Here is a 72,089-nt window from a genome sequence, read left to right on the forward strand (position 1 = left end):
AGGTTGAATGCGCACACACCGATTCACAGATGGGTAAAACTGGAGGAGCTTCAAATGTTCAGAAGGTCCACGGGGGCATTTCTCTCTAGCCTCCAGATGATTTCTGTCATGTTGTGTTGATGTGCTAAATTTCTAGTCCCTGAGATTGCAAAGTCTGTCTGACAGTGAAGGAGGTCGTTAAAGTACAAAAGGCAAGAAAACAAGGATTAAAAAAAAAATGGATTAGGCAGTATAGATGAGGTGAAAAGTCATATTGTCATACCTTCACAAATCTTCTAACTATTGGTGATAGACACGCATAGTAGTAGAATCTCAAAAGGCTAACAAGTAACAATAATGAAGCTAAGTGTCTTTCATGTATTACCTAATGTAATGCCCAAAACAACTGGAAGCAGAATTATTAGCCCTATTTTGCAAATGTGGAGACTGAGGTTCTGGGATGGCCTGAGTAATGGATGACCCCAGGGCTGGGGTCAAGGCAAGCCAGAGTGGGAGATCCCGCAAGCTGGGGTCCTAGAAGGGGACACAGCAGCATTACCAGTATGTTTCTGCAGTCCTGGTCAGAAAAAAAAGAGACAGAGAGGTTTAGTTCTGCAAGGGGTTTAGCAGCACTTAGGGACCTCTTGTCTACAGATGGATTCTTGGCAGGCTATTGATTACTCAAGAGAGAGAAGCCTGAATTGAACTTAGACTCTATATCAGAGACTCTTCAGAAATAGATAGCCATAGATTTTATTTGAAAAGCAAACTGAAGTAATAAATCTTGACCAGCAGGTGGCAGGCTTGCCTAATGATGAGTTCTTTAAAAGCATGCAGAAAGGATTACAGTGGATTTTTTAATTCTGAGTGATACCATTACAAAACTACAAATATATTTCATATTTAGCATGAGTTATGAACACACTATCATTGAGTCATTCTATGGCCTGGAGTTTCACAACTAATGTTAACTAAATCTGTTCAATTAACTGCAAAAATACAAGACAATACATGTAGATATTCTGTAAAATCATCAAGCCATTTCTGCACACTAAACAGAAAGTATAATGTTTAAACTATTCTAAGTCATAGTGGGGGGGAAGTAATATATTTAAATATTTACTTTCCCATTAAGATCTTTAATATATTTTGTCTTCCTGTGTGAGACTTCTTTAATTGTATATGACGGACTCCTGTCTCATTTAATTTTTTAAAAAATCTTTAAGTTTTCATTCATTCTACAGAAATATTAAAATTTATTTTTAACTTTCTAGAAAGGTTAAAATGTGGCTGCAATTTTTTTACAATATTTAAAAGTCTATTTCATATACCATTCAAAATTAAAATGGCAAATTCTATCAGATAATCATGGTAAATTTCGGTTTACTCTCAAAATATCTCATAAGTCTAGTACAGCAGGATAACACATTTTCTCTATTGACCTTATTTACATGAAGACAAAGTCCGGCTTCACTAACTAATACAATAAGTTAACAAGCAGGCCAGGCCCCAGCAGTACGCTGGGCACTAAGAAGGAAAGGAGAAGGTTCCTGCATTCCACCTTATAGAGACAAGACCAATACAGTCTTACATCCCTGGGAACTTTCTAAAATTCCAAAATATATCATTGCAAACACATTCCCAGCAGAAGGCTTACATGATTCAAATGGAAAATGGCAGCTACTTTGGCTTTGGAGTAAGGAATGGTCGTGTAGGTACGCATTAACTCAGCTACTCACTATCACCTCCCTACACAGGCTGACACCCCACACACACACACCCCCAGTCACACATCCACTCTTTAAACTCTGGGTGATTACAATTTGTATCTCAGAAAACTTTCAGATGCCTACGTATCAGGGTTCCTTTTAGAAACAGAACCAGAAACTTTCAAATGCTAGGAATCTAATAAGTGTGTGGCATGATGAAAAAAACATAAGGTAATATACATACATTGCACATGTCAGTAAATAAAAATCAGGAGTCAGAATGGGCCACGTCACTAAAGGCGGGTGGTGCAGATTACAAGTGCAGGGTTGCGCAGTCTGCTGGTGACAATAACTAAGGAAGATTTCTGACGGTGATGAAGGTAAGCTGGAGCTGGGATGGGGAGAGATCCAGAGAAAGATAGAAGAGGAGAAGGGCCACATCTGGGTAGGCAGAGAGACATGAGAAAACACAAAAGAGCTTTAATTATTCTGGAACATTTAGAGGACCCTTAACCTAATGTAATTTTCAAAATACATAATATGCTCTTTACTTCCCACTGATCTCATGTGCAAAATAAGATGGTTGCATCCAGTAAGCTTCCAGGATCCTACTGGTGCTAACCCTCCACAGATGATTATTTTCATGTCAATCACACTGTTATCAGCTGAACTGTGTCCCCCCAAAATTTGGAAGTGGAAGCCGTAACCCCACGTACTTCACAATGTGACGTTCTTTGGAAATAAGGTTGTTGCAGGTGTAATTAGTTAAAATGCATCACACTGGAGCAGGGTGGGCCACGCACCCAATACGACTGGTGTCCTTATGAAAAAAAGAGGCAATTTGGACACAGACCAGCACACACAGAGAACGCCATCTGAAGACTGAAGTTATGCTGCCACAAGCCAAGGAGTTACCAGAGTCCAGGAGAGAAGCCTGGGACAGATCATTCCTTGGCACCTTCACAGGGAAAATGGCCCTGCTGACACCTTTGATCTTGAACTTCTAGCCTCCAGAACTATGAGACAAGTGTCTGTTTAAGCCACTCAGTTTGTGGTACTTTTTTACAGCAACCCTAGCAAACTAATCATACACATCAAGCAAAATTCACTGTCTTTACCTCAATATTTCATATGTATAAACATATACAGTGAAACCCGGGGTAAATATTTAACTGTAGGCAGCACATTATAATTGCAGATTAGGTTTAGTGGTTACCAGAGGGTAAGGGGGGAGGGAAGGTGGTAGAAGAGGTTAAAGAGGGTCAAATATATGGTGATGGAAGGAGAACTGATTCTGAGTGGTGAAGACACAATGCAATATATAGATGATGTATTATAGAAAGGTACAACTGAAACCTATATAATTTTACAAACCAATGTCACCTCAATAAATTTAATAAAAATTTTTTAAAAAAGAGAATTGTAGATTAGGGGGAAAATTTGTTTTCTACAGAGGCTATATAAATTCAGACTGAGTAAGTCCTCTTTTGCCAGTTTAAAAGTAAGTGTGGCTACAGGTGGAGGCCAGTGAAATAGCAAAAGGGACCCTGACTAGGTTCCAAGTCATGTGGGGGAATGGTTACAGCACTGCTCCATCCATCATCAGCTTGTTTGGAACAGCAGCTCAACCCTAGGTATTCACACTACTTTCCTCGACTCACTTTTCTTGCTCTTGGTCAAATAGGGCATCAGTTGGCATATGGCCCACTCTGTGTGCCAGAACTGGGCCTTTTCTCTCTGCCAGCCTGAAAGATGATCCAGAATGTTCCTGACCCCCGATCCTTACATTACAACGCTCCATCTCCGGTGGCAGTACTGTGCTGATCTAAAATAAACAAACAAAAAAACCTGTCCACCTCTATTTGTTCATTTGGTGACTTTTTTCATTGACATCCCTACTTCCAGAAAGGACTTGAGGCGACTTAAAACAGCTGGCCACCATATACATGAAGAACTGTGTGGTCTGAAATGGACAGGGTAGTTACACACTTTATAAAGTCTGCTTTTATGAAGCTGAAAGTTTTTCTCCGGTACCTAGTGGAAAAGTAGGCCTGTCTGTGCTATTAGAATGTCAGGTGCTTTCAAACTCTGAAATAATAGGTTTTATCTGCCATGACGCTATCCTTTACATATAGCAAGTAATCTAAGGTAAATTGATCAATGTAAATGGCAGAAAAAGGGGATAAAAAACTCCTCATTTCTCATTCTCATTATCTGCTGGCCTCATTCCCCTTTAACAGGCACAGCAACACAATATAACTCCCTACGCGAGAAAACTCACTTTGCAGAAAATGTTTTCTTTTTTTGTGTGTTTCTAATTTGCTCTAAGGTGTTTGTATATGCTCTAAGGTAACAATACTTCTAAAAAATAAGAAAGACAGAAAAATCCTATGATAAGAGACAAATATGTGTATAACAGGAAAACAAGGAGTGTAAAAAACAGGCGAAATAAAAAGTAATTGAGCGAATACTTTCTTTTTCTAGAGAAATAACCATTCAAGTACTGTAACTCCTTATAAACTTTTTACACAGAGAAATGCAATTCAAGAAGAGAGGACGAGGTGAGAAATGACTAACAAAATCTAAAATTTTTAATAAATTAATGGTTTAGAAAATTTAAAGAGAAAAATCAGAATTACACCGAGAACAAATGATCATAGGCCTTTCCTGCAAGAGATCTTATAAATTATCCTACAGTGTTCCACACACACACACACACACACACACACACACACACAGGACTATTTCTTCAAAAGACATATGTATGGTACAGTTGCATTTGAATCACAATTTCATATACACCACGTACAAACTACTCCATGGCAGCAGGTTCTGTTCTAAAAGTTTCGTTCAATTGCATCCTTAGAAAAAGGAAAACTCAGCCCCGCATCATGGCAGCACACCGCACTAATATGACATTAATGTCGGCCCCTTCTTAAACAACTCGTTCAGCTGTCCTGCTGCTGGAAGCTGATGCCTCCATACTGGGAGACAGAAGTCAGCGTAAGACTATTGGCCTGAAGGATGACACTACGTTCTAGACAAATGCCTTCTGGACACACTGTCTTAGGTCAGGCTGCTATAGCGAAATACCATAGCCTGGGTGACTTAAACAATAGACAGGTAGGTCCCGTGACTCTGGGGGCTGGGAAGTCCCAGGTCAGAGTAACAGCATGGGCAGGTTCTGATGCGCTCTCTCTTCCTGGCTTGCAGAGTTCTGCCTTGGCACTGTATCCTCACATGACACAGAGGAAGAGATCCTTTCCTATCTCTTCCTATAAGGGCACTAATCCCATCATGAGGGCTCCATCCGTGTGTCCTAATTACTCCCCTCCCCCTACCTCCCAATACCATTGCATTGGGGGGGTGGGTAAGGCTTCAACATATGAATTTTGGGAGGACACAACTCAGTCCATAGCACACACACAGAATTTATCCAGTTTTGCTTGCCTTTCAAGGTCCTCTCCCACCTAAATTACTCATAGGAGCACAACTGGCACACCACCCCAGCAGGACTGAGACCCGTCTGTTGTGAGTCTGTACCTCTGGCTAAGATGGTGCTACATGTCACCTCAGAAGTGATGGTATGTTGTGTATATAGCTTTGCAGTGAACATGTATACACAGTACAGTCAGCCCTTTCATATTCAAGATCTCCAGCACTTGAGGGAAGGACCACTAAACCCATTTTGTAAATGAAGAGCAGCTCAGATAGTAGGAATATACAGCGGGGAGGAGAGAAGCATCCATGGCAGGCCAGCCAGAGGATACTGGCAGGATACGTAGAAGGTTCTTTCTCCTGAGAAATTCAGCCAATGGAGGCCCAGCTACTCTGCCACCATGGACCGCCAGGCCTGTTGGATAAAGGGTTCATAGTAGACCACGCTAGTATGAAGATATCAAGTGTAATTAAATGAGAAGAGCACCGCAATTCATGGAGCTCATGAAATCCATGCTCTCCATCATTCTGTTTTTACTCAACAATATAACAACTCTCAGGGCTCCTGTGACCCCCAGAAAACCATTCTGTAGCTGAAACTCTCTATAGTATTGTCAGGAATTAATGTCGTTGCTAATAGCCAGAATGGCCACGGATGTTTGGAGCTTAAACTTAAGTCAGCATCCCAGACATCTACATCATCGAGTTGTTTCAGGATAAGTCTTCCATGGGTTTTGATCATTCCTACATGACGTAACCTCAAACAGGGCCCTGGCTGGCACCTACGTTAGTAAGGATATCATTAAAGGAAAGGCTGAGAAATGTACAGTACACTCACACAGATGGAACGGAAATGCTACACCTTCTGTCCCAAGCCGTTATTAATGAACTTCAGACATCTGGTCAACTCCAGACAGCCCACCAGATTTTACGTTTTTTTCGAATAATGGTGACAAGTTGCACTACACCACTATGCCTAATGCAATGTCCCTTGTGACTGCATCAAAATGGTGAGATGTAGTCTTCCTAAAACCAAAACAAAGTGAGACTACATTCCAAACATAAACGATAGCTTGGTTTTACTGTATCTACTGTAGTATATTGTGATCTGAGAGCAGTGGCCAACTGAACAGGCATTCATCAAACAGTTCGAGCTGGATTAAAACTCTCCGTGCTAACCCTGTGGGTACAGCACGGAGCTACAGCAACTCTCCAGTCATTTAACTGAATTAAAGAATTGCCATGGACTTCCAGTTTCCCTTCACATCACACCAAAAAATCCTATTTATAAAACCAAAACAGTGGAGTCTCTGACATCAGCATCTGACTCTTGCCTACTACATAAGGTACAGAAAATGTGACTTCTTATTAGGTTGAACCCTCATAGTGATATGGATTGAAGTTATACAGGTTTAAGATTAGGACAGAGTGGAGTGAATCCTGTAGGCAAGCGGGGACCTAGCCTCCATTCACCTGGGAATTTAATAGATATTTCCAAAGATAGATGGTTCTGACTTCCCAGACATTTGTATAGAGACTCTCCTCTCATTCCTTCCTTTGGAAATAGTTCGGGTGCCAAAAAAAAAGGTATACGAGTGGACACTTTGGTCAATATTGCTCAAGCAGTAGTTCACTGTAATCAGAAGTGTCTGGATACTGATGGTAACCACTTTGAGCACCTCTTGTAATTGCAGACGTCAAACGTGACTTGTATTCATTTTTTGTTATCAGTATATATTGAGTATTACAATTTTAACACAGTTTTCCTTCCTTAAAATGTATATACATTTTTCTGGCACTTTCTGTAGATCATATACTCAAACAGTGTATGCTAAGTTTTATGGCCAATGTCAGGGATTTTCTCGATTAATTTTTACTATATACTAATTTTAGAACCCAATCCTACATGAAGCCATCTCCCCTAATACCAACTTACTTCTAGCCAAATAATCATTCTTTTCTTTTTTTTAAGGTAAACAACTATTCAAACTGAAGGCATTCTCTTTCTTTCATACACTTCCTTTTTCGAATATAGTTATTTTGAAAACTGTATAAATCACTATTAAGTTCATATTTTATTCAACAGACATTTATCAAGTACCCATCATGTGTAGGATAGTTCTTGGATATTTCTAGGATATTTCTTGGATGCAGAGGCTGCAAGAAAATGAGACATGGCCTCTATCCTCAAGGGGTTTTAACTAGTTTTGGAGCATAGACAATGTACGTTAAAGGTAGTTAGCATGATTAGACAATTTTAATGTACTAGATAAAAATAAAACCATACAATTTGCTGTTTAGTAAAATTCCTTAGACTGAATAAAAAATGTAAAATGTGTTACACTTTTGTTGTTGCTGGTATTTATTTGCTATAATCCTGTCACTGAAAAGTCATTCACTCAGCATGCTTAATGTTTTTATTAATCTTCTGCCCTAAATAACTCAGGGGATAAGAGTCACTTCCAATTTGTTTTATAGCTTTTAAAAAAAAAAAAGGCATCCTACTTCTTTCGTAAATGCACTATCACAATAAATTATGTAAGGTTTCTAAATTGTTAGACAAATCTGGCATATTTATTTTATAATAAATTAAAATGTACGCATTAGACTTGATTTTCCCACTTACCTTCGATATTAGTTTCACGGGTCCAACAAGTTACCTCTAATCCATTCTAAAACTCATGAGTTATGTGGCTCATTTCTTGTGATGACATTAAGAGCAAATCGTACTGGAGCTCATACAACATTGCCCAATGCACACCTCATCGTAGGCATGCTGCGTCTCTGTACTCGTCTTAATGTTTAGGATCATACAGCTTGAGAGTTAATGCAACAAATGAAAAATATTCTCACTCTACAACTGCCAATATGTATTTAGAGATATTAAAAATACTGATTCCATTTAAAAGTTGCTCTCAGTTGACAAGAGTATGAAGTGAAGATATGCATATCCGGTTCTTAAATTTCTGTTTCCTGTCACTCCACAGTCTTACCTCTAGACTTCTCAAGGAACTTGGACCTCTCACCACAACTCCAGATTGAGCTGCAAGTCTTAGAGGCCTCCTAGCTTTTGAGGGGCTCTGAGGAGATCCCCAAGGGTCATCCACATGTCAGGTGGAACTTTAAAAGGATGAGGTCAGGTGTAAGAGTGCCTTGGCACCAGAAACTAACAGGTCACCAGCCCATGCTTGGGGAAGCAGAGATGAAAAGAGGGCAGGCGGGGAGTCATGAGCCCCAATACCAGGCTTCAACTTGGTGACACCATGAGGAATTAGGAGGTTTGGGGGGAAGTTAAGGGCAGGGGCAAATGACCATTACATTCTTCCATCACCCTCAACCTTCAGGACAGTAGTCAGGGGCCAGAAAGCAGCTGGAATGTGAAGCAGGACAGAGCACTCCTGATCCAGGGTGACCCTGAGCACCTAGAAGGTCCCAGCACCCTGTGCGTTGGCCTTCAGCCTGTTGGCCCCAGGAAGTGCCCACAGAGCGATCTGCAGGACCATGGCCTTCTGCTAGAAGAAGTGAGATCCTGGGGGAGCTAGGGTCGGGGGGACATTGGGGGAAGCTGGGGAGGCTGAACAAGGAGAGCCTAAGAAGGGATTTCACAGTACAGCAGCCTCTTTGAAGCCGGCAATACTGCACTCTCAACACGGTATCTTCACAATTAAATGCATTTGGAAGTGGATCTCACAAATAGGAAAACAGTGTATTTTCATACAAAATGCTGGCATCAAAATGCTGATGATCCTTGAATTACATCACTTCTATGACTCGCCTGTAATATCACATTTTTAGTATTTTAGGTAAGAGAACAACTACTCTTTAAAGAAAAACCTCTGCCTGAGTCAGAATCTTCCAAGAAATGAATCAGCTCCATCGTTGAAGCGTGTGGTCTTTGGGAGCTCTCCTGGAAGTCAGGCCAACAGGAATGACGTGTGAGGCCTACAGACTGGCTTGTATCTGAGAAGGCTCTCGGATTTTTCCAGTAATGACTTTCGTTCCTCATTTCCCCATTGGTCTTCTCATGAATCTTCCCGTAACATTATGAAAGTAAAACAAGTCACACTCTCAAGAAAAATAAATAGCTTGAGAGTAAATACAAGTGAAAATAAGAGACAGAGACAGAAAACTGGATGAAGACCTTTAGAACCAAAGCACCTAGTACTAAAAGGAGAGCACAGGAACTTCAATGCACCACTAACGTCAAGCTGAGAAAACGAGTGTCAGGCAGGGGGAGTGGGTGTGATGTTCCTCAGGATGACTATTTTGGCACTCTTTTGTAATACTAATGCCTTCAGAGCTGTCTATAGATCCTGCTTTCCTGGTGCCCTCAGGAACGGGGTCCAGGGCTAGGTGACCGAAAGGTCAGTAAATGCTGAAGAGATGACTGGCAGTTCTGCTCCAAGTGAATGCTTTACTGTGTTTCTTCCAGGCGATAAGCAATAGTGGACTTTTCATGTAATTAAATGTAATATTCATGTCACAGTCCAAGATTCCTAAAGCTAGACTGGGCAGTCCCTGTTTCAAGTTTAGTCCATTTTCAGTAATTAGTGCTATAGGCCAAAGCACACACAGGGAATTACAAATCACAGAGATCAATCACATCAAGACCCATCTGCAGAGTCCTTTTATACTCTTCCCCCTGTCATTGCCAGCCAATGTCATTTTGCTTATTAGCAATTCTAGCTGTACATCTGAGTCACCGCACCCTACATTCCATACGTGTGAGCAGCAGACTGCCATTTTTATTCAGTCTAAGGAGATTGGCCTGTTTAGTTCACACATGCAATCACAATATTCCTCAAGTTTTAGGGATGGTTCATTTCAAGACACCTTTAAAATTTTATTAAAGCAAAAGGACTCATTGACATTAATAGCAGCAATGTGGTTCCATACAATTAATAGCAAAAATGCTCTACTACAATAGAGAGCCCATGAACCATGATACTGAAGACTATTCCTAACTCTTCCTTAATCGCCCCTTTAAAATGTTTCCTGCATTTGGTTGTCTTATCCACATTTATCATCAGCTTTGCCTTTTTGCCCGCTGACCAAAATCAGGAAAAAAACATGCTGGTAACAGGTCTGAAACACTTCTTCAGAAAGAAAAAGCAGAATCAGTACCATACAGACTGAGGCCAAAGTCTGAATGGAGTTTCAGACCCACCAAGTGACTGATGGGTATTTTATATTTTTAAATGCCTGCCTCCAAGATACTCCCACGTGTAGTTGTAACACCAATTTCCAGCGTGTAATTCAACAAAATTTATTGGCACCTATTATGTGCCAGAACCTATGCTAGCTTAAATTGAGAAGACTACTAAAGAGAAGTTGCAGAGCTTATAAATGCCTGCAAAGCAGGTGTGGTCCAGATGAAAAAAAAACCTATTCTCCCAGCTGGATAATTGTGGTTATATCATAACCACTGCATGGTCCATAAGAGAAGGGAAGCTATTTATAAGCATACTCATCCATGATGGAGAACAAACCACACACAATCATTCCTGTAATTACAGGTAGAAATGGTATTTGTTATTTGGGAGACTAGGGTGGGGTCCTACTGAAGGTGAGCACATCTGGACTATGTCTTTTGTGAGGGGGAAGAAGAGTTTCAAGTTGTTCGGAAACTTCATTCCTAGGGGAGGCTCAAGTCACAATTGTAGGAGTGTCAAAAGTAAAGTTTATTGGCCACCTCAGCCCTTCCCCATGGTAACAGCTCACCAGCAGATGGCCCAGGCCTCATGCTCCCCACTACGTGGTCTCTGAAGGCAGGGCCTGGACTTTAGATAGCAGTTCCCTGCTCTATCCAAACCCCAGGTGGCAGAGGGGAAGGCTCAGGAAAGAAAGCTGGGTATCCACATACGGGGCTTCTTAGCCTCCTCGTGTCCGTCAGGTCTTATGAAATGAAAGCCAGTTCCTTCCACCGACTGCGGAGCCAGCATCTCATTCTCCCCATTCTCACTCTATGAGTCCCCTACACCCCCAAAAGGGCTCCTGTCACCTACCATCCACCATGACCTCTGCCCTCCCTGCTTTGGCCACACCTCGGGGCATCTTCACAGCCTCTGTCCTGGCAGGAGCCCCTGTGTTCACACCAAGACTTTTGGGTGTCACATCCACAAGATGAAATATCAAATTCCTTTCCCTCTTAATTCTAGTAAATAATGCTTCAAACGAGAGAGAGGCTTGAAAATCACCAGCACAGAAAATCACAATTCAACTTTCCGTGTTCACTTTGCACTTCTTCTCGTCATGTGGATTTCTCGGTTATTCCTGCTGAGGTCACAGTAAACCTGCAGATGCTCAGCTGGACTTGAGAGGCCCTCGGCTCTGAGCAGCGTTCCAAGTGGGTACTGTGGCCTCCCTGCCAAGTGTGGGGACAAAGGCGTGTCCTTGTGGGCCATGGCCCTGGAGAATATGTTGGCTTCTTTTGATGCTTGTTTTCCCACTTGTTGACCAGTCACTTGTTTGTTTGATTACCTGGATGACCCGGCGTCTACCTTCTCTCTCCTATGGTGAGAAAATGAATGTTTGGCCTCCCTCCTTCCCAAGGAAACTGTAAACTAAAAGAGCTATATGCAAGATATAACGTTTCTGGAATCCTAGGGCAAAGCACCTGCAAAATCAAATTTTTACAAAGGAGTCCCCTCTACGACTCACCCCAGCTTCCCCTGGAGGCTCTCCACAGCTCTGATTCACACCTCTTTCACCAAGAGGGTCCCTCTTCTAACCATCCCATGCAAATATCTACCCCCTTTCAGAAAATCCCTACACACAGAGGTGATTCCTGGATTCATCTCCTTCTGCTGCCAATAATTCACATCCGTAAGTCTGAGTCACTGTCTGCAATGAAGCCCTGGGGAGTGGAAGACTCGGCTGCTATAGCCATTACTGTCCCAGGCTGGCAAACTGTCTGGAAGAGCAGGGCTTTGGTGTGGTCTGAAAGGGAGGTCCAGGAAGGGCGCAATCCTTCCAGCTGGGTCTTCTGCTCCATGTGAACTACAGACCCACCCTTTGCTCTCCTGATTTTTACAATTGGCTAACTGGTGAGACCACACACACATGCGCACACACACCTCCAGAGGACCAACCAACATCAGTGCTCAGTCGAAAGCCATAATAAGGAAGGGACTATTTTCCTAAGACTGACTCAGACTTTTCAAGAAGCTTCGCTCTCCTCATGAAGTCACAAGATTACAGAGAGAAGTGTTTGCTTCCTTTCATTCCTCCCCCACCCTCCTTCCTAATTGTGCCCTTTCAGACTCCCAGGAACAAGGAAAAAGCTAAATGCAGGGTCATGTGCCTATAATTGTCCTCTCCCAGGAAGGGGGTAAGGTCAGAACTTCCACTGTCTCACTCCATCAAAGGAGGCTGAATTTAGCAAAGGGGTGCTGGAGAATAACACTGGGCCTCCATAAGCCACCAAGTAAAATTGCTGTGTGGTCCAACACAGAAAAACAAGCCGCTGTCTTACTACATACCGTCTGGACTATATTCCCCAGACTCTCTAACATAAGCCAAGGCTATTAAAGGAGCACAAACAAGGATCAGACTTTTTTAAGTATTATAGATCAATACTCTTCCCATCTGCATACAGAGGGTGCCAAAAAAAAAATGTGTACACATTTTAAGAAAGGAAAACTGTATTAAAATTGTAGTATTCAATACATACCAATAACAAAAGATGAACACAAGTCACGTTTGACTTCTGCAATGACAAGAGGTGCTCAAAGTGGTCACCATCAGCATCTAGACATTTCTGATTACGGTGAACTACTGCTTGAGCAACACTGACCAAAGTGTCCACTTATATACATTTTTTTGGCATCCCCGGTATATCTCTCTGCCAAAAAACAAACAAACAAAAAAATCGGGGGCTATCTGAAGTTCTGGAATAATAGCTTCTTTCCCCCCTTTATCCATAAAACTTACAACTGTTTCTCAAGTATAGTGTGTGAAATCAACTGGAGGCCTTAATAAAATTGCTGCCCCTAGACCACTCAGTTCAGGAGGTGGGGAATGAGTTCATCATCCGAGATGAATCAAAGTAGATGGCCGGTCCCTCCACAGTTAACTCTAGGTGTTCTCAGCAGACAATGGGAGCTGGTAGAACTGTGAACATTATGTTCATTCCTACATGGTTAATCTGCCTTCTCAGAGTGCAACACTTTCAACCGAAAAAATAAACAACATCTATTCTAAGAAGTAACCATATAATTAGGAGGTTATAACTACACCGTGTAAGGAAACACAATGAGAAGGAACAATGGACTTTGTGGATTAATTAGCAATACAATACTGAGCTTTGTGCAGTTACAGACGGACAAAACAAGTACATCAGACTGGCTCACAAAACACTTCTGGACTTCTGAAGCTGAAGAAAATCACTGGCTTTAAGGTCAAATCTGAGATCTTGCTTACATGACTCAAAAGCGCATAACCACCCAGCAGGTTGGACATGATGTGACTGTCCTGGTATTTTTTCTTTGCACTCTATAATTCTCAGGAAGAATTTTAAAAATTAGTAAATTTTAAATATTATATGGGTGCATATGTCTATTATTCATTTATTAAGTAAAATTCTATTGAGGACTGAGAACAAAGACACAAAGATGGTCGAGAGAATCCCTTGAGGTCTCAGTGTCTCCAATGCAGTGGAGGAGGCGAAGGAAAATAAATCAAGGTTAGGTGTCAAAATGGAGACAAGGTATATGGTCCACGTGGCCTATTCGAAAGGAAGTCACCTTGGGGAGATCAGAGGAGACCCAGCCTGAACTGAGTTTTAAAGACAATGTTTGCCAAGGGGTGAACAAGGGGAAAGGAGAGACAGAAGAACTAAAGGAACAGGGAGGTGCAAATTTGCATGACAAGGAATTCAGATGGCTAGGATACAGGACATTAGGGAACACTAGCTGGAGGCTGATAGGGAGGGGGAGATAGAGGCCTGTTCATGTTTAAAACTTAGACTTTATCCGGAAGGCACTATGAATCCATTTAAGGATTTTAAGCAGACATGTTGAAATATAATTTGCTTAAAAAGAAAAGTCTGAGGAGGCAGGGAAGATGAATTAGAGGGCGTACAGAGAGAGGATCCTTTTGAAAGGGAAGATGGAGGTGGAAGGTCCATATTCAGAGGTGTGTAAGGACAGGGTGACAGTCTCAGTGACTAGCTAGATGATAGGGGAAAGGCAAATGGGGGAAGCTAGGACAACATCCATATTTGTGGTGTGCCCAGCTGAAAAGATGGGGTTACTAGTCACCAAGCGAGGCAGAAGAGAAACTACAGCTCCTTAGTTCTGTTTGGGAGATAGTGGTTTCCAGTTTCCTGAGGGCAATAGCCATTAAGAAGATTACACATAAGGGTCTGATGTGCAAAGAAGTTGTGATTTGGGGGCAAAGATAATATTCAAAATATTAACAACTAGTATGGACAAATGGTCAGGCATAGATACTGACTGGTAATCAGAACAGGTACCTGATGGACCAGAAAAGATCTCAGCAACAAACAACTATCACGGCCATGTGTGCATACACCAACAGAACACCACCTTGATACTAACAATCATCGGAGTGAATGAGAGCCCTCAGGGAGACAAGAAGGGAAGAGGCCACAGAACAGAACACCTGCAATGGGGGAGGGGAGGCGCAAAGGAAAAACCCCTGGAAAAGGAAGATGAAAGGAACTGTCAGAGAGGTAAGAGAACCAATAAAGGTTCGTTTCATGGGAGACTGGGCACCATAAAGCTTCAGACGGGGTGCAGTGGTAATATGGACTATTAAAGAGATGTCTTACCCATCCTTTCCCGGGCTAGACTATTTGCGATGTCTACCGAACCTGGGCAAGTTCAAGAGTAGTGCCCAGACGCGTGAGCAAAAATGAAGCCTGAAAGCTCCGGGATGAGGATGACTCCAGCACAAGGTATTACTACAGTAATACCTTGGGGTGGGGGGTACTTCAGTACATTTATTCTTCCAGGGAGTGATCTTCCACTAAACATGGTGTCTCCAAAGATACTTAAGCTGAACTGGAGCTGCAGGAGGGGAAAAGTTTGAAATGAAGCCAACCCTCACGGAGGGTATTTCCCACTGTCACACCAAACCTCACTGACCCGCTAACCCATCTGCCCGTCTTCCGCCTCCTCAGACGAAACAGACTCAATGCAAGCTTCTCTGAGTTCTTGAGCCTACAAAAATCTCTTCCCTGTAAGCTTTCTCCATTTCAGTCTTCTCTGCTGTAACACACAATTAAAAGCAAGTTCCCCACACCTGCCTGACGAGCCTTCTGCATGTTGTCTGAGAATTTGAAAGGGAGGCTGGAGAGTCTGAGAGGGAATGCAGAATTGCCTGAATTAAAAAAAAAAAAAAAGGAATATAATATTGCAGAATTATCTGAAAGTGAGGATAAAGATTTAATCTTTGATAAAACAGGTGAAAATTTAGTGTTCCGAGTGCAACTGTACACTTATCAAATACTTGAAAAGAATGAAAGATTTAGGTTTCCTGAAAAAAAAAAATCAGGCTGAACAGTTCTTAGAGCTCAAATGTGTTGTTATTCAAGATGCCATAAAAACTAATGTTAAAATATGATGTCTAATTTCAATCTTTTAGGGGGAAATCAGGCGTTGATTCACTTGTAAACCAAATCCCACGCATTCAGCCCGTAACGGGCCTCGGCAGGTGCCACCTGCCCACGTGTCGAGGCTGTCGCGCACCTCTAGGGCCCTGCTTCCGCCGGCCTTCTGACCTTCTATGTCGTGATGAGCGAGAGCAGCTACAACAACGTTGGGCAACCCGATGCAGCCGCGTGCAGTAGCCTGGCACTGCCCGGAGCATGCTCAGTCAGGTCCTGACCCACTTCTGCTGGTCCTTGCTCGGGGCAGGGGGTCGGAGGCGCTATTCTGTTTCGTTTGCCAGGGACAGAGAGAAGGACGAGAGAAACTGGGAGTTGCTTAAAGTCTCCTCTCTCCTTGACAGTAGTCCCTGACCCGGCCGCGGAACATGCCCAGTCTGGCTGTAGGAGCCCCAGCGTCACTGTGTGGGATCCACCTTTCCGGGCTTTGGCAGCAACCGAAGAAGAGGGCGGTGCCGGAGTAAAAAGAAAAAAAAAAAGTGGGGGCGTAACCAAGGGGCGGGCCTAGAGGAGCCAGGGAGGAGGAGCTTGGTCTCGGCCCTTGAAATTCAAGGTCCAGGACAAGTCAAAAGAAAAAGGAGGGGTGGGGGTCTACTTACAGCACACGATCGTGGGGCCAGAGTTCTGCAAGTGTTTTGGAATAGCCCCCCTTTCTTAGTTAAACACCATATTGTTCATTAGAAAAAAGAACAGAAACTACACATAATCAAAAACTAAGAAAATTTAATACCCCTGGAACCTATCACTCAGAAGCCAACAGTGAACTTCCTGCCGTTTTCTTCCAGCCTCTTCTGTGTGGGCTTTAGAATTGACAGTAGAGTCGCCCAGGAAGGCCGGCGAAACTTTTGATCGCAAGGTAGCTTGACAGGTGATCTTGGAGACAGGGTAGGTTCAGGGCTTGGGTGGTCGGTTCTCTCCGGTGTTTCAGGATGAGATTCTAAAAAAATCTGTTCCTGGGTGTCCATGAACAACAGAGCGACGCGACACTCAGAAGAGTTGCAGTGGAAGCCCCCCAGAGGCCACACGGACTGAATGGGGGACCCCCTGCGCCCTCCTCTGCGGAGGATCCGCCACTCCCACAGCTCCTCCCCGCACCGCCTCCCGCCTGTGGCTGCTGCAAAAATCCGGCGGTGACACATCGCCCGGCTCCGCGCCTCCGCGCCGCCCGGCGAGCCGCACTGGGCATGCTCGGCACTGGCCAGCTCTGGCTCCTGTAGGTGGGAAGCGCCGCACTCCCCGCCGCCCGCGGCGCAGCCGGCTTCGCTGCCAGGCGCCGGCGGAGGCGGCTCGCCCGCAGTGGCTGCTGTCGGGCGCGGAGCGAGGCCGAAGCGGCAGCTCTCAGACGGGCCATGGCGAGGGGCGCACGGCGGCCACCTGAGTGGCGCGGAGGCGTCAGGTTAGCAGGGGCACCCGGCGAGCCGGGGCGGCGGGGCGCGGGTGGCAGGGAGCCCCGCACCGGGTGGGCGATCTAGTCGTGGCTGCGGCTGTCGCCGCGGAAGTTTCTCGGGCGCCTAGGCTGGCGGAACCGGCGACGCAGGCTGAGCGCTGGGAGGCGCGGCGAGGTCCCGGCGGCAGGCTCCTGGGGATTGCAGGTTGCTTGGAGATCCGTGCCGGGTGGGACCCAGGGGACCGGTGGGTTGGGGACAGCCGCCTTTCAGGCTTATGCCGTAAGCCTCCTACTGCTTGGAACGCGGTGTCTATCGGTAACACGCGCTGCAGAGGAGCCTCCCGGGTCTCCTGGGGGAAGGGGTCGCCAAGGTGCGGCGGGAGCCTTCACCAGACTCCAGGTCGCTCCGGTCACCGTGCCTCGGTTTCCCCGAAACTGGGGGCGGGTGTACTGTTCCGGCTCCAAAGGCCCAGAGTGCGGGTTCCGGTCTGGTGCCGGGAGAGCGCCGCGTCCTGATGCTGCAGGAGTGCGGGAAGCTTTGGGTGCCTGGAGCCGCCGCCACACGACTGGAGCTCTCAGAGTTTGTCGCATTTGACTCCATAGCAAGTTAACATCAAATAGCTTCATGGTGTGGAAAGGCGAAACGCGCATCATCGGCTTAAAAAACAAAGTAATTGCAGAGTCGATTTATTTTAAGCGTGACCATTAACCTGCCTTCCCCTCCAAAAAACTGGAGCTTGCAAGATTTATAAAGAAAGCTAGCAAAATAAAAAAAGAAGAAGAAGAGGAAGAGGACGAGGAAGACGAAGGTTTGTAGGTCCATTATCAGCTCACAATGTAGAAAATAACCTTTAGTGGTTGAATAGTCATTGTATTTAAGGATACTTGTTACAGAAAAATTTGGTTACTGTGGCAATCTTTATTTTGTGTTATCTTGGTTTTTATATTAAGAACTTGGAAACCTAGCGTTGCAGAAGTGCAATGTTTTTTATCAAGTTTCTCACTTTTGTTTCTAGATTAGACACTTTTTTTTCCCAGTTGCTACTATTCTGAACATAGTAAAATTGTTCAGGATGAAATGCAAGATGGAAGAAGATTTATTTTCCGAAGAGTAAGTTAGAACAACGCATTTCTACTGGCATTCTGCTTTTTCTTTCTTTTTTTTTTTTTTAAACAATTTGTAGATCCCATTGGGGTTTCTACTGCTGGTTCTCTCTGAAACATTTAGTACTATTACCACTCTCAGGATTATTGGATTTAATAAGAGCAAGGTAAACAATCCTTATTCTAGTGGGAACTAGTTCTACCGCTAACTAAAGCTATATTCTCAAGCCTATTTCCATAAGTACCACTTAGTGGGTTCAGTTATTTTATTTATTAAGCTTATTACAAAACTTCTTGTTTGCATTCTTGATAGACGTTAATAGACTTTGGAGGTACATTGACTTTACATTGGGTTGTGAAGAGCTTTTAATGTTTGTTCTTGCCTGTGATGACTCCAGCTGTAATACCAAACTACTCTGGATGTTTCCCCCAAGTGGGCTCTAGGCTAAGCCTATACATAACCGAGATTTAGTAACAGGAAAGGCTTGAAATGTCCATACAACAACAATAGCAACAACATGATTTCTTTTTCTACAAATTAGACCTGCAGTCCTTCCTTTTAGCCAATTAGTTTGGTTGGTTTGGTTGATGGAGTCTTAACTGTATTTCTAAATACATTTATAGAAAAATTTAGACATTCGAGAAACCCAGCACAAATATTGGGAAGTTGAGCTTCCCTTTTCTATAAAAAATGCATCAAGTTAAAAATCTGCTATGAAGCAATGCGTATATGTACAGCTTTTCCTGTACAGCAGGTCCAGTGTTCTCAAGCTGCATTCCCAAGTGGAAGTTACTTTCGTCTCTCCTCACCTTTGGGTTTTTCTTGACTTAGAAGAAGCAATTAAGCCTTAGTTTCCCATTTGTGAATGTGAGGTTTAATACAGATCAATAGGTCCCTTCTGGATGTAAAAATTCTAATTTTTATTTTCCAGTTAAGAAAGACAATGAAATTTAACAAAAGACAAATTTAAACACCACTATTGGCTTCAACAACTCCATGTTCTCCTAACCTAAAACTAGCAAAATTGACAGGACTTAGATTTGAAGAGGGGTTTTACTATTGCTAATGAAGAAAAAATAGAAAGGTAGACTTTGTATTCATAATTGAGAAAAAGGCAATAATTTCTTTTCTTTTGTATATAACTGTTGAGTTCTTGCAGCTCAACTGCTAGTCCCATAATTTTTCGTTTTATTTCCATGTCTTTAGATTTCTATACTGTGTAGTGTTGTTAGTGATATTAGATACTCATAGCAAACTATTGCCTTTAAAAATAGATCTTCCCCCATTCACGTGACCTTAATTTATTCAATCCTTGTTTGGCTTGCAATTTAAATATATGAGGCTATTTCATCTTAATTTGAAGTTTCTTTTCCTTTTTTTTTTTAATGCAAGGACTTCCAGATACTGAACTACCAAATAAATACTGTGGAAAAGTTGCTTTTAACTTCCAGTACAGTACAGTCAGATTTGTTAGACGAGTGTCTTTTTTTTTTTTTTTTTTTTGGAGTTCATAAATTGTACAAATAGCACTTCCCTAACTCAATGTCTAACCAAGTGCCGAGGATGCGGCCTGCCCTTTATTGGCCAAGTCCAGGAGGACACTTAAAACTTTGACAACATTTTGTGATCCATGGCAAGTCACATTAAGTTAGAAATGTTCTTAGATACAAATGGCTGGTTTTAAATGTGCTCTGCTACCTCCCTGGAATGGTTAGAGGATAAGGGGTTTGGTTGATTATGTGATAATAACCAGTTAAGAGCTGTCAGAACTAGTTTTTAAATTGTGCTAAAAACAGAAGTCCTGTGAATGTATTGGTCTTGCCTCTGTCTCCACCTGAGGTCTTGACTCTTTAAAATATCACATTCATTTTTCTTCCCCCCAATCTTTTATAGTTAGGCCCCCAAGGCTGCAAAAATGAATAAGACATAGTGACTCACAATCCAGTCAGAGAAACATGCTTGAGGACAAATATATTATAGTGCCAAGAGAGTGCTGCAGGAGAGGTGGTTGTACACAGGACCGAGGAGATTTCAGAATGGGAATGAGCCCCTTGGGTTGGAGGAGGAGGGGCCTCATGAAAATAGTGGCATTTCCAGAGGACTTTAAGGAATGTCTAAGGAATTGGGTAGGAGTCTTCTAAGCAGAGAAGTAGACTTTGGAGGCAGAAGGAGCACTATTCCGGTAGTTCGAATAATAGCGCCCCACCCCAAGATGTTTACTTTGGGACTTTGCAGATGTGATTACATTGAAGATCTTGAGATGAAGAGATTTTTCAGGATTATCCAGTAGGCACAGTGTATCACAAGAGTCCTTGTAAGTGAAAGAGGGAAGCAGAAGCCAGCATCAGAGTAAAGCCATGTGAGAGGCTCTACAAGCCATTGCTGGCTTTGAAGATGGAAGAGGTCCACAAACCAAGGAATGGAGGCACAGGCAAGGAAACCAAGGCTCTCTAGAGCTTCCAGAATGAACATAGCCCTGACAACTCCTCAATTAGCCCATTATGACCCAAAGAACTGAAAGGTAATACATGTGTGTGTTAAGTCACTAAATTTGTGATTTAAGTGCAGCAGAAAGGTGCCATAGGAAGTGAATATAGCCACATACAAAGAAGCATTTGGTGTGATGGAATACTGGACAGGGAATGAAGTAGTCCTTTCATTGTAAGGAACTCGATGTCATGCAAAGGAGTTGAGATTTTATCCTATTATATACAAACAATGGGAAACCAGCAAAGGATTTTTAAACAGCAACATGCAATGACCCGACTGCAGCCAGATTCATCTTCCTAAAAAAGCAATGTATAACTAAATCTCAAGTGTCACAGGGCAGTTTGACAAAGGGTGTCTGTCTAACCAGAGGTGGTCAGTGATGGATAGAGATCTGAAATGAACGTGTTATATAATTCAGTGCTCTGAATTGATCTGAAATGACATTTGTAGGCACGTGTGAAATTAATAGCTTCAGAAAATTTTTATTCACAATCTCTAATAGAAGAAGGACATAGAAAGTGAAACAGACAGGCCAAGTCACATTTTCTTTACTTTGCTTCTGCTCATTGTCTTCTTAGCAGGCAGCTGCTCTGCTAGCTACATACCATGCAGACATGAGCAGAGAGGGAGCTGTGAAAGCTCAAGTTTAACATAGTTAACTTGAGAATGACGCAGTGTCATCTGGGCCAACTCTAACCAGTTGGCAGTAGTTGATGGCAGTGCTGTGAGCTCAGCCGAGAAATTGCCACAATCAATTAGCAATATTTGCCGTGGGCTCCATTTGCCAGGAGTGGGTGACAGCTACAGTCTTAGATGACCTAACTTCTGTATTTAAATATAAGGAATGCAGTCATTCTTTCCAAACATATTTATTCAGCCTTTTTATGTGCAAAGTCTTAATATCTGTCCAGTAAAAACATATAGTCAGATTGAATTGACATCTCCACGTATCTGGAACACCTACACCGAAGAAATCTTCTACCTTAGTGTTACAAGAGTGGCTCTGAATTGAAACTGAACTATGTATTAGAAAAAATGAGTAAGAGAAAAACAAATTTTTCAGACAACATGGTAAAGGAAGCCCTTGACTGGCAAAATCTGATACTGGGAACAGTAAGACTTGATAAGGATTTATCTTAATGAAAGCAAAACCGTATATTATGTAGCTTTCATTTGCATAATTTTATAAGATTTTTACCTAAACTTCCCTTATATAGTGATGCAATAATTATTGTTTTCCACGGCAAAGGAGGAGCTGAGTGTAAACTGTTCCTCTTTTTTTGAATCTCTTCTGCCTTGGTCTCTGGGACACTTGCCCTAAATGTTTTTCTGTTTGTTTATATTGCTTTTGTTTTTTATTGTTGTTGTTGTTTTGTTTTTTAATTGCTCTTTCTCTGAGTGTTTATCTTTTCTTTCCCTAGGTTCCAATGTTTATCTTCTAGCCCACTGTGTTCTTTCTCGGTGGTTTAATTTTTCCTCATGATTGCATTAGTCACCCATACAACCAATGTCTCCAAATCTGTATCTTCTGTTAAGCCTCTCTCATCCATTCATTCATTAATTCATCGATTCATTCAACACATATTGATAACCTGAGCGCTTATAATCTAATGGAGAGACAGATGTGCAAAACGACAATTACAGTGAAAATATAAAGTGAGAAAAAAGAGTGTCTGGGGCTCCCGGGGAGTCCTGCAGGGCTTTTGAATCAAGACTGAAGGCTAAACAGGGGTTTACGAGATGTGCAACGTTATGGGAGGCAGCACAGTGAGAGGCACAGAGGTGCTGTGGGGCCCCAAGGAGCTCAAGAAAGGCGACATGATGAGGGGCGGGGAACGGGACGCTCCAGAGACGAGGTTAAAGAGAGAGATGGGAGTCAAACCATGAAGCTCGTGTATGTCCTGCCAAGGACTTTAGTTTTATGCTGGTGACAAAATGAAGACGGACTATATTTCACAATACAAACAGATCTTTTAGAGTCAGCTGCCATCAGCAACAACATGGCATGTGGACTGGAGGCAGGCAAGACTACAGGCAGGTTAACAAGGGAGGAGACTATTAGAGTGATGCCAGGCAGAGATGGTGAGCTCATAAACAAGGGAGAGGTATCCGTGTGGGCAGGAAAGGAAAGGAGCTGTCTTAACTCCCATGGAATTGGGTTATTTGTGTCAGGTCCTGCAGACATGTGGAAGGCACACCCTCACAACGGTTTTTGGGCTTAGCTGCTCTCAAGGGCTCTCCTACCAAGCACAAGACTTTGCAGTACCAGAGAGAGACAAGCTTCCACCACACGCGCTTAAGCAGAGGGACCTAAAATAAGAAAAGACTATATGCAGGGCTGTGTGTGAGGGAACAAGTCGGAACTTCATCATTGCAGGATACGTACTTTGTAAGAAAGGCATCAAAGAAATTAATTCCCTGATGCTTCTCCAGCTTCTGGACAGAAGCATTTAGGGTTTGCCAGTAAGACTGAAAGGAAACTGGTGCAGGGTGGGCTTCCCTAATTCTGGATTACAAGGTAACTAACTGTTTTAGAGGCCAGGCTGAGTTGACTCTTTGTAATCAGTGGGAGAGTGGAAGCTGGCTAAGCAGATTTTAAATACAATCCCAACTCTTGTTCCATTGAGGATTTGAGTTGGCTGATGGTGCCAGGAAGAGTATAAGAGAAGGCTTTGCTCCTTAAGTAAATAAATGGGTTGGAGTACATTGCTCCTGAATTACCCATTGAAGGGGCCCACACAGTTCAGACAGAGCTGGAGGGTGCAGCCTATGGCTACTTCAAATCATTCTGACCTGTTCATTAAAGCAGTACTTCTCCTAGTCAAGATGGTATGCATCTGCTCTGGGTCTGTAACTTTCCATACCCTCTTGAAACTAGTGAGAGCTCTATAATATATGTACCAGTGGAGACCATCCCAAGCTGACCAGCTAACTCTTCCTAGAGGCCAGGCTGCCCTGTGCAGAGGTGAGTAGATGTACAGGAACTGTGCTTTCTTAACAGTCTAAAACCCACTTTCCCTGGTCCTCAGCAGCGGAAGGTATTTGAATGAAAACTGCATTCATGTTTGGTTCCATGCTTCACCCAAGACTTTTAGTAACCATGGAGCTTTCTTGTGTCTCAGCTGCTATTATTAATTCCATGTTGTAAGTTTCTGTTTGGTACTGAAGCCAGGCCCTGGGCTGCTTTGCCCTGTTACTAGCCAGTCTGCACTTACACTTGCCTTCTCCCTGCCCATCTTTTTGTCATTCCTGCTGGCAGTCCCAATTTGGAGGGAAGGTTTGTCCCTTTAATTTGGACACCCTTGAATTACTTGGTCTCTGAGTGACTCTAGCTCTTCTTGGACTTCCTAAAGCTTTTTCCCCATTCTAAAACACTTTTGAGGAACTTGAAATTAATTTCCAGAAAACACTGGAGTATAACCAATGCTTTGCTGTACTGGGGCCTGAGCGTTTCTCCCTGTGCATCTGAACCCAGGACCTATAGCGGACTTTGGATTCCCTCTTGCCTTTGTAGGGCATCTCCGCCCTACCTCCAATGGCCATCTCCCCTTCTTTCACTGAGGTGGTAGTTTCTACTTCCTAAGTAATGGATCATCTGTCCCAAAGTCCCCTTGATCATTTCTGCTAAGAGGCCCTGGAGGCCTCTTCTTAATAGAATTTGCAGAGAGGTGATTGATAATAATTATGATGGTTTGAGTAGTTATGGGGTTTAGCCTATTGCACACGCTGTGGTAGTCACGCATTGGTAATTGTGTTCACATTACAAGAGCCCTGGACTGAGAGGCAGATGTGGTTCTACAAGGGGGGTGGCGTGGCCTCTGCTCATTTCACTGTCATTGTGTATAGAACCACATCGGACTGCGCATGTCATTGGGCAGCGGTACAACTCCGATGGGATAACTTCTGTGGGAGTGTTTTATGAACCATACACGCTAGCTGAACATAAGGGACATTGGCGTACTCTTAATAAGAATGACATCAAGGCGAGTTTAAAGTACTGGGTCTCTTTTGGTCTGTTTCTCACTAAGATCCAGTTCTTAGTGAAAACCCTTGACATGAGTGCTTCAGAGAAATGTTCATTATGCAATTCCGCTTTGTGATCATGGGCTGGTGAAGGAGGAAGGACACTAAAAACAAACAAAAACAAAACTAAGGCTTTTTAAACTACCGTCTCCAGCAGTTATTGAGCATATTTTTTTCAAATAGATGAAATTTTATTCTGATAAGAGAAGAAACCCTGGGTGGATCCAGTTCTGTGCTGTGACTCTGAAAGGCCTTAATCAAACGACCAAAGAGACAAGGAGTAAGGATTGGTTTCCACATAAAATACATAAACATAAAATACCAAAGTTGGTTTTCATTTCTACAGCAATAAGGATGTAGATTTCAGGGGATGGGGCCGGGGAAAGTTTCCCCTTTCTCTCTTAGTTCTCCGAGATGGCTGAACCATTAAAATGACATCCGGCAGACTAACAGGAGAAAATCAGGCTTTCAAGATACACACTGGGAATTCACATAAGCACGACCATTCCAAAGACAGGAAAGTAAAATGAACAAAACATGTCATTCTGGACTAAGGTGAGGGAAGTAGGGATCTCGGACTTTAAAGGGAAGTAAGGCACATCCCAGAAAGATGAAAAGACTTAATGTTTCGTAAACAAACATTAGTGTTGGGCCATCTTGAATCAAGGACACGGGGAGAACTTTGACGCAATGGGTGTTGCTAGATTCCTCCCTATACCACGTAGATCAGGTTAAACTATAGTTCTCTGTGGGGAGATCTCCCTTCCTGGAGCAGGTCCACTAACTTACAGCCTTGTAGGCAGTAAGGGGGAAGGTCAAAGGTTGGTTCTTCCTGAGCTTTCTGGGCCTTGATTGTATCCAGATCAAAATAATCAGCATGCCAGAGTGGCACACCTAGGGACAACTCCTTCTGAACCCCTCCCTACACAGGCATAGAAATAATTAGTCCCCATAAACTTGACTCATCTCAAACAGCAGACCAGTCCTCTAACAGACTGGATTTCCTCAGCCTCCCTTCGTGTTGTCTTAGCCGCTGCCGCTAAGCCTATGTGTGGAGCACCACTGCCTCTCAGGGCTCTGTCTGAGAATAGGAGGCACGTCTGAAGGCTGGCTATGAAGAAATCTTGGTTGCTATTTTAAAGTTACTTTTGTGGTTAAAAAACAGATATATTTACGTAGAATTTCTAAGAAATGGGTAGACTCTGTAGGAAACGCAGGGCAAATGGAAACGCCCAGAAAGTTAGTAATGTGTCTAAATGAAAGGGCAATGAAAATACGGAGTAGATATCAGCAGACACACGCACACATGCATGGTACTTAACGCATGCAAAGAAGAAGGCAGGGTACATGTAAACAGAGACTGACGGGGGCGGAGCACACTGTTTTATGTAAGATGACCAGGGAGGGCTGCTGATGAGGTGACATTTGAGCAGAGGCCTGAGAATCAGAAGGGAAGTGTAGGAACGAGCCTTGAGGGTACCCCGGGGACTGGTTCCAAATGGAAGGAATAGCAAGTGCAAGGGTTGCGGTGTGCCTGGCACATTCCAGGATTAGCAGAGCCCCACGTAGCTGGTGGGAGTGAGAAATGAAAACTGGGGGGGGGGGGAAGGGACAGCGAGGGGCCAAATATCGTAGAGGACATGGAAAGGTCTCCTCTAGTTTTTACCCTTGAATGAGAAACCCCTGGAAATGTACACTGTAATAACTTATGAATATTAGTGTTTTGTTTATTTTCTTTGAGGCTTCCCCATGCACAGATTATTACTCATCATTCCAAAAAATAATTAATTTTTAAAAAGTAATGAATGCCTCATGCCTAGCACAGTCAACAAATATTTGAGCACCAACCACATTTGGTTATAGAGGAATTTTATAATTTTCATGATACAAATGATAGCCCAAAATTACAGGAGCAGCCACAAGACCGTTCAGCAGTGAATTATCAAGGGAAACGAAGTTTTCAAGGCCTCATACTGGGGCAGTGATAAGCATCAGCCCCTCAGTGGTACAGCAAAGATTTACACAGCCGGTGGTCCTCGGTCTGAGGGGAGAGTCTGGGTCCGTGGCATGGCCACAGGTGTGAAGGTGATTACCTGCGTCCGTCCGTCCAGGTAGCAAGGTGTGAGCAGCAAGGCTCAGGCGTTGCTCTGAGTGTCCCCACGTGGGGTTGGAGGGAGAGACCTGCATCTGTCGCTATGAGGCGCGTGCTTCCCTGGCAGCCTCCCATCTGGCCCATCCTGCCTTCCTGTAAAGGAGCCCTGCAAGAATCTGAGCTGATTCACCTCTGCAGTGTGCTGAGGGCATCTGGAAGGGCCACATGGGGGTGGTGGTGTCCAAAGGCTTTGGAAGCTTGAATCTGTTTTCTCCCTCATTATATTGTCCAGGATATAAGGAACACACAAGAAGTTGCATTCTATAGAGAACAAGTTACCATGTACTATATGGGGCACAAGCTGGCTCCTGGGCCCTCTGCCATGTCCCAACTGGCTTGGCAATCCCACTTCTTTCCCCAATTTGAATTCCCTCCAATGGGAATCTTCCATCTGTCCATGAACAAACCCCCTGACTCTTTCCCTCTTCTCACCACCCCTCACCATTTCTTCCTTTCCCCAGCCCCCATCACACCCCTGGCTGTTGTAGTCACAGAACAGTAGATTTGGAAGGGACCTAAGAGATGGGTGTGAGGCTCAGGGGTACCAGCCAACTGCCAAAGGTCATCTACTGGTAAATGGCAAAACTGGGGAAAGGAGCTAGTAGGCCACTCCCAGTTTGTGGGTCTTAATCCTGAAATGCTAAACTGGTCTTCTCTTCACAACTGCCCCCCAAATTTCTGTTCTTGACCTTCACCTCAGAGCACATCCCATTTCATATCTCAGGAGCCTAATTTCACCCCTTTGCTATATTATGATCTCAGCTCCCTGGCCACAGGGAGACGTGCAGCAAGTTCTTCACAGTGGCTATCGCTTGGTACGCTGGATGCATTCCTGTTGTTACTCTCTGTCTTGTCTGGGTACTATTAATACTTCAGTGAGTTCAGTAGCTTTGTCATGGGCCGTCCACCACAGAATAACCAATCTTTTGTTCCTGTGGGAAACTGCCATCCAAGTTCCAGACAAGTGCATTATATTTGGCCATTTGGGAAGCCATCTGTGGACAATCAAACGGGAGAATTGAGAAAGGCACTTTCACTATTAAGGCCTTAAGAGTTCACCAGGTATGCCAGATTCCACCAGAAAATGCAAACTCACTATTGCCTCAGGCCATGAATCGTGTTTAGGAAAACATGCTAAGAACATTACTCCTGATTTATAGACCAGTGTGTTCGGCAGGCTGCACAGGGAACATGTGTTTGTCTCCTCCATCCAGGCAGAGTGCTGGCCAACCTGGACTTGCAGACAGGCAGCTAGGGGCCAGCTCCTCAGTAAAACAGCCCCCTGATATGTGGGATCCTCTGGCCGTCTTTCCAGGCCAGAGGAGAGTTCTGACTCATTGAAGTGTCCAGGCTTCTAGATATCTATCAGTTCCTGCCTGGCTTGACTCTGGACACAGGAGCTTATATGCTAAACACATCAAGAACTTCTCGTGAAATGGGCTTGAGACGAAATTAAAACAAGAAGAATTGAAAGTTGGCAGTGGTGCTGTAGATTAGCAGGTAACAGAAACTAACTGGACTATAGTGAAAAATTTAATCTCCCTATATACACACTCCAAGTGAATAGGGAGAATGTTTTCAAAGGGCGCAATTTTTTTAAAGGGGCGGGGGAGACGCTGGGAAAAAATATCTAATGGTAGAGACAGACAGAGCAAGACAGAAAGAGCTAGAGATGCTTCTGAACCAGCCTTAGGTTGGACACAGAATCTGATCCTGATGGGGTCAGAGATAAAGAAAAATGCCAAGACAGCATAATAATCCTTTTATCTGCATTGTAATGTGTTCTGGGGATTGGCCCGGGCAGCATAAAGACATCGTCTACCAAGTGCATCTATCCCATTTGTATTCAGTTCCCGGGCTCACGCTGTTCCCTGGCCCATCAGATTTCTGAGGAAACATATCTTTGATCAATTAAGGATTTACATTAATTCTATTTCAGACCACTCGTTTAAACTGAGAATTTGAATAAATACACACTGAGACATCAATAAACTTCTCAAAAAGATATAGAATAGCCCTCATTGCATATCTCAACTGCTAGAACAATTTAAAAGTTGCCTTTATGGCAAGAGATTTTAATGTAATATCAGGCCCAATCTGGGAGTGAGCTCTTTACCCTGGTTCTAAGCCACTGAGTTGTGGACTCTGGGCAATTGCTTATGTTCTCTGGTCCTCCTTTTCTACTGTCGTATAAAGAAAAACTTTTGTGAAAAGACATCCAAGTTTTTCCAGATCTAATATTCTAGTTCTGTGAACAAATATGTTTGCTAGACCTATTTTGATCTTGCCTAATGATAATCATTTTATCTGTAGAGGAAAGACTTTAATATAATCCTTTTCCTCTTGCTCCTTTTTAATCATTATATTTCTGAGAGCTTTATTTTGATCATCTTTTTTTAATCAGAAAAATATACCATATAGAAAAAATTTGATGAAGATCCAAGAATGGTTTCTTAATATTTTGCACCATCAAAAATTAAGTATTACAAAGATAGTATCTCTGGGCCTATAGTTCATTTTTAGGTTTGAAAAACTGATTTAAAACAGATCCGTTTTTTTTTTTAATTAGTTTCAGGTGTACAAAACAATGTACTTGTTAGACGTTTAAACCCCTCACAAAGTGATCACCCCCTCCCCCGATCTAAAAGTAGTGCCTTTGTGTATCAAAAAAAAATAACAGTAAAATTCTGTAGAGCCTTTAACATTGGTGTAGTTGATAAAGCAGGAATGAGACCTTTTGTTCCAGCTCCTTCTAAATTGTTCAGTTAACTTAAGGAGCTCATCTGGTGGTCATCCACAGCAGTCCAGCAAGCCAGGGTATATATTTTGTTCTACCCATTAAGTAGCTGGAATTCATCCTAACACCACAGCCAATAAACAAAGGGTGTACCGAGAATGTCACGAGGTCACCTTCCCTTCATTTCTTTTTCTTCCTAGGGGCCAACTACTTTCACAAAACAGACCCTCATTCTCCCTCCCCATGATATGCTGCCATACAGCTCCTAATTTATGACAAGTTCATAAATTTAAATGTCACTGCTGCTACTTGTCATCATTACACCTTCATCAGTCAGGGGTGCAGAGAGAGGAGAGGGTGAAGCTAGGAAGAGATGTGAATAGACCAGGCAGGAGGTACGATGGTCTCTGCTTGGCCACTGCCGTCAGAGAAGCCTTCGTCCAGTGTAGCCCTGAGTGGACAGTGCTGCCCAAGGGAGTTGTGAGTTGAAATTCCTAATTTATGTATTCACGTGTATTCCACTTACAGTACCAGGCATTGGTTCTCGGCAAATGAGACACTCCTTTCTTCAGAGAGCTGTTGGTATAACCATAAGCCCCGCAGCTCGGCTGGTCTGGTGTTATGTTAACTTGTTCTACAGTCGGTCAGTCATGAAATCCCGTATATTCTAATTCCTGTTCCTCTTTTGGATCTGCCTGTGTCTTTCCTTCCCCACTACTTTTTAGTCCAGGCCCCCCTTTCTCTTTTTCTCTCCTGGATATTGTAGTACGCTCCTAGCCGTCTCTGTATCATCAACCACACTATGAACAAGCTGATCTTTCTAAACACAAAACTGGCTATAACACTACCCCTTTTCAAAACCTGCAGTGTGCCCCATCCTTACTATTCCATACCATCCCTGCATTATCGGGGCCAGCCTACCTTTCCAGCCGGTGCCCCCTTCTTCTGCACACCACACCACTAGCAGTGCCTAGTTATGTACATTTTCTCCACTTGTGCCAGTTTCTCTCTAATCACCATTTCTTTGACTATGCTCTTCCTCTTTTCAGGTCAGCTTCTCTTTCCTGGTCTAGTTGGTGAACTCCTTTATAATTAAACTAAAGGGTCGCTTCTCTTAAAAAGTTCTTCCTGGACCCCAGACCACTTGGGTTTCCTTTCCTAGACCACAATGGACCCACGGCACCTCTCTGATGGGGCAGTTATCACACTGTCTTATGATTGTCATTTTACTTTACCCTCTTTTTCTACGAGATTCTTGGATGACAGGGGTAAAGGCTGTGTCTTACTTTTGTACTCCTCACTCTTGGCTCTGTACCTGGCACAGGGACATTTCTCCATTAACGTGTATTGATTTGGATTGAATTGATCTGTCTGGGTGCTTCTAAAAGTAAAAATAATGCTCTTCCATATTTTCATGTAATGATCACGTTTGTCATCTGAGTCAGGAATTACTTTTTTGTGACTAGAAGCATCGAGAATCTCTACACGAATAGATTCTAGAACACGCATAGGGAAGATAGAAGGACAGTATGAATCTCTTCCTATAATATGACTTTGAGCACTGAGATAAATTTTAGCTCACTTAGCAGTGAAATGATTTGATTCTAGACTGACTGTAGTAATTGAAACAGGAACATTCTTGTTCTACAAATTTCTTGGCCTTTGACTTTTGGTGCTCATATTCCATTTTCAGACATCACCTTAACTACCTCAAAACTGTTGATCTTGGAAGACATTAGGGGAGAAAGAATGGGCTAGTGAGTATTCTGTTGTTATAATTTTTCTTAAAAATTGCAAAAGAAAATCATTTTTAAATGCTGTTTAAAAAAAGATTCTAGTCTGGATATTTTTCATCAATTAACGGTAATATGGAAAAGGAAGTTGCAGAAATATATCCATAACTAAAATAGTCTCAGTTGGCTACCAATTTTGAGGTTAGCGTTTAGGATGTAATTAGTATTTTAGTGCCTCTCTCCATTTCACACGAAGTTGGGATTTCCCCTCCTTGCTTCCTGAGGAGAAACCTATCAAGAATGTGTCTCAAATGCAAAGGCAACCTTTGTGGTTGTGCCATCATTTACGCACAAGCGACAGTAGTGGTAACTCTCAGTAGATGTTGTGACAAAATCCACTTGTGTAACTATGAAATTATTCATCATAGTTGATGGGAAAATGCCAGCATGAACACTGCCAAGAAAACACAATAATGTATATTCATGTAATTCAAACACCCATTTAACAAGAGGCCCTTTTCCTCCCAATTCCAGAAACACATGGTCAACAGTTATGTTGTATTATAGGTGGAGAAACAAAAAATAAGACTCAACAAAGCATATTATTAAACATTTTTAGATAAAATTCAATTGTTGGGAGGTAAGAAAGGGATTGAGTTAAAGAAAGGACAGGTGATGTTTGCTAAATATTTTCCCTTTTGTTTTCTTTATAGAAAATGAAGTATTCTATGAACGTTTTCCTAAAGGCCATTAGCAAACACATGAAGCTTAACAATCTGTCCATTGTACCTTTTGTTAAACCCTGGTTTTGGAATCTGTGGCCTTTGTCCTTGTAGTTTGAAGGACTGTATTTTAAACTGTTGGATTATAATACATGTGGTTTATTCTTTAGGGGCTAAAATGTCTTTCAAAATGTTACATAGTGTTACTAACTGAACTTTTTATAATGCACTCTGTAAAATCTGACAAGCTGAACAAAGTACATTTGTAGAATATGTCCCCAAATGTCCCAAGTGACATGGTGTTTTTATGTTCTTCTGGCAACTCATTATGAGTTTACTCTTAAACAATTGCCCTCCGACTCCATGTAAGTATAGCTTCATCGGGCAAGCATGTAAGCATGACGGTGGCGCCTGTTATTAAGGAAATTCTGCAGAATTCTATGCCAGACTTCCTGCCATTGAGGAGCTCTCCTTGTAATTGAAGAGTTTCCTCAAGACGAAACTGAAACAAGTGGAAGATCGCATACCAGGGAGGAGTGTCAGAAGTTTGGTACAAGCTGCAAGTGCCATGGAAAGGTTAGAAGAACTGGGATCTCTAAGCTGTGGGATTCATGAGAAGGGGAAGGTGGAATTGGGAATGGATGCTGGGTAGACAATCAACAAATGTCTATTCTAAGTGTCACCCAGACTGGCAGTTTTCCTTCTGCCTACCCAGCCCTAAGCCTATACCACCTGTGGAACATAATGAAATGATCTGTCTCTCTCTCCCTCCTAGACTGCGACCATGGCCTATGCTATGACTGAGCTTTGGAGGACTTTCAGCCCCACCTCCCAAATCCCTAGCAGTGTGCCCAACACATAATAAATACTTTCTGAAAAGTATCTAAACTGAAAGGGCATGAGGTGAGATCTAGTGGACTCTTGCTAAAAATGATGAATTCATTAGTGTTAATCAACTAAATACCTCATTTTCAAAAACTAAATGTTCACAGAGAGTTTCAAAATAAAAATGCTTTGATATAAACAACCTACAAATTATACATTATATTTTCTGTACCTTAGTTAACTTTTCAAAACGGGAGAGGATCAGAGTACGAATGCGTGAAGGAGGAATAAGTTTGCTAACCGACATTCCTGCGGTCTCTACGGGGACTCGATGCACTTTCAGAACAGTTGCTATGTTTCTAGCCTAGAGCACCTACTGACATTATTTACATATAATAGAACAGCAGTATCACCTTCTTTTTATTCTCGCTAGCACAATGTGTTTGGAAAGTATAACACTAATGTGGCCGGCCTTTGTTTGAAAACAGCTCTTGAGTTATACATTGTAAAACTCAGTTTGATTTTCCATTTGTTGCATTCTCCCTAATTGTGGGGGGAAAAAAATGTTCCAGTATATTTACTACACATATTTATTAGAACCTAGCTCCTGCTTTGTTTTGTCTCTGATTCTCTTCCAAGGTAGTCAGGCCTCTGCCCTGAAATAGGCACCAGGGAGTCAAGATGAGCGGCCCCAGCTACCACCCTCCAGGTGCTCACTGCAGCGTCTCTCTAGCAGGGCAACGCATGCCTTTTCAGATGTGAGTCCATGCAAAAGAACCCAGTGCTGAAAATCACTTGTTATTACTTCTGGTGGTGGGATGGCAGTCAATAATGAATTAAACCAAACTAAAAACATGTCTTTTCAATGATACAAATTAAAATAAAAATCCACTTGAGAAGCATAATTTCAATAAAGGATGCTTCATACATTATTAGTAATTCTTGTGTATCAAGCCCAGCAGTAGGCAAATGCTGTATGTACATTTGATCATGAGTCATTATAATTGTCCTGTACTTGATAAGTACTTGGCCAGAAACACATAGCTGATAAAGGTAGTTAGATCCAGGATCCTGGCCCATTCTATCCAAAACCTGAGGCTACTCTCTTAACAACCATTCAGCAACTTTCCAGTTAAAAGGAAACAACACGTTTGGCCAAGTAAAGAGGAACGTTGACTCAGTCATAGCAGGGTATCTGCACTCCCTTGCAGCCTGTGCTATCTCCCCTAGCCATGCGATTCCTGCTGCTGCGGTAATGTGCTGGCCTTCCTGGCACAGGAAGACACTCATCTAGGTGGGAGCGTGAAAGTCTACAGCACTAAGAAAACTTGTCCTTCCCCTTGAACTAATCTGTGGTCTGAAGCCATTTGTCACCCCCTGGCACCTCTTCAGCTCTATTGTCTACAGCCCTGGAATAATCATTTCTGCCTTTGGAGAGAGATTCATTCATTCAGCAATTCACTGTGCATCTACAGTGTCAGGGATGACGACTTCAGACACTGCAGATACAAAGGTAAGTGAGGCAGACAGCATGGCCGGTGTGGCATGGGCATAAGGATAGACAGAAACATCAGTGACACAGAATAAAGAGCTAGAATAAAGAGCTTAGAAATAGACTCAGTGTTTCTGATATGAAAGCCAAAATAATCTATTAGAGAAAGGATAGTCCTTTTACAAATGGTGCTGAAACAACTAGATATCCATTTGGGGGGGGAATGAACCTCAATCCTTATATGCCATATACGACAAGAATTGGGATGGATCAATGTAAAAAATACAACTGGGAAGGGACACGGGAACTTCGGGTGGTGATGGAAATGTTCTAAATCTTTTATTTTGGTAGTTACACATCGGTGTATCAATTTGTCAAAACCCATTAAAATGTATACCTAAGATAGGTGTACATTTTGTTTGTAAATTATACCACAGTAACATTGATTTTTAAAAAGAAATCATAATCGATCACTCCCTTGCTTAAAATATTCCAGTGTATGTTAGATAAAATCCAAACTCCTGAATCTGCTGAGCCCTAAGTGACCTGGACCTGTCTACTTCTCTGACCCATCTTGTTAGCGCGCTGTTTACTTTTGATGTTCCTTCTTCCTGGACTGCCCTTCTCCCAGGTTTAGCCGTGGTTGATTCCTAAAGAGCCCCAGCTCAGGAGCCACCTCCTCAGTGACGTTCTACCAGATCACCTAACTCATCACTTGAGTACATCACGGTGTGTTTTTCAAAGTGTGCATCATTAGCTGTAATTCTTATTTACATGGTATTTATTGCTTCCTTTTCCCCACGAGAATATAATTTCCACATAACAGGAAAGATCCGTCGTCTTTACTCTCCTCTCTCTAAAACCTAGAATAGTGCCTGCCGAATAGATGTTGAATAATTATTTTTTTGAGTGAGTTGAAAGGGTAAGGAATTCAGATTCCATAATATAGACGGTGCAGAAACATCGACGGTTGCTACGTAAAGAAATGGCAGCATATAATTTGTTGCAGAATGGTTAGAGGGATTGGACTGGGAACTGGGGCAAGAGTGAAGGCAGGCAGACCTTTAGAAAGCTACCACACCATGTCTGGTAAGAAGATAGCCCTGAACTGAGGCTCACTCAGAGGAGATGGAAAGGATGGAACAATCCAAACAACCTTTAAGAGATACACGCAACAACGTGTAGTTACGGATGTTCCAAGGGGATGAGGGCAATAGTCGAAGTGAGGATTAATACCCACGCACACCTGTGTGGATGGTGCTGCTCTGAACTGAAATAAGGGATCCAAGAAATGCAGTGTGTTTAGAAGATAAGATGACTTAAAAAGAGAACAGAAGGAAGAGAAGGAGGAAGAGGAGGCGGAGGAGGAGGAGGAGAGGAAGAAGAAGAGGAAGGAGAAGGAGAAGAAGAGAGTTTGGTTTTGGAATGTTAATTTTCAGTTACCTTCAGAACTTTCTGGCAAAGATGTCCAATGGAGAGTTAGTAATACCAGTTTGAAATGCAGGAAAAGAGTCGGGACGGAGGACACAGACTAGAGTTATTAGGTTGGAGGTGGTGATACAGGCATAGGAATAGAACCTTAGGATGAGCTGCGAGTTAAAAGAGGGCCCATGATGAAACTCTAGGGGTTAGCTAACTTTTAAGGACTGGGAAGAAGAAGAACTAGTAAAGAATGATGAGAGCAGTTAGAAGGAGCAGAGTGTGGAAACCGTGGAGAGAGAGAGAGAGTTTGGGGAAAGAACAGTTAATAGTGGCAATTGCCACAGAGATTTGGCCAGAGAAAGACTGAAAACTTGGCAACTAGAAGTGACTAGTGACTTGAGCAAGAGCTGTTTCAATAAAGAGCAAGCAAAATACAGAATGGAGTAATTTGAAGTAAATGGCAAGGGAGGAATTTAGGATAAAATGCAGGATTCTTTTTAAAAGGTGGGAAAGTGGGAATCCATGTCATGAAGTCTGAGTAGGAGAAAAGTGTCGTTTGAGAAAGGTAGGAATACCACTGGGCTCAGGTGCTTGATTCAAAAGCTGTAAGGTGTCCATGGCAGTGTGGAAAGCAAATACTGAACCAACCAAGCCCTGAGAATCAGATTGCCAAATGTCACCAAAGGCCTGGCTTGGGTTGGAGATGGTTCCTTTATTTTGGCCATAACATGAGTGTATGATCCTCTGCAGTGCTCCAGCCTCCTGGGTATAGGAGCCAGGACAAGTGATTGGCTGGGTCACAGCTCTTTACTGGCAGTCATTGTGGCAGAGAACAAGGGAAGGATGTGGGGGACTGTGGTCTACGTGATTGGGTCTAGACCGAGACAGAATTGGAGCATGCAGGTGAGGGTGCGGAGGGAGAGAGAGACTGAGAAAAACAGAAGGCTAGAAAGTCAAGGGAGTGGAGTAAGACGTCTGGGGGAATGGTAGGGGAACAGTTAAAGATGGTTATTTAGAACTTCAGAATTCCTTGGAACTTTAGAATTTAGAATTTGAAAAGATGAAAGGTCCAGAGTGTGGCCGTACGATTGGTGAATGAAATGGAGGCTAAAGATGCAGGTGAAGGTTAGCTCTTTGGACGTGGCAGTGCAGCCACCCATAATGTCACCTCATTCATACTGACATTTCCCAGCCTCTGGGAGGCAGGCGAAGATTGAAACCAGGGAATTCAGTGAGTGATCAGGAGTCAGTAGATAACAATTACACAAAGCAGAGAGAGCTGGATGGCATGAAGCTCAAAGAAGCATGGGCAGTTGCACGAAAGGGGGGAAGAAGTATCCTGGAAGTTGTGAGGCAGAGTTAAGAGAATGCCAGCCTGATCCTGGTGGGGCCCTTCCCAAAGCTGGCAGAGCTGTGACCGCTCAAACAGACAGGAGGTCATGTTCACTGGAAAATCAGAGGGTAAGAAACAACCCAGGTGAACAGTCAGTTCATCCATGATGAACACTTGGTCAGGCTACACGCAAGAAGCCTGAATCGGTTTTTGAAATATATAGATGTGTACCTACTAAGAGATCTATGTTTCAGGAGCAAAAGTAACAAAATTGTTTGTCATGATTTCTGTGAAAAATGTCATTTAACCTTTGGAACATGTTCTGATTTTGTGTGTTGTTTAAAAATAATGTAGGTTTGTATTTTCGCTGGGTTTCTAACATTTTATAAATAATATTTTTAGTACAAATGCTAATATTTATGTACGTGTTTGTGTTTTTTTTTTTTAAACAGGTTCTTAATCAGGAACCAAGTCTATGGATCTAGGACAGGTGTGTCCCATGGCCGGCTCTGAACAGCGTGGTGTCCACTAGGAGATCCCATTGGCAAATCATCTCTGTTGCCTTACAGAGCAAGCAAAGGAAGATGGATCGATTGAAGAGCCATCTGCCTGTGTGCTTTTTACCTTCTGTGCCCTTTTTAATCCTAGTATCCACTCTGGCGACTGCTAAAAGTGTGACTAACAGCACTTTAAATGGCACTGCTGTGGTCTTGGGCTCTGTGCCCGTAATCATCGCCAGAACTGACCATATCATAGTCAAGGAAGGGAAGAGTGCCTTGATTAATTGTAACGTTTCTGGCGTCCCTAATCCACAGTTCAAGTGGTATAATTCCATTGGCAAGCTGCTGAAAGAAGAGGATGAGGAAAGAGGAGGTAGGTTCTCAAGTTGGGTCAAATGTCACAAAATGTAAACACGGAACATGGAGCCAGCGTACTGAATGATAGTTGTCCTTATTCAGATCAATTTAAAGATCTCATTTTGCCTTTTTCTGAGGCAAGAGAGTGAAATACATATCCTTAAGGATTCAAAGCCGTAATTCATGTCTTTTTCACTCTTTAACTCAGGAGATAAAGGGCAAACATGAAAGTTTTTTAAAAGGCCTCTTGGCATTTTGTAATGTAATGCATACACATGGAATGGGGACGCATGTAAAACGGATTGCCATTTGAAAAGGAGTTTGATTTTGTTTCATGAAACTGGCTCGAATACACAATACAGCAGTTGTTCATCACGACATGTCATGTTAATCCATGGACTATGGATTTAAAGACCACACCTCTTAAGAGAAGTCTCTGTGCAAGTTCTCCGCCACTACTAACTATGCTTCTAGAGACCTGGCTGAGGTTTCTTGACTGTTGAGGCGGAGGCCTAGAGGGAGAGAGAATTCATGTAGCAATAGGGGAGCGCCTGGTTTTTAATGAAGGAGGTTCTGGCCAAAAGTGTGAGTCCCCTACCGAAACACCTGAGCTTGCTTCAGGAAGAAATCCAACCAGAGAGAGGATTGCCTGGATCATTGGGAATCAGTACATTTCTTGTTGTCGATGTGAGAAGTAATTGTCTGCAAACCCAAGCCTGATCTGATAGACTGGAAGGAGTTAATGTACTTTCCTCGCATTTACTGTGAGATGAAGTAGGGGGTTGGGAGCTGGGGTGTAAAAAGACCATTGTGCTGCAGTAGCAGCTTATTAGTTTCTGCCCTCCTTTCATTCACATTGCCCTTCCCATTCCACAGCCCTTTAACCAATGAACAATCCCCAGAAGAGTTTCTGCTCTAAGAAAACCTACATTTTTTATCTCTTTCCCGGGTTTTTTTTCTTAATTGCTCTGACAAAGAATAGAGGCTAATGCCTTATGTCTTCTTAGGAGCTGAGTGGATGGAGTTTTCTTGCAGTTACATATTTCTGGTTCACAGCTGTGCCCCTCATAGTTAAAGCTGCCAAAGTGTAACTGCCTGAGCTTGGGGTTTCACTGTCGTGCTCTCACTGCCATTGCTTTTGGTCAGCCATGCAAGGAGGTACAGCGTAATAAAGCTTCTTCCGTTTAATGAAAATATTATACATTATGGATCATATGTATGTTTGGCTGTTTAACCTAGAAGAGGGGCACTCTTTCCCTACCACGTAACATTATGGGACCACAGAATTTTTAAATTAGAAAGGACCTTAGAAACAATCTAATCCAAATTCCTCTTTTACTCAATTTTCCCAAGGTCCTGGTGTTATTAGGTGTCTGTGACTAAGAATCGTTACTACTGACATTGGAAAGATGAGACACCATCTAGCCCACAATTGAATCCCATTCCTACAGTTCCTTCCTCCCAGACTACGAGGGAAAGGAAGTGACATCATACTTGTGAGGGGAGCGGGCAGTAACCATGGTAACATATACACACTCAGGTCCCTGTAATTCATCAGGTCTTTTCTGCCTCTTCAAGGAATATCCATGTGACTGAATTGAGGGGAGCAAGAACTCAGACCTGAATACTTTTCACATGGACCCTGGAGCAAAGGTCATCCCCGGGTATTAAAGAGTTGGGGTTGAGGCACTAAATGCTGAATCTTAAAAAAGTAAAAATGGTATTGGGACCTGAATGTCAATCGCAACATCGTGAGTGCTGTCCTGAAGCAGTAGTACCTTACTGCTTCAAAGAGATCAGGTGATGTCTTAACTGAAAAGGTCCTTGTAACTCGGACTCAGTCTTGGCAAACAGACTCTGGACCTTGCCTGCTTCATCTGTGCATTGGGAGATTGGACTAGATGGGAGTTATATTGGGCTCAATATTCTTTTGTTTTGTGGGTGCTCAGGTGGTCTATAGGAGCAGCCTGCCAGTGACCCCTGAACCAGTGGTAGCCAGTCGAAAGCCTTTGGCACAGAGAACTGCTCCATCAGAACTCAGCACTGTCAGCCTGTTTGTAGCTGGCAGCCTTGCTAATAAATCAGGTAGCTGTTTTGAAATCTCATAAGGAAGATGCACTGTAGATTTTTAAAAAGAACTCGTGATACTAGTACTTGATGTTCCAGCTCAGCTTTTGTAATTACAATGCCTAATAATGGTAATTTCAGAACATAAGCAACACAGGATAATATACAAAACACGATACCTAACAACCAAGCAAGACATAGGAAATAGTAGAATTGAGACTCTTCCTCATAAAATATTAGAATTTTACTCCTCCCGTGGCCTATTAAAGGACCCATAGTCTTTAACCCATCATTTCTAATGGAGAAAATGACTGTATTATAACATGGACATAGATTTCAGTTTTCAGGATGATAGGCTAGAAGTTTAAATGGAGCAGTATTTCATTTGTAACTCACAGAAGTGATTGAATATAGTATGAAAAATGATGCTAATTCCTGGAACGTTACTTAGATACAGTAGACTACTGTTACAACCAAACTCACAAAGCGAATGTAATTTTCATTAACAACCACTACCATTGATTAAGCCCCTGTACCAACTTACATATATTATTTCTAATCCTTACATTTAGCATGACAGTTAGCTATTATTAATCCTCATGTTTATAGATGAAAAACCAGAGGAATGGAGGGGAAATGACACAACCCAAGTGCAGGCAAGCTAGTATTTATTCTCCCTCTGGGCCCAGCCAGCATCTGCTCATCCTTCAGGTCTCAGTAGGTGAAAACTGTTGGCGAGCATCTTCCCAGACTGAGTGAATGAGAGAAGCCTCCCTGGGTGGAAAAGGCATTGTAACGACATAACAGTCCAATAGTGGGAGGGTGTGTGCTGTAACGTGTATACATGGCATGCACACTCAGATGTATTCAAACTCATCTGGTGAGTTGCTCCAGAAGCACACTAACACTTGCTTTGTGATTGGCCTGGAAAGGAACACTTTCTTGTTTATGTTGAAAAAACATGACATAACTATTCTTCATGCCAGCCCCACTGGACCTAGACAGAATGGGGAAGCTATTTCTTGTCATTGGCACAAGCTGCTTTGCTTTCCTTCCCTGGTACTTGTCATTTCGGTTTCACAAGATCAGGAGAGGCCAGTGTGTAATCTATTTCTGGAGAAAGACTTTGGTGTTTTTTTTGTTTTGTTTTGTTTTGTTTTTGGTCATTCACTAAAGGTCCTAGTTGGGGTGGTGCACCAACCATATTACAAAAATAACTCAGAATTCAAATGACATGAATGACCACAAATGGCCACGAAATGTGCTGGTTTCAATTTTCCTTTTGCTAGAGTTGAGTAGAAATATATAGTTGTCAAAAAGTACTATGAAAAAGTCCCAGTTATTTCAGGTACTAATTATCGAGTGTGTTTTTCTGTGGCTTCTTACTCTGACTTTGAATCATTTAAATGCACAGGTGATAAATCTGATGATAAATAACAAGAATTTCAAGAAAATCAGCTGGTGTAGGCCTTTGTAAACATGTCTGGCTTGTTGTGAGTTTAAAATCTTCCTGTAAGTTAGGTTTTAGACTTTTCTGTGGATTTGTTTTCAGTATTCTTGTAGCATTCTGTCACCAAAAACAATTGAGACTTATCTTTGAAAATAAACATACACATAGTAAAGTGAGCTGAACTATAGCTACTGTCACAGTTGTCACAACTGCTACTCTAGTAGCTCTGTGGAATTCATCATTATAAATTTTGCATTTAGTTTATATCACCTACTTGTTTTCATCTCTCTACTTTTTAGACTTTTGATAGAATTGCCTTTTTACTACTTCTGCAAGGGACAACAAACTGTACCAGCCAAGTTTTAAGACTGTAGTGTATCACCTACCTACTTAATATAAATGGAAGGAGGTTCGTTTCCACAGCATTAAATGTAAATTATCCTCGGCCTCTAAGATCAGCATGAAGTGGAATGTTAACTTAGGAAAATATTATACTGACTCCTCTTTTAGCATTCTAAATATTTGAGATAAAAAACCAACTTATAAAAAGCCATTAAACAAAATACATGTAACTATGAAAATATTTTTGGCAATTCAGAAGCAGCACATAATAAATAGTCTTTCTTTGCACAAGTTTCTTAACTTTTCTGAGCCACAGTTTTCCTAGCTGTAAAATAGAGACAATTCTTTTTATTACCAGGTGAGGTTGTGAGCCTTAAATAAACGATTGTGTATTAAATGGTCAGTAGAGTACCTGGACTATACCAAGCTGTCACGAAGTGGCAACTGCTGCTATGGGTAATATTGTCCTACAAGTATATTGTCACAATCCTAGATTCCAAGTGCTTAAATCTCTGCTTTGTAGTATAGTGTGTTTTGTAAAGAAAGGAAATCATGTCGCTTCCCCTTTCCCAGAACCACACATTTGTGTACAAAGGGCCCACTGATATCAAATATGGTTCTGTCTCTGGAAAACAGCGTATGTGGAAATTACAAAGTATATTATGCACGGGATGAACTTTACATTTGCCTAACCCAGTGGTTTTTCATCTAGGGTCTATTTTCCCCGCAGAGGACATTTGGCAAAGGCTAAAGACAGTTTAGTTGTCACAACTGGAGGGAGGAGGGCAAGGCAGGGGAGGGAGTATGCTACTGGCCTCTAGCAGTCAGAAGCCAGGGCTGCGGTTAAACGTCCTACAATGCACGGGATTAGAGCCCTACAAAGAGTTATCCAGGGCAAAATGTCAGTAGTGCCCAAGTTGGGAAACCTTAGTCTACTCCAAAGAAGCACTCTTCAGCTAACTAACGAATCATTTCAAAGTAGATCTTCAAGTGAGTTGTTTGAACTCATAATGTGTTTTCCCATAAAAGGGGTTTAATTTGTGGTACTTTGATTTATTTTCCAAATTGAGTCATATTAAGATCCAACCTGGCAGCTAACCACCATTTAGAGTGTTTCCTTAATGAGATGTGCTGCATCTGGGATGTGAGCCCAGAATGCCTTAGTCTGAGCCATGGAAAGACCCTTCCAGATCCGTCTCTGATAAGGATGACAGCCGAGATTCCCAAAATGGAAGCTATTTATATGAGCCCTAGCGTAGGGTCCTCTTGTCTTGGAAGACCCACAGCTACTGTCAGAAAAGACTAATGCTAGCCCACATGGAATTACATGGAATTAAAAGTACTTGGCACTGTTTTTAAAATTAAGATTACCAGATCAAATTAGTAGGAGTGTCAGATATTTCCTTTACCAGGAAATGAAAAGACAGGAGGCTCGTTTTAGATATTATTTCTACCTTTAAGCAGAGCAGAAGTGCAGGCTCTTAACAATGGCACAATCTTTCCACCCCCACCTTCCTGAGCTGGAAGCCCAGCTAAGCCTGTGTTATCCTAGGCTACTTTGGCTCCACATTATGTAGGAAATAGCTTGTTAGAGCTGCCCTAGTACTCTTTGAAGAGGTCCCTTGGGAGGATTGGGGAGGGTGGGCACAAGAGCCCTTGCAGCTTGCAATGTTTACAACCTGATTCTGCAGCGGCTTCAAGGAGTTGTCATCGACTGCAGAAGTGCTGTAACAGGTGCAGCCATGCAGGGCTAAATTGGTTTTCAATTATGTTTAGTAAAAAGGCATAGATCCTTTCTCTTCTGTGGCCTGTATTTCACATATTGGAAAATAAGTACCACATTTAGAGCCACAAAGCCACACGTGCATTTTATTCTTACTTGAAGAGTTGTCAATTTAGTGTGATACTTATTCAAGTGAATGTTGTATTTCATGTTTGCATCAACATTCACTGGAACTCTCATCACCTGAAAAGTTTTGAGTTGGTTTCAGGAAAATAACCTACTTGTTTTGCCAGATTGAACTCTCCTCCTTGAAAAGCATGGGTGTGTGGTGCTTAAGAGCCAAAGTATGAGGTGCGATCAAACAATATGGTGAATGTTTAAATTAAAAAAAAATTATTACAGTAAGAGACACATTGCCATTAATCTCCCTCAAAATACTCCTCCTCGCTTCAAACACACTTATCCCATCATTCTTGCTACTCTCTGAAGCAGTTCTGGAAGTCCTCTTTCGTGAGTGTCTTTACTTCATCCTCCATCATGACAACGCTCTGTGTCACACATCGCTTCTGGTATGGCAATTTCTGTCAAATAAAAACATTATGGTGTGTCCTCATCCACTTTATTCACCGGATCTGGCACCATGCAACTTCTGGCTCTTCCCCAAAGTCAAAATGATCATTAAAAGAAAACATTTTGAATCAATTCAGGACATCGAGGCAGCCATGACAGCACCACTAAAAGACACTCACGAAAGAGGACTTCCAGAACTGCTTCAAGAAGTGGCAAGAATGATGGGATAAGTGTGTTTGAAGCAAGGGGGAGTATTTTGAGAGGGATTAATGGCAATGTGTCTTTTACTGTAATAATATTTTTTTATTTAGACATTCACCATATTGTTTGATTTCACCCTGTATCTAAATAGGATTGTAAACAGTTTTAATCTTATTACCACTCATTGGGGGTATAGACAAACCATACATAACTTTGTTTACACATTCACAGAAAGCTATTTCTAAGGAAAAAGAAATCCTTCTCTTCTAATAAGTCATTTGAGGGAGGGAAAGTCTAAAAGCTTAGCATTTGGGTATAATGTTCATTTTTAATGCTCAGTGATCCTCAGGAAAAGCTGGAAAGATTTAGAATTTCAGTAGACATGGTGTTTGGCATCTGTTTCTGGACTTTCAAGTTTTCTCCGCTGATTTAACTGTGGGTCAGAGAAGGCTTTCTCAGGGAATAAGGTGAGATGTAAAGGTGGTGTCTTAACGGGGCTAAGAATGTGTGAGGTAGGGGGCTTGGGGATGGGGAGGGAGGAAAGCTTTCCAGGCAGAGAGGGAGCATGTGGGAAGGTCCTAAGGCACCTTAAGGTATGAAATAAGGCAGGTCAGGGGGAAAGTCCTGTAAAATGAGGGCCTCCTGTTCTCTTGCAGGATGAATATATTAAGCTCTTGAACATTCTTACCCCACATTCTTCTCCAGTTTTGTCTCTGCTCTACCCCTTCTTGATTTTAAAAATGGTTTGTCGGCGACAGCAGCATACACTGGGTTCCCTCTTTTGCTCATATGCCACCCCCACCCGACCTTCCCACCCCCACACACCATCTCTCTCTGGCTTTTAAAGTTCTTTCTCTTTACTCCCAGCTTCTTCCTGCCTGCACCACCCCCACCTGCCCTGGAGAGCACCTCACACCTCTCTAGGAAGTCTGTCCTCCTGTTCCCGTGTCCACCACAGTACATTGGCTACATGACCCCCCAGTGGTTTGCAGGGAGTCTGTGTCCCTGTTTGGGCTGGATCCTTTTCACAGGGATCATCTTTGTATTTGCACAGTCTAGCATGGAACCTGTATATAGACAATTTATTCAATAATATTTTTTGAATGCATGCGTGCACAATATAAAATAAGATCACTGCCCTTCTAAAAATGTCAGCTTTGTTGTGCAGCATAGCACACACTGCAGTGTAGCTAAGAAACAACATCTGTTCGCTTTTCTTTATGCAAAAGACAGACTGTCACCACCACACCTCTATTTATGCGGGGGAGGTTTCCACATGTGATTCTTGTGCCAGGAGTTTCTTGCGGGAGACTGAGACGGATTCCTGGGTGAACTCTAGTCTCCTGTAGAGCTGCGGTAGCCTTTCTCCTGCTGCCTGTGTCAGTTGTTAGTCTGGTCACCATACAGGACCAGAGTGGGAAAAGAACGGATGGAGGGGCAGTGAGCATTCCAAAGGGGGGAGCTGAGCAAGGCACAGGATATAAGTGAACTACCATCAAGAGTGTCGGGGAAATATTTTTACACTTAATCTTTCATTTTATAGTCAGAAAGTAATGGTTAAACATCTGCCTCTTTTATTTCCTCTGAAATCATTACATGTAGAACTGACTTGGCATTAGCTGCTGACATTTTAGGTTTTTATTTCTGCTGGAGGGATATAGCTTAATGACAATTTAACTCATAACTCTGACATTCCCACTCAATGACAGTGTAAAATACATGGGAACAGGACTATGTAGACCCGCTTTGTGTATATATCACTGAAGGTTTCCTGTGACAGTCACTGTGGGTATTTTTATTTCTTTAACTTTCTGACAGCTGAAGTCAGGACCCTTCCAGAATGAGTCTCAGGGCCAGGTAGTTACAGGCTAAGGGGAATGGTGGTGATGTGTAGCATAGGAAATGTTGTCGAGAGCGTCCCGGGTGGGTGGGTACCATGTGAAATTCTTCATGACCCTGGGCCCCACGCTGATGTGGGAGGACGCCCAAAGCAGAATCTGTGCCAACTTCATAGTTTTCAGGCTGCATGTGGTAATAAAACAAGCACAAATCTTTATCATTGATGAAAGGTCAAGCTGAGGCTGAGAGGAAATATTTAGTGTCTTAGTTCCTGGGAAGGGATGAACGTATCAGCTTTTGAAAAAGAAGAAATATAGGCGTGTATCACCTTTGAGGTTGGAATATTAGCTCTTCTGACGTGTGTGTGTGTGTGTGTGTGTGTGTCTGTGTGTGTATTGGCTTTCAAAGACTTGCTTTGTAATCTGATAATAGAATGTTTAATCCAGGTCATATATTCATTTTGTCATATCATACCTGAGAGGAAGCCAAAGTATCATTAATATTACCTTCATCCATAAAATAAATATCACGTTTGTTTCAAGAGGAATCTAGAAAAGGACTGAAAACTAAAGAAATGTCTTAGTGTCCTTGTCTTAGATTGGAAACAGGAAATGGCTGCCAGGGAGAGATGTGGTCTCAGTCACTTAACTAGGGTGTTGCAGCTCAGATTATTGGTAATAACCCAAGTGTTTTAGGATTATAACATATAGATTCATTTTTGTCATAGTTTACAGTTAGCTAATACAGTCACTTCACAGATACATGGCTGGGCTTCAGACTTCAGGAACAAACTAAATTAATGATTGGGTAAAGTACATAAAAGATGTCAGTCTACGGACCCACTGTCCTGGGCTAAGGAAGTAGAATATGCTCCTAAGTAATTATCTGCTGAAAATCTCACAGTTTCCCCCATAAAGAGCCCCAAGTGTCACCATAAGGTTGTGTTTGGTTCCAACCTATGCTTCTTTTCACCACGTGACAAGAAACTTCTGAAATGTCTAAGTTGCGATCTGAATTGAATAGCTTGGAACCACGATAGATAAATACATATCAGTAGGCACTTACAAAAATGCCTGAAAATAACTATAAAATTCAAGTTCAGAAACATTTTTAAACAGTCAGTAGAGGAGGAGCATTTGAGTTCTTGCTCCCTGGCATATATGATCAATTTGGGTCAAATAAATGCATTCAAAAAAGAAATGGTAGAAGAAAGCATTTGGTATGTTGTAACTAATACGTAGTTTTGCATTTCATTTTTCTATAATAGTTAGAATACAATTATCACTAAAATTGTTATGTAGGTGTGAGGAGAAAGCTGTTTATATTACCATCAGATGTCTGCCTTCTTAATTTAGTGTTCTTTTCTGCTTTTGTTCTTCTACGCCCAGATTCAGACTATTCTGTCCTTGTATTTACAGATAATTCCTCCATTAAAAGAGTTGCCTTAGGGAGATTAGGAGGTGAATAAGTTCATCTCACCTTCTCACCCTCTTCTACCCTATTGCCTGTTTATATTTTCCAACAAAAGAAATAAAGTAAACATGAGAAACTACTACAAGTATAGTCTACAAGTAATTCTCTGGAACCCAATACCTTCCATAGCTATAACAAGCTTTCAGTCAACTAGAGATTTTTCCCCTATGCCTGCTCTAGTCTGCTTAATGAAACATGCAAAATTTAAGAAATGAATTGATGATTTCCCTTGCCTCTGATTAGTATACATTTGGATAAATCTGCAGCTGAAGTATCACAATTCAGGTTCAGGGAATGAAAGGTGTGCAAGGCTTGACCCTGCCCCAAATGAATGAGAGAAAATTGCACAGACTGGGTGCTAGGTTTGTTTATTCATGCACCTTCACAGAGACTGAAAATTCATTCGATTTTCCAAACCAGTGTTTGCTACTCTTGGGAAAAATACACTGGCTGAATTGTTAGAAAAGGGTTACTTAGGGACACCAGGAACCACTCTTCACAGATGTTCTTTCAGAAAGCAAAGTAATGTGACAGCATCTACTAGAGGCATCCTGCCAGAATCACCACAGCTAGCAAAGCAGGAGGGACTTCAGGCCCCAGAAGGCACCTCATCTCTCCATCTGTTTCTGTAAAGGTTTGTACCTTGGAATATCGTCACTATGCTGTAACAGACAACGCCGGCATAAAGGCTGTTGTTGCCTCATTCCTTAGTCCCTTAAGACCCTGGTCACTTATGTGCTCATCAGTTTAAAAAAAAAAAAAAAAGGAACATTTTGCTTATTGCTTTTTGGAAATACCAGACTTTTCATTAGAATTAACAGTCACTACCAGAAGGGAAGCAACAAATAAAAAAAGACGATGCAATAATAAATACTTAAAAGGAAACTGCATGTTAAATTTCCCCATCTTTCAGGAGAGGTTCCTTTCGTTGGCTTAGGGAACTAGAGTGCTTTGGTGGAGAAATGTCTACCTGCTCTGCTCCTCAGAACTCCCAACAGGTCTGACCTGGACTCTCCTCTCTCCATAGGACATAGTAGGGAAGTGGTAGGATTTCAGAAAGGCTCAGACCCCGAGACCCAGAAGCGAAACCTAAGGTACACAAAGACTTAATTCCAACTAAAGAGTTTCATCTGATTCAGAACCTCATTTTCTAGGGCAATACTAGGTGCCTTCCAGGCCAGAGGGGGAAGGAAGAAGGGCACTTACCAACATGCATTTGCTATAGTGTGAGGCTTACTTTCAGTTTGATGAGTCTATAATTTAATTGCGAGGCTAAAACAAAGGGATGCTGATTCACACCCAGCCTCTGAATCTTCACATTATTAGCTTGCAACTTTAAGTAGTATAGACAAGTCATTGTAGAGTCACAAAATTAATGACATAACTATATTTTAATTAACTAAGGTCATAAAAGGATAACTTCAATCTCAAATATGAGAAACCCATGTAAATAGTTATAACTTAATCGATTTACTCCAGAGTTTATGTTGATCCTAAGCTATATTCTGAGAAGCATTAAACTCCCTAGTGAACATATATTCAATAGAGTCAGGCTGTCGGGCAGCTTAGAACATCGGATGCTGTCATTAAGGAATTCTCTAGTAAGAGAACAGTATTTTCCAGATTGTTTATTTTTCTTATTTCTCACTGGAATTACACAGTATGGTTTGGTGGTTAAGAGTACAGCTTCTTGAACTTGAGGTAGTTCATCTTCTAGCTCGACTGCTTCCCAATTGGTGACCTTGGGAAGGTGGTTCAATCTAACTGGGCCTCAGTGTTCTCGCCCTATAAAATGGGGCTAGAGTTTATACCTACCCCACAGAACTGTTGTGAAGATTAAATGGGGTCCTACATGTCCCCTACGTGTGGTGCATAGTAAATATCCACTGTCGTTACCATTAGTAGTCGATGTTTTTCAGTAATGTGTGCGTGCGTTGTCACTTCAATGGCAACTGTAGGTCCGTTCTTGAATTCTCTCCTCTCCTTTCCAACAGGAAAATGGCAGATGCACGAGAGTGGCCTCCTCAACATCACGAGAGTGTCTTTCTCAGACCGAGGTAAATACACGTGTGTGGCTTCTAATGTCTACGGCACCGTGAACAACACAGTGACCCTGCGCGTCGTCTTCACCTCCGGAGACATGGGCGTCTACTACATGGTGGTCTGCCTGGTGGCCTTCACCATCGTCATGGTCCTCAACATTACCCGCCTGTGCATGATGAGCAGCCACCTGAAGAAGACTGAGAAAGCCATCAACGAGTTCTTCAGGACCGAAGGTGCCGAGAAGCTGCAGAAGGCGTTTGAGATCGCCAAGCGGATCCCCATCATCACCTCAGCCAAAACCCTGGAGCTTGCCAAAGTCACCCAGTTCAAAACCATGGAGTTCGCCCGCTACATTGAGGAGCTGGCCAGGAGCGTGCCTCTGCCTCCTCTCATTATGAACTGCAGGACCATCATGGAGGAAATCATGGAAGTGGTGGGGCTGGAGGAGCAGGGCCAGAATTTTGTCCGGCACACTCCTGAAGGCCAGGAGACCACAGACAGGGACGATGAGGTCTACACGATCCGCAGTTCTCTGAAGCGAAGCGATTCCCCCACCGCCGACTCAGACGCCTCATCGCTGCACGAACAGCCTCAGCAGATTGCCATCAAGGTGTCCGTTCATCCCCAGGCCAAGAAAGATCACGTGGACGACCAAGAGGGGGGACAGCTTGAAGTCAAAGACGAAGAGGAGACAGAACCGTCTGCTGAGCATTCCCCAGAAACTGCGGAGCCTTCTACGGATGTGACATCCACGGAGCTGACCTCTGAGGAGCCCACGCCTGAAGAGGTATCAGATAGAGTCCTGCCGCCAGCTCACCTGGAAACGACAGAGCCGGCAGAGGCACATGACAGAAACACCTGCATTATTTATGAAAGCCATGTCTAAAATCAACTCCGAAAAGCTATGCATATCAAGAAAATCAGGGGCTGCTCCTGTAGTCCAGATGTAGTTACGCACTTGCCGCTAAGCCTTACCAGGAGACTCTCATCCCTTAGGTAGGAGTGATGCCATTTTAAAAGGGAAACATCTGCGTGCAGTTCATGTGACTGGAATTTCCCCAGTAGAAAAGGACGTGGGAAACATCTGGGTGCAGAATTGATAATATTGGACAGACGGTATCTGTCCATGTGATACAAATTATAGAGCCTATTCTCTGCCAAATACCTTAATTGGTGATGCCCTTTTGGCAAAGAGTACACTACTGTAAGGTAAATTCTGAGTTCGAGCTCTGTCCAATGCACACTGCATTGCTTTTCCTTTAAAAAATTAATAGGTCTGCTATAATAGCAAATGCACGTATATGGGTTTGTTGCACTTTCTTCTCAGTTTTTATTCCTTTCACTGTTCCTTTATGATGGAGTAGTAGTTGTTATAGTAATACTAATGGCTCTTTCTGGTTTAGTCCTCTTTGCCACTTTGTCCTTATTTTCCCCTAGAACATTTACCTCAGAGGCTTTGGGATCAGTCCCAGGTACCAAGGCTGATATCTACAAGTCGTTTGTAGTGTTCCAAAGTAGTTACTAGGCTCCTTATTTTTGTCATTTCCCAGGCCCGCTTTCATACATTGCTTTTTTGTTTCCAGTGAAGCTGCTGTCGTGAAACTGAGAAAAACTTTGCCCAGGAATAGCACTTTAATAGCCAAATAAAAATGTGTTTACCTGTCTCATTCTGAGCTCAACTGACATATCAGGAGATATTGTCAAAGGTTCAATATACCCGTACTACCCATGAAAACTGCTGTTTTTATGTTTAAGTAACATCATCCTGCAAACAAAGACTGATTCTTTATCTAGAAAATTTATTGCTTCCAAAGACAGAGGCATTCAATGAATCCCTGTAGGTTGTAGAATATTGGCTTCCTTAGAAGGGTGTGCAGGGACCATATGCCATCGGGTGACTCAAACACTTGATTTGAGACAGCAAATGTAAGCATCTGTAAAGTCATGTAACTAGTTCCACTTAAAAACTGTATGGCTAACTTGTTGGTCTTCAAAGGGGGAGTGAAAGCTTAGGATAATAATATAGGGAACTGTACCAGCAAATTTTATTCCAAAATTAACTGAATCCTTTTTTAGTTTCACAGAAAAATGTAGTTATATGCAAGTCAGAATGATGTTATGGACAAAAGACACAATTAGTCATCCAAAGGCCAACACCTTACCTGACTATGCCAGTACCAGCTGCCTGGCTTTGGGCAAGTCTGGGTTTCAATTTCCTTATCTGTCAAGAGGGGGAGGACGAGATGAGCTCGGAGCACCATTTAAATGGTCTCACTCCCTCACAGAACCACACCAATATTATCATCCTTGCTCTTTTTCACAATTACTTGAAAGATTTTCCCTTTTATCTCTGGATTCACCTAACATTTTTTTGTGCTGCGTTACTTACTCAAAGAGGATCGGTTTAGAAAAATCGTCGCATCTTAGTAAGTTGTGGATCTTCTCCCCCACAAAAAAATCATTAGTTTAGATTTAATCTAAACTAAAAAGAATCTCCAGTTTAGATTTAATTGTGGGGAGAATGAGTAGTTTTATTTCATTTGCACTTAGCAGCAAGGGAGACCCTACCTTTAAGTAGTTAGAAGGGTCATGGCCACGTCAGGTGTTGGGGTCATGCCATGGGAGGTTATGTGGGCCATGCTGGTAATCAGAGAGCAGACACAGATGTTAAGTCTCACTCTGTCACTATCTGGATAATGGACCTTGGACAACTCTTCCCTATTCAGAGGTTTAATCTTTTTTCATCTGCAAAATACAGGAGTTGTACCTGATGGGTCACAAGACCCTTTCTAGCCCAGACATTTACAATTTTATAGAAAGTCTGTAATCTCCCATGATGGGCACCATGATGGGCTGGAAGAGACAAGCCACATTGGGAGCAAAAGTAGGTACATGAGATTGGATGCTTTTGCTCTCTAAGCTTGACAGCAAATGTATCTGGCTCTATAGCTGAGGGTAGTGGGTTTGGCTTTAGAAACGGCCTTGATGGGTTTCTTTAATCATAAATAACTGGTGTGGAAGGCAATCTGAAAGACAGGGAGTTTAATTAGACATCTTTTGGTCAGGAATGAACTGTTAGCATCTAGTTAGAAGTGATTTGGATGGTCACAGAAAGGAATTAGTAATGAGCAATCAAGAGAAACCATGACTTCAGGTTGGGCTCTCTGGACTGGGATTTTATATATTTGGGTTACAGAAAAAACTTATCTCCGACTCTTAGACTATAAACATTTTCCACTTGTTATCGAGGTCAACAAATTGTTACCATGGATCTATACGTCCAAAACAACAACAGAGACTTAAGCTCATTTTATGATATTGTGTGAGCTTTCTGCCATTTTATTCAGTTTTATTCTACCCAAACCCATGTGCAGATTTCCAGATGGAAATTATAGAAGACATATATTCCATCTAGACATTGATTAGGGGTAAAAAGTTTAAAATGGGCAGACTTTTTATGAAGCAAGAGCAGAAATGTGTGACCAAAGAATAATGCAATTTTGGTTTTAGCTTCTTTAGACTGGAGAGATTATATAGATTTTTTCAAAACTTTCCCCCTCTTTAAAACATCAAAAAGCTCTTGATATAATAATAGCCAACCTAAAAGGAGATTTGCTTACAGTGGAGATATCTCCTTCCAGAAATTCTACACTCTTCCTATCCATTCTACAGCTTCTTTACAAAGTGAGAAAGACTCTCCTGCTAGAACATGAAATGTAGAAGACCTCGTGACTTTCAGCTGATTTTTAAAGATAAACTGTTCAGCTTCATAGAAATTCATAGAAGTATGGCTGAATGTGTGTACATGTGTGCACACACACATGTCAGGCTCATTTGGGCAGTTTTAAAAGCTTAAGACTAAATCCCACACCATGTCCTTTGGGTCTTATGTAGTCATTCTCAAAATCAAACAATTTCTGGTTTCTGTGTCATCTCGTCATATCTCTAGCAATTTTTTTCCTTGAAATTCTGAAAATGATTCAGATATGTGTGCATATTTAATTCACTTAGGTGATCTGTAAACTTGGATGGTGTTTATTCTAAATGGAAAAAAAATTTTATACTGAAAATCTATGTAATTTATAATGGTTTTGTTTAATATATTATATTTTCGTATCTTTAGGGCACATCTATTGTCATCTTTTTGTATATCATACTTGGCAAAAAGAAATACTAATACTTGACTAAAATCTCTAGGAACCAAATGTGATACATAGCATATAGAAATCATTCTTAAAATATCTGATTGTTCCAACCCATCCCAAACATTATTGTGCCATGTCATTATATCCAGAATGATTTGTCTCAGATGCATTCCGTTTTTCAAAAGGCTAAGAGGCCTGACATCTCTCACAATGGATTCTGGAATCCCTTTCCCTTCTTTTTCTTTTTTTTAACTGTTTGCTTCATTTTTAATTGTCTATGTTGTTTAAGCTTCCCTTGAAAGGGCAAGTGTGAGATAAGAAAACAACTTGATGAAAAGACTGAACTGAACTATGGCTATGTAAGTTATTTAATGGACTGATAATTTGTTTTAAATCTAATGCTTGGATTGTTATTTATTGGTGATCTAGGACCTGCTCACTTCTCTAACACAGGAAGAAAATGTGAGGCACAAAGAATATTTGCGTGTTTTGTACAGGTACACTCTCAGTGTAGTGCAGCCAACACAAATCAGCTTAACTATAGAAACATCAATCCCAACCACTGGAAGAACTGTTTTAGAGAGACAAATCAGACACCTTTTATTCGCAGATTGAAATACAGTGTTGTATCAGTGCTGAAACTCTTAACTGGTAGCCTCTGTGATTCTGTAATGGGGGTTTCCTCCCAGTGTTTAATTTGGTAAGAAAATGGAATATTTAACTTACCTTTCAGATACTCCATTTTATACTTAGCACAGTTCAATGCTATCCTGTACCTGTCTTCACATACCCTTTTGACAGTCCCTTAAGATTATTATCCCTGTTTCTATCCTTGCTTTTAAACTAATTTATTGGTACTCTTTAAATATCTACTAAATCTCATTGTATATTCTTACACATACTTTGAGCACCTGATATCTTCAAGATATTAGTCCTTTTTAGGTTCATCTATTCATTTAAAACTCCTTCAGTAGATAAAGTTCATTTTCCTAATGACTTTTTAGGGTTTCTACAGTAATTAATCAGGTTTGGATTAAATAAATCAGTGGTGGGGGAAAAATCAAATAAAACAGAATTGCTTATTATGTTTTCCAAAAGACTGAGTGATTTTCTGTTATACAAGAAAATGTCATATGAGGGTGATAATGATCGTTGAGATTCTTTAGAGATGTCGTTTTTAAGGCAGCTGATACTTAGAATACCACAATCAAAACTGAAGCTCTTAGAGAATATAAAAATAGAAAGCAAATAGTTCTAAGAATATTTTGGCAAAAATTATTTTTATTTAACCAGTAGCAAAAGCCTTCAAATGCATCTCTCAGACACCATAGATCTGTCTACTGTGAGTTTGGGTCAAAGAAGATGCTTATATTTATGTTTGGTTTGCTGTATATCTAGTTCTGGATGGCCTTCGTTAAAATTGGAAAATAAGATGAAAAAATTTATCTGGGCGGAAATGTCAAACTGGTAATTTTGTGAACTATAAGTGTTCACTTTTTAAAAATAATTTAAAGGTGGAAACAAATGAGTAATATTTAAATTGATGTTATAGTAGAAAAAAAATTATGTGATCCATCCTGTATTTTGATTGTTGCTTTAATAAAGGGATTGCACATGTGTGCGTAATGTGTGTCGTGTCCCACCTGAAAGGCATGTCTTTGTGCCCTGATTTACTCTTTCCAATGATATGAAATCTGTAGTCAGTTCTTATCCTGACTTTTTGCATCTGCGGCGTATCTTGGGGAGAAGAGGAAAACTTAAATAACTTTTATGTAAAACTACATACTTGATCCAAATTTAGAAACCTTAACTCTGTCCTGACAAACTTTATAGCAACTTATTTTTATCTATATCAACAAATAATTTTTAACAGGTAACGTCAAGCTTACTGTAGAGAATCTAAAAATCAGGAAACTCACATACCCAGAACTTTCCATGGGAAAAGTAAATCTGCCACAAAACACCTAGACAACACCAAATCTAGGTCAAATCAGAGCATGCTAAGTACATAGGTTTCTCTGACAATCAGGAAGCTTCGAAAGCCACATTCCTCTCACATAAGACAAGATGTGGATGACATGTAAGCAGAAACAAGAAAGGAGACTACCAAATGGGAAAGTGAGACAATGAAAAGGGCAGAAAGTATTTTACTCTCCTTATTTTACCGTAGACTAAAGAGGCAACCAAAAGTACTGAGTGAGTTACTTAGTAAACCACGCATGTAACTAACCATCCATAGATTTTCTCAAGCAATAAAGGGTTTAAGAAAATTATGCTGGCATCAATGAAACCATTAATAACTGTGTCCTCATGAAAGAGAAAATAGGAAAGTTTTGTCCTAACATGATAATTTTGATCGGTGCATATTTTCAAACCCAGAACAAACAGTTGCTAAATTTTTCTGCAGGTTTTGGAATGCCATGTTCTGCATTGGCCTTAATCAAAGGAGCGAGGTAAGGCTTAATGTTAATCAGTGATTTTTAAAGGATACAGTCATAGAGTTACAAAATAAGTAGGTTATCAGGTTTACCTAGCTTTCCTACAGCATGCTTAACAAGTAGTAGTTCAGCCCTGCTTGAAAATCTGACAAATTGGGCGCTCACTACCTCCTGCAGTAGCATATTCTGTTGCTGATAGGTTTTAAACTCTACTACTTAAAAGTAGTACCACATTGGTTCTTGATCTGAGTTGAAAATGCGAGCTAGTCCTGCCACAATAAAATTTGCTATCAACACAAAACTAAAATTATAAATGTATTTGTATAAAGGAGGTTTACAATAATTTGGGGTTCTCCTGATACCACATAAATTATATGCCAAGAGGTGCATACCCTTTTGAGTGCATGGTTTCTGTCACCTGGCAGAAGTCAGGTGAATCAGGTGCTGACCCGCCCCCGCCAGGCCCTGAGATGCCCTAGGGCTATAGCTCATTAAATAAGGGATGTGTTATTTTGTTAAACAAGCCAAAACAAAAACGAACAAACTAGCAGATTAATTGCCTCAGTAAATTATGGTTTGAAGGACCATTAGAATTGACATACTAAAGAAAGTGTATATACATATGTGTTAAGTGGCTTATTAAAGTATTTTGAACTAACAATTGGATTACAGCTGGCACCACTTGCATTCACACTACTAGGTAAAATGGACTCCAAGGGTAAACTAACAATTTTCCTAAGGTACTGAAGAATAAAAAATAAGTTTAAAAAATATATGAAGATTGATACAGCAATATGAATTTTTCAAAAAAATTCTCACTACCGATGGAGTGGGTTTTCTTTAAATTGACTCTTGTTTTCAAGTTCATTATGGAATAGGAATCCCAGTGAATATGTAAAAAAATCACTTATGCATAGAAGTCTAACAAAATTGGGGGACTTTTTGTTGTTCAGTGTAAATGCTGTACAGCGTCTATTTCCTGAAACTTATCATGATTCATATAAAGCTGATGCATATTGGAGACCCGTAACGTGATCAGTGCCTGTGGTTTTAAGTCTGATTAGTATGTTGACAGGTACTGCACACTTCTTCCATTTAGGCTTTTGGTGGGGTGAACAACGTTTTCTCAGAGACTTAAGAAGATTCCTAATTCTAGCTGTCAAGGTTTTTACATGCAATGGGGAACACATGACAAGTGTTTCTGAAGAAAGATCTAATTCTTCTGTGCCAGCTGTGCCGCTTGCCCACGTGGTCAGCGAGGTTTTCTGTTCTCTTCCCTCCTACCATTATCTCAGCTGTTCGGCCAGTGGACCAAGTTACTATGCATGAAGAAAAATGCTTGATTACAGAATATATTCTACAAGAAAATTCATCTACCATGTAGCAGACACTTTATTAGTTTATCATAAAAGAGGTACATTTTAATGCTGGTGATGTCTGAAATTATTTTCAAACTGAAACACTACAAAAATTATGACTAAGCATCATGTTGGTAGAAATGTCTTCATCTAAAGAAGAAGAAATTTGAAAGTGTTAAGACCTCAGAAATTACAGAAAATTTACAATATCCTATTTGTAGGGAAAATAAATGATAGCTAATATGGGGAATCTGTGATCATTAAACTTGAATGTACAGAATATAACTTTCCTATTTTTTGTCATTACAATTAATTACTGAGACACATTAATGGTATTTCTTAAACTGCCAAATCCTGAAAAAAATTTAACCCCAAATTAAAAGATATATATGTATTATTCTTGTATCATGTTAACTATTTTATTTTACCTTCTCATTCCATAATGATTGAAGTGATTGAGTTAAATTATATTTTACTTTCTGTGAATCCTTTGAAATTGATGATTGCTGTGTTTTGTACAAGTTCACTAACTCTCCATAACCAGACTACCTTATTAATCAAACATTTTACTCATTTTTAATCAATGAAAGATTTACAGTATGATTATAAAAGCAGAACAGCTGGATGATCAATAAATGTTTTATCCATAGCTAAAAATGGAAGAATTTCTGCTCTAACACTAGAATGAGACATTGTTATTATAGTACACTCACAAATAGACTGAATGTTTTTGTCCACCCAAAATTCATAGGTTGCGATAGTATTTGGAGGTGGGGCCTTTGGTGGTTGATTAGGTCATGAAGGCAGAGCCCTCATGAATGGGATTAGTGCCCTTTTAAAAAAGATCCCACAGAGCTCCCTCGCCCCTTCTCCCATGTGAGGACACAGCAGTCTATCAACTAGGTAGCCAGGTCTCACCAGACACCAAATCTTCCAACACCTTGATCTTGGACTTCCCAGCCCCCAGAATAATTAGAAATAGATCTTTATTGCTTAAATCACTCAGTCTATGGTATTTTTTTTTCATAGCAGCCTGAATGGACTAAGACAGGATGTATAGTGGAAAATGGAGCAAGAAAACGTAAAACATACAATGTGTTTCCTCCAAGTCCTTACGTCTGGATTTGGATTGCCTTTTTAAACATTTTCCTTATGAGATTTTTAAAAAAACACCTCAATATAAAATCAATACAAATATAGAATTATAAGCCTTCAGATTATTTTCCTTCTTCATTAAACATTTACGTTCACCAGCATAGAAAAATTATAACGTAGTCATGATTATTCTGTTTGAGCTCTCAAGAGGATGGCTATGCTTTATAACACCAAATTTAGACTCAGTCCATTACCTAAACATAAAATTGCTTCACTCCAATTAGGACTGAAAATGTATATGGCGAGCTGACCTGAAACTACTTGTTTCTGAACATGTGTGTCTGCTCATGTGTTACATGTATGAATTCTATCTTTCTAAATGCTCTGAGCCTAGAATACAAAACACATTTCTAACTAGACTTTTTATTTCAAGATAACTGAAGATTCACATGAAGTTTTAAAAAATAGTACAGAGAGATCGCCTGTACCTTTTACCCAGTTCCTTCAATGTCAACATCTTGCAAAACTATAGTCCACTATCACACTCAGGGTGTCAACACTGATACAATTTCCCAGTCTCAATCAGGTCTCCCCAGTTTTACATGTATTCATTTGTGTGTGTGCATTCTGTTCTATACAATTTTATCACATCTTGACCGTAGCGACCACCATGGTCAAGATACAGAATGGTTCCATCATCACGAGGATCCCTCCTGTTGCTCCTTTGTAAGCACACCTACCTACCTCCTGCCCCAGAACACGTTGTTGTTGTTTCTTTTAAATTAGTAAACTCTACTTAGATAACTGAAGCTTGCCTGGAACCAATTATAATACGTGTGTTTTCCATAGAAATAGATTTAAATTGATCAGTTTCTTGAGGCCTGATTTCCTGTCGCATAGTCTAAGGACTTGGGCTATGGAGACAGATGATTTCTGAAACGCAAAGGAAGGACAGCCACATATTTGAAATTGTAGAAAACCCTTGAGAAGGAGAGGATCTGAGGCAGCAAGAGGATGTGCGACGTTCAATTCACACCTTGAACTACTCTTACAGCCAAAAGATGCAGAACATAGAACAAAGGTGTGGTTTCTACATGTCTTTAAAAGTCTCAAGGAAAGAGAAATCACTCCCTCATGTATCTTAAAATGTCTAGTGCTCACCATAACTCCAAAAGTTCCAAAACTAAGGGCATAGAATGATAGACAGAAAATCATGAGTAAAAGCTCCAACCACCTCTGTGATACTAGTGATTTTGTTAACTTTGCATTCTTCTCCTTTAATAAGACAGGACTTAGAATTAAGTGCCCAGCACCTAGGCCATATTGAGATATCTATCAATTCTCATGTTATATTACGAAAGCATTAAAGCTCTAGTAAAAATGTCATTTACCATCTCAAGCACTGAAACTAAGACAACTGGCCACAGTGCTGAGGGTAAAGAGCCTCTCTACCCAACTCAAGGGGAGGTACAAGAGGCAGATTCCTAAATACGGTCACTTGAGAAGTTTTGAAAGGTCCTCATTCAAAACCACTGCAAGGCCACCATGAAAGAGTCATGTCTTCAGAGTAATATTTTTCTCTTCTTATGCAAATGCCCTAGACTGTAATCACAATTAGCCTGCATCAGGCATTATTAATTCATAGTATGGATTGGTTTAATCCTATGACTCTACCTAACAACCAGCTGAAATCTGAGCATTTAGGGGAACAGGAGTGTTGAGGGGAAGAGGAGAGTGATGTTGACTCCAAGGAGATTTCCGGGAATCCTGGCCTGGGTGGAGGTCCTGAGCAGCCAGAAAGCATCATGCCTGCTGACCTTTTGGGAGCATAAGAGGAGATGCCTAAGGGAACCATGAGAAAACTATAAAATCACTTCTACTTCATATGTTACCCAGAACCAGCCATGCTCAGATATCAGTGAATTTTTTAAAATATGGGAAATAGTGTGTTAGCTTATTTGAATCAGTCATTAAAATTACAAAAAAAAAAAAAATATATATATATATATATATATGTGCATTACCTAATTTCTAGTTAAGGAATCCCTCCAGTTTTATCCTTGTTCTCTCCTCAATAACATGAACCTCAATGTCTAAAGTATTTTGGTCTAAGCTAATCAGCAGTGTCCTGTTATAAAAATCAAGTTATTAAATCATTTCTAAGAAACTATTCCCTGTGCTAGTAGAGGACAGACTTTCAGTTAAGTAGCAATATTAAAGCATCTTTCAAATACATTTTTATTTTATGATACATTAATTAGGATACTTGATCTCCATCAATTCAAAAATGTTCTTTATAATTACCATATCAGAAACAGTGCTGTTCTGTATTTTTCATTCAAAACTCAGCACTAAGCATAAGATCTGTACACCATACTCTAAATTTGATAACCGATTTTATTCTGTAATACCTATGTTTTGCTCTTTCTCTGTATATTCTGTATTTCAGTCTTACAAATTGTTTATAGTCATTTATTAACAGTGGGGTGTAATATTTCCTGTCATTTTTTTTAAAATCAGAGAGTATTTAGATGAAGTCAGGAAAACACTTAGGTGTTTTCTTTGGATTCCTCTCTATAATAATACACATCCTTCTTCCTCCCTGTCTTACAGGCAGTTTAACCTAATAAACTATCCCACGTTTTAAAAAATACAAAAGTTAAGTAATTTTTCCCAAGACCACAATAGATTCTTCAGCTACTAGACTGTGAACACTATACAGACAGGAATTGCATTCATATCACCACAGTGCTTTCCAAGGAACTGTAAAAGATTACTGGCCTCTAGTAAATGTTAATTAAATGAAAACAAATATATCCTCTAGCTAACCACAATTTATTGGAATTGGATTAAATATCTTTGTATGTGAAGGATACAAAGCACATTTTGAAGAATTTCTTTGAACCTAAAACCATCCCTCATTCCCAGGATGGTTTTTCTGGGTGGATTTCTTTTTTTAAGAAGAGGGTCAATTATATAGTGATGGAAGGAGAACTGACTCTGGGTGGTGAACACACAATGCAATACATAGATGATGTATTATAGAATTGTACACTTGAAACATATATAATTTTACTAACCAATGTCACCCCAATACATTTAATACAAATTTTTAAAAAATAATCGACTATAATTTAAATTTCTTCCCATTTTCTTTTGCACTGTAACCTCATATTTGAAAGGGCTGTTTAAAAGTCTTTTGTCCACTGCAGTTATGCCATTGTAAGACAATTTTTTATAATTAGAGATCTGCAGTGAATTCAAGAGAAAGGAATTGTGACAGTGAAATTACTTCCATGTCATTATGTATCGTGTTCTCTGCAAGCACTTTACAGTCACTGGAAGTCTGAGCGAAGTCTGAGCTTTATCAAACCACATCCTTTGTGCAGTGCAGACATTGGCAGGGACGGTCAATGTGCCCAGTTATAGGATAATATATTAACTGTCCTGATTGCTCTGGCTTTGTTCTGGTTTCTTTTACCTCAAACACAAAACAAAATAAAATTGTGGTGACAAATAGGAATGGAGAATCTGGTTCCTGGAGCTTGTGCTATCTTCTCCTTAAATCTTCACCAAGGCAGACTGGCCGCAGTGGAAAATTAATCCACAAACAGCTGATGAGTTTAAATGTTCCTTTCCTAAATGATAAAGCGTTTTTCTTCCCTAATTTGCTTTCAGGGCACAAATAGGACAGCACTTCACATGGATCTCATAGTAGGAGCAGGAAAATGTGACTCATTAAGGGAATTACTTCAAGATTGAGAAGGCATTGCCTGTAACTGGCACAATATACCGTGTATTGACTCCAGAATTCCAACATTGCATATTCTGGTGTTGCCCACATTCATTTCTCTTTACACAACCAGTGCCTGTCATTTGTGACGAGCCATAGTCATGCCATTCATGGGGAGATGAAGGATTTCTGCAGCTTGTTGGGGCTTCATTTTCTCAAGGAGTCACCATTTCCTCCCTGACCTCATCAGAGAAATCCAGTTTTGCCTTGACAGTTTATGCCCCTCCATCTTGGTCTTGTCATGGGGCAAGCTGGACCAGTTATCAGCCCCCAGTGCGTAATGAACACCTTTGTTTTCCTCCTATCTTGAAGTTAGCCAAATGCTTCACAGGTAGGCTGGCGCTCATGTTTACACAGGCAACTACTGAATACACCCCAGGAGATACTGGCTATTCCTGGTTCTCCTATTTCTCTGTAATTATCTCTGGTCTCCTCCAGCCATTCTTAGTCACCATATGCATCCACTAAGACACATAAAAATGTCCCAGCATTAACTGTGTTTAATTCTGTGGGTTAGCTTTTGTTCTTATATATTACCAGGGCCTTTGAAAGATAAGTCTGCATACTTCCTTAATTCTACCTCTTTTTCCAAACTTCACAACGGATCAGACCTAATTTGTCTCCACTAGCCTGACTCCTCTTTGCTGTTCTGATCCCTGGACCTCACTAACTCATTCTCAGCCTCCCCTTCCTGAGCCTAACCTCCAATGACCTGCACACTGGCATGACACCATCATCAGAACACTGTCATCTTTTTCATCCTTGTTCTCCATCCACGGAGAAAAGTCATCTTAGAGGCCTCAAGCTACTGGCCCTGAACTGCTTCTCTATGTGATAAACTGCTCATGTCTCTATGTACCCTACTTCCTGCACACACCAGCTTATATGCTCGTGTGTGCAATGTGCACACCCACATACACACAGCCCAGCTTTCCAAGGGCAACCAGAGGCAGGCAAGGAGGAGGAAGAAGTGCTAACAGGGTTATGAGCCATTCTGATGATTCTCAGAAAGAATAACTATGGAAAATCAAGAGGATGCATCTTCTAATGGCAGAACTGTCACTATATGACACACAGGTCATGTGATTTTGCAATAGTGGGAATGATCATTGCAACCATGAAAGTCTGCCTACCCCCTCTCACGTCCTCCATGGTACCCTATGTGGACAGAAATGTACTCAACCCAATCAGCCAGTTCTTTGACTTGGTGCTAACACTAAAACCCCGTCCAAAAGTTCAATTACATTCTAGAGGCAGTGGTGAGGGTGGAATTCATAGCCAGATTCCTAACATTATTTAACTAGAGTCCATTTGCAGCCATTCCATCACACTCCCCCGAACAGCCTCGTTCCATATTCACTGCTACACAAATCTGAGGTGAGTCTTCGATCCCAGAGCTCTCCACTGATCTGACATCTAGCCATGTGGCTCAGCTGCTGCTCTCTTAAGTATTAATAACATCTGCCCTGCCCGACGTCGCTGTAAATCCTCTTTTCTAGCATTTGCAGAGTCACGAGAGGCTAGACCCTAGGTATTATTTAGCTACATGGTAGAAATCCTTTTGAACCCATTTTATACATCACTTCTCTCTATTTATTTGCTGTATTTCTCTGAGCTCAACTTGACCTCTTTATCACCACCTTATAAAGGAACTGTTAGATCCAGATACGGACTAAAAGTGGAAACAGTTGTTTTTTACTTTTATGAGAATATTGTGCAAATACAATTTTAATTGTTATTGCTAAATACTCAGGAATTTAATTTTACCAATTATCAAGTGCTTGCTTTGTAATGTCTTTATACTAACTGAGTTAGAACAAATCCCACTGTAGTATAATGTTACATTATCTTCTTACCTAATAAGTAATAAATTCATGGAAATGAATAGGGTGTATTTACTATACAGTTTTTCTAATCCAGTAACTTCTGGGTCTACTTCTATTTTACACTATGTACTAAATTTAAGCTAAATAGCAGGGGGGGCGGGAAATTAAAGTTAAGAAAATGTGGAGAGTAATCCTAGGATTTTCCAGAATTCCCTCATGCATGGGCATGTGTTACATTGCTTTTTCCACAAACTGATTAGAGATTCCTGAGATTCAACAAGATATCTATCCTCTTGTGTTAACTGGAAACTAGAACTAGATAATTGTGCATCTCATCACGATATTTGCAAGTGAACCACTGTGCACTAACCTTGATAGCAGAAGAGTCTGCCCAGCAAAGAAATAGGCATTTGTTTTTATAGAAGTATTCTTCGTCTTGATATTAATGCATATGATCTCTTGACTCCTTGAAAAGTGTTTTTCTGTAAAGTAAAACAATCATTCTTTTCTAAAGTTCCAATAATAATCTTCAGATGAAAGACCAAAAAGTATTTGTAAATTTTAAGAATAATCCTGAAGAATATATGTTACTTAACACCGTCAATAGGTTCTGTGACTTTAAGCAGAATGATGTATAACAAAACCAATTTTATTGCCAGCTAATTGATATAAACAAGAGTTATGTTCCTATGGCATCTTGTCAACATTATAAGAAAACGATTTTGAACAAAATGATGTTTTTCAAGAACCTACTGTATTCGAACACTCAGATTAAGAATATCTCTGCAATACAAAATGAAGATATCTATCCTGTTTTGTAGTTAATGTGGTTCTGAATTCATTAGCCCTGAAGGATTTCCTCATGTAGTCAATTACTGACCAGCAGAACCAAATAATTTCCCCTTTTTTTCAAAAATGTATTACATTTTAATTAATCAAATGATAAGGTTTGGACACACAAAACAACTCAACTTTACTTACTGGGTGTTTCAGGCAGTCGAGGACACATTAGGCTTCAAGGAGAACACAAAATGAACAAGACCTGTCCTGAAGAACTTCACCTTTTCCGAAAGTCCATAAGATACACAGTAAATAACGCTAACAGATGGCTAAAAAGTAATACATGCCTTCACTGACAGATAAAATCCGAGTGAAATTCAAGGGAGGAATAGCATACTTGTTTGTGACTGGGAGAAATCGAAACTTTGTGAAGAAAAAGACAATTTCAGATAATCGTGAAAAGTAGGTAGGATTTGAACAGATGAAGATGAGACTCAATGTAAGATGAGGGGTCAAGGCGATAAAGAGCAATAAAAGCCCTTCTCTTGGGCTATCATGTAGAATGAGAGGCAGCAGTGGTGAGAAGTTTGGGAGGTCGGTTGGAGCCATCTCTTGGGACCCTGAATGCCAGTGCGCAGTCCTTGGGCTTTATCCTTGGGCAACGTGGACTAACCAAGGAGAGAGTCAACCTGACTGGCCTCTGCTTTAGAAAGATGAATGGAGAGAAAGTGGAGGCTCTCTGTAGAACCTTTCAGAAGGCCTTTGATAAAGATATGAGCTATGTTAGAGGCAGCAAAGGGGGAGTAAATGGAAGGAATGTAAGAGCTATTTCTAAGATGGTATCATCAGGAGCTTGGCAACAGATTGTTTCTGGAGCAAGAGAGAGGGAAGAACCAAAAATAAATTGGAGATTTTAAGCCTTGATGACTAAGAATTATAGTGTCATTAGCAGAAATAGAAAGGAGAACATAAAGAAAATAGAATATTTGGCACAACTCTCATTATTAATGTTGTGATTCATTTAAAAGTCCTTGTTAGCTCAAGACTGACATGTCTATGTATATAATCATGTACTTTGACAGAGATTGTTTTTCTCAGTACATTTGGAATTAGTAAATATTGTCTTGTCTTTGGATTCCTTCACATAGCAGGACTTTAAGAGCATGCTAAGATATGAGCATATACAATGGCATCTTATATATTTAAAATAAAATGCACATGTCACTGAGTTTGCTAGCACTTCAAAATAGAATCAATAATTTGTCTTCTGCTGGAAATAGACTCATCATATTTGATACCTGGCTTATTAATTACTAGAAAGTCTTACCGTTATCAAAAAGTTCCCAAATCAATGAAGAGATGGGAATTATAAACACATGTTTTACAAACAACTAGAAATGAAATGGCTTAGTTAGGATGCTTTTGGCTGCTGGTAAGAGAAAACTCAACTCAAAATGAGTTAAACACCACTAGGACTCTTTTTTCTCACAAAACAAGAACCCTAGAGGAGGGAGTTTCCCAGAATGATTAAATAATTAGCATAATTGAGTACTAAGATTTTTCTCCAGCCTTCAACAGAGCAATTTTCTCCTTGGTCCTTCAGTTGGGTTCCCTCATGGTCTCTAGGCAACAAAAGCAACCACAGGTCTTGTCTCTTCATGCTTACCATTTGGAAACTGAAAATGTGAAAGGAGTATTTCTTCTTAGTTTTGTTTGTTTGTTTATTTGTTGTATTTTATTTTAAGGAAAGGAAATCTTTCTCGTAAGTACACACAGCAGACTTCCTCTTACATTTAATTTTCCAGGACTGAGTGAAAGGTCCATCCCTAAATCAGTCACTGGCTTACATGAATCATAATAAACACTCTATTGATAGAGCCAATCTCCTCTGAAATCCACAACTATTAAGAGTGGTGAGCAAAAATCAGAGTTATAATAGAAAAGAGGACTGTACAAATAGATAGTAGTTGGAGGGCAACCAGTGGTGTTTGCTCTAGTTCCAGTAGAAGGAGAGAGAGAGAAGGGGAAGGGGGGAAGCAGGGAGAGGGTTGAGAGAGAGTGAAGGTAATCAACTGAGAGTGGATTCAGAGGATGGATTTTTCTTTTTAACATTTTACATCAATGAATTAAGAAATTGAGAACAATCTGCCCTTATTGTCTGTCTCTCTTTCAGGAGACTTTCATAGCCATAGAAATGAGGACTGATTGGAATAAAGTGTTTGGCTTCTGTAGCCACAGTCATCATTTAGAAGTCAGTGGAGAGCTAGCACGTATTCTTGGGAGAATGTGAGAGGGAGCTTTCACCCCGCTGCCAAACTGGCACGGGACACTGCAGCCACTCTGCAAATGAACAGTTCCCAAGAAACAAGCCAAGGGAAAGAGTTTCAAGTCCTAAATGCCCTCTTGAGAAAAGAGAGAAGGTAGTTCCTAGGAACAGCAAACAAACACTGTCCGAAAAGTGGAATCACTGATCTCTATCACGAATGACTAATGATCATTCTGGTGTGGTGTAGAACAGAAATGCAAGTTCTGCCACCTAAAGAACTGCTGGCCCTGCCTCCTGTGATGTCCTATTTATACTCGATGAAAGCATCCCGATAAGTTAGACTGTCGTGGGTTTGTTTAAACCTGTTCATCTCAGATTCATGAAAGTATTTGCCCATGAATCCAATTTTCATTTCCATTTGTTATGCCTCCAGGACTTTTCCTACTTAATTAGGAATGGCTGATAAATGTCTGAGGTATGCATTAAGATAAGTAATGCATACACAGCTGAGCTCTTCGTAGCTTCACGCCACTGCACACGGTCCTCCTAGCATTTTGATAGATTTGTGCATTTGCCATCACTAGGAAGTCAGAAAGCCTTGACAATTTCATGCCAGAGTGCCTAAGTCCAACTGACCAGTCAGCTACCCTTACCAGCGAGTTTATAGACCACCCTGTCTCACCTCCTGGGTCATATACAAACCCTACCACAGCCAGGTGGTCACAGACACCTGGCCTCTTTGTTGCCTGTACTGTGGTTCTCCATTTGCCTCTATTCATCTTCTTATAAATCAATACGAAGAATATATACCAACATACTGAAATACAAATATATACCATAGCAAATAATGATGATGATAATGACAATTGTCATTCATTTAACAAATGTTGTTAATTGCTTACTAACGCGTCTGCTAGGTACTATTATGGGTGTTGGAAATGCAGCAGTGAACCAGGCAGAGTCCCTGCCCTAATGCGATTTATAATCTAGTCAGCACAGACAGTAAACATGTAACCAACTGAATAAGATAATTTTAGAAAGTTATCAGGCTATGAAGAAAACAAATCAGTAGAATAGTGTAGAAAGTTAGAACAACATAACCTGTTGTAAGTGTGTATGTCTCTGTCTCTGTCTCTCTGTCTCTCTGTCTCTCTGTCTCTCTGTCTCTCTCTCTCTCTCTCTCTCTCAGACACACACACACACACACACACACACACACACACACACGGAGATTTCTTCAGAAATTATTACTAAAACCCTTGTAAGTTTGCGTGCATCCACACAGAGACCTCCTCTTCACTGGTCAAAGTCCAAGACTTACGTTACAATCATAACAAGTTGCATCAAACCAAAGGCATCAAACCTAACAATTCTTTAACTTTTCCAACAAATATTTACTGCATGTGTGCTACTACCAGGAATGCACTGGAGATACAGCATCTAACAAAACCAATCCCTTTCCCTCATGTAGCTAATATTCTAGGAGGAAGAAACAGACAATAGGCACATAAATCTGTAGGCTATCAGATGGTGACGAGTGCTAAGACAAAAAATAATGCAGGGCAAAGAGAAAAGGAAGTGTGATGTATCAGGACAATACTCTATTCCATAGAGTGGTCTTTCTATGAAGACCTCAGTGATAAGGTAATATTTGAACCGAGAATTCTGAAGGAATTGAGGGAGTATGACAGAGTGGATATTTGAAGGAGGAACTTTCTAGGCCGAGGGAAGAACAAGTGCAAAATCCCTGAGAGGAGAGCGCATGATGTGATCCAGGAACAGCAAGGATCCAGTGTGAGCTGGTGATGGGGGAGCAGCAGGACGTAAGACCAGGGAGGAGAGGCCCATCTCATAGGCGCTTGTCAGCAATTTTAAAAACTGTGACTTCCATTTTGGATGGGATGCCACTGGAGGACTTTGATCACGGGAATGACAATTGCTGCTAGAGAAAAAAACCAAACCAAACAAAAAACTTCCAGAAGTCCCAGCCAGATTTGAAACATCCATTTTCAGTATGTCAGGCTTCATAAGCAAGCCACCTCACGAGAGGTGTCAAAGGACAAGTCTTTTTCAGACTAACCAGCTGTAAGGGCAGTGACACTGGTAATCAACTGAAACAGCAGAAAAAATAAAAAGAAGCCGACTCTGGGTGGTGAACACACAAGGTGATCTATAGATGATGTGTTACAGAATTGTACACCTGAAACCTATGTAACTTTACTAACAACTGTCACCCCAATAAACTTTAATTAAAAAAGAAAGAAAGAAAGGAAACTAAGAGTACATGCTGTACATTTTGACTTCATGAAATTTAAAAGTTAAGAGTTATCATATACAAAGAGCAATATTTTACAGGGAGGCTCAGGTTTTTAACTCCCACCTATCCACAGATTTATTATTTATGAATAGCTTTCCTCTTAGATGGCCCAAGTTTGCCTGGAAATAGCATCTTGCCATTATTTCATTTTTCCCAGTTATCTATAGGATCAGTGAGCGGATGCAACTGTCAAATATCATGAACTCCCCGGAATATTAGAGTTATATACTATTATCAACCGTGATTCTGGCTATTAATATAAAATGCCAGAAAACTTGATTTTCTTGGTTTCTGTATGTGTTTCTTTGCCAATGAAGTATAAACGCCAAATATCGGGAGAAATGTACTGATTCAACAGGTTGAAATCTCTCAGAGGGTGAGACACATTTCCAGTGGTTTCCCACATAACTATTTTAAACTATAGTATTTCAAGATTGGACTTGTGCCTAATCATACAACCAGATTGCTTCAAACACTCACATACATATGGGCAAAAACAGTAATTCCACACCAACTTATTATTAGCTTTTGCTGCCTGAATCATGGCTAAGATGTATTTGTTTTTAGAAGTGATACTGACACAATCAAATTACAACTAATTTGAATATTTTCTTCCTAGCCTGTGCCCCTGTTAGCAGCTCTCAATTAGAAATGTTTTCATAAATGAACAAGGTGTCCTTCCTTAATTATTGTGAGTTTGCCCATAAAATTTGACCCTTTCCGGAAGTGTGACTTAATGTTATAATAACAAGCTTTTTAATTATAAAACATTGGTATTAGATGTAGCTGCTAGCTATTAATTTAGGCCTAGGGTTCTAAAGTTGAAGCCAATCACCCCGCTGGATAGGAGATTCTGAAACAGTGAGAACTGCATATTACACAAAGTATCAGAATCAGAATAATCAAGTCCATGGTATAACATGACAATGCCCTTTATCTAACAGGAAGCGTGAAGTACAGGGATCACTATATAAATGTGAAATGCATGTGTGTATTTAGTTGGAGTGACCCTTTGGGAAGTTTTATTTCACCTGGTTTTAAATAAGCTTTAAGTCTTAAGGTAACAATTTTAAGTTACCTAAAATCATTTCTATCAGTGATATATATATATACATATATATGTGTATATATATATATATATATATATATATACACATATATATGTATATATATATGTGTATATATATATGTATATACACTAATTTGAAATGTAGCTATAATAACAAATGGTGTTTCACTAATCAAAAGGTATGAGTTGGATTTTACTTTTAAAGATAGTATTTGGTGTTTTTCCACATTTGCAGTTCAGGTTTAACTTGAGTTACTTGCCCAATTAATCCTTTTATGAAGTAGCTTTTTGAGAAAATCAGGCCAAATTAAGCATATCAGGGGTGGGAGGTGGTGAAATATGTAATCTTGTTTTGTCAGTTTTCTATCTTCCCTTTCATGTCTCCCCCCCCATTCCTGATGCCTGTTTTCACTAACTTCCTATCTTATACAGCATTTCTACTAAGTCTGATGCTCATCCAGCTATTCAACAAATCTCCGCCTAAATTTAAAACTGATAACTTTTTAAAGAAGATCAAAGAAATACCACTAATGGTGGAATTGCAGGCAGATGGTGATAGGCAATTGTACCAACGAGGGGTGGTTGGAAGGAATTTGAAATGGGGGTTTTGAACCTCCCATCTGTCTACTCTTAAGTTCTAAAGGTCACAGATGAAGAATGTTAAGATTATCCCATCATTACTGTTTTTGCATATCACAGACTTTTGCCAGACCAACTCCCACCCAATGCCCTTAAAATAGATATGCCAGAGACACTGACTCATCCTGACCTATCATTCTGTCAATAAAATATTAATAACTATAAATAACGTAGAATGCAGTTACTGGAAAAAAATGACAAAGCAAAAAAACTCATTTTACAGTGACAGAGAAAAGTAACATTTTAAATCAGATCAGATTGAAGCACTGACAATATTTAATAAAATGTTTCTAAGCAACAGTGTGGAAGAATCAAAGAACTTCAATAGAGCTGACATTAATAGAATAAAAAAGAATCCAAAAATAACCTCATTTTCTTATAAGCAATTCAGTTCACAAAGTAAAACAAACTGCTTTCCAAAACTCAGCCTAGTGAATAATAATCTCTTTCCAAACATCCCATGTATGATCCAGCATGAAATAACCATGTTAGTAGCAAAGTTTTAATACGTATGAGAAACTTGCAGAGTAAGTGCTGGAGACCAGTGATAATTTGAATGTTTTGGCCACATGATACACCCTTTTTCAACCCTTGCTTATCAAGATAACTTACAAATAAAAA

The 72,089-nt window shown here is 40.9% G+C and overlaps 1 protein-coding gene across 5 annotated transcripts; it reads left to right on the top strand.

Annotated features, from left to right (window-relative positions):
• The first annotated feature begins 16,984 nt into the window (after positions 1 to 16,984).
• MFAP3L (microfibril associated protein 3 like) lies at positions 16,985 to 57,960 on the top strand. 5 transcript variants are annotated; one of them, XM_033133653.1, is made up of 4 exons: positions 34,161 to 34,443; positions 35,054 to 35,151; positions 37,630 to 38,050; positions 49,694 to 57,956. In XM_033133653.1, exons 3-4 carry the CDS (start codon positions 37,762 to 37,764, stop codon positions 50,626 to 50,628), a joined length of 1,224 nt encoding a protein of 407 aa, XP_032989544.1. In that variant the 5' UTR covers positions 34,161 to 34,443; positions 35,054 to 35,151; positions 37,630 to 37,761; the 3' UTR covers positions 50,629 to 57,956. The 5 variants fall into 5 exon arrangements, with proteins under 5 accessions (XP_032989547.1, XP_032989543.1, XP_032989546.1 ...); XM_033133652.1 differs by lacking the exons at positions 34,161 to 34,443; positions 35,054 to 35,151 and adding an exon at positions 17,027 to 17,152; XM_033133655.1 differs by lacking the exons at positions 34,161 to 34,443; positions 35,054 to 35,151 and adding an exon at positions 17,857 to 17,952.
• The last annotated feature ends 14,129 nt before the right edge of the window (positions 57,961 to 72,089 follow it).

This window comes from Rhinolophus ferrumequinum, chromosome 18, assembly GCF_004115265.2.
Source record: "Rhinolophus ferrumequinum isolate MPI-CBG mRhiFer1 chromosome 18, mRhiFer1_v1.p, whole genome shotgun sequence".
Classification (NCBI taxonomy): domain Eukaryota; kingdom Metazoa; phylum Chordata; class Mammalia; order Chiroptera; family Rhinolophidae; genus Rhinolophus; species Rhinolophus ferrumequinum.

Excerpts from the sequence above, each read along its gene's own strand:
- MFAP3L (XM_033133652.1), top strand. The coding sequence starts at position 37,762 with ATGGATCGATTGAAGAGCCATCTGCCTGTGTGCTTTTTACCTTCTGTG. Across the intron at positions 38,051-49,693 it reads AGAGGATGAGGAAAGAGGAG|GAAAATGGCAGATGCACGAG; the intron begins GTAGGTTCTCAA and ends CCTTTCCAACAG.